Consider the following 72,089-nt stretch of genomic DNA (forward strand, 5'->3'; position numbering starts at 1 on the left):
ACTCAAAGTGTATAAAAATAGTAATATACTGATTTTTATCTCGGAAATCTTACGTGATACTATATCCCTAAGCGTAAAATTTCGTTCTATAACCAAAAATACCAAGAACTTAATATAAAATACACTAGGTACAAAATAGTTGTAGGTTAAGGCTACTAAAGAGATCTACACTTCTTTTATGAGTAAAATAAAATAATAATAAATTCGCAGCCACTTTGGTACAACATAAGATGAACATTTAAATATTACAAATATTGTTATACTGATGATGATTCAAATTAAATGCCATCCTTAATGCAGTTCGGAATGACGCAGCTGGAACGTATCTCGTATGTCGTGTAGATACATAGCACCCTTAAATGTATGTTACTAATTATTTTATAATCGTAATTGTGATGTATTCGAAATAAGTTTTAAAGTTCCTTGGCTCGAATAGTTTGCATTTTTTTAACCGGAGATCTATTCCTCAGTACTGTTTTGACCATAATTGCTCCGTCTAGCGCCTGGCATAATGAAATAAAAGTAAATCAATACTTGCATCTCAGTTTAGTTGGTCGTGCTGGTACAGACTTCTGTCTGAAGGCTAGACTGTTTGCACGCTGTGTGCCCATTGTCGCTTCAGGACAAGGACGATTTTCGGGTTGATTCGTCGTCTGCCGAATCCGTGCACACAGCAGAGACGTCATTTTCACATTCAACCACCAACCAGAGACAGAAAACACTGAATTGCTTGCTCTTAAGGGTGATTCTCGGTCAACAATGACAGCTGGTTTCCACTACGTAAAGTTATGGTTCGTAGGTAACTTGAGGGACATGAAACTGAGCTGCTTATTGATTTTTTTTTGAAATTGGGTTGCTATGCCGATACACACAGTACACGATCGTCTACCCACTGTCAGTTTCATCTCTAGGTCTCCAATGCTCACCGGAATACATATTTTCGGATGTGTGTTTCAAACCAAACCTATAATAAGAGTGGAATTAACACGGTACGTTTATTTTCAGCCAAGAGTGCAGAATTTGTATGAAGCCTTATGATTATCGAAGCTATGCGTCATGTGGCCAAGTAAAAATACAAGTCAAACTCGGCAAACCACTATATTCAAGATTAAAAAGTGGTTCACTCGCGTTGTATTCCGTTATGGAAGTGACCTAACCTGTTTAAGACGGCTTCGCTTCGGGATAGGTGAGACAAATGATGTGCTAGTAGGCTTATTTACGCCGTGCAGCTGATTGAAACAATGGTAGACTAAGCAAGCAATGCACAAAGAAACGGCAATCCTCGACTCCGTACAGCGCGCGTGCAAGCGCTGCAGACTGCGGGATGTGCTAATGCCCCCATTTGTATTCGTGACGTATGTTGCCCTCTGTCGTGGGTGGCCACCTTTGCCGCGTCGAGCGGCTCGCGACCGGGCGAAGGACTGGCCGGACCCGCTCAGAGCCTCCATACTTTGGCGTGCGTGGGTGCGGTAGTTGACATTAGATGCTCGATGCCGAGCAGAAGGGCCTTGATCTCTCACCAGCGGTCTACGAGATCAGTGGCCGAAGACGTCTAGGCGGCTAGCAGTCTGTGACTGAACTCCCCTTAAAGGGTGCTGGCTGGCCGCACAACAATCTCTTGCATCGATAGTCTCCGAAGTCCAGCAACAGCTATGTCACAGTTCTGGCCCACATCAGGCTGGAACACGACAAGTAAGTCATCAGGCAAGCAGCCAGCCAGCCGATCTTCATTACTCAAATGTTGGTCCTTCTGGGGGACAAGTGGATTTGTTCCACATGTCAGCTTCTGCTGGCTAGCTCCATTGCTCCGCACCGAGCACGAGCTTCTAGGCTCAGATGTATTGCTATGTGTGAGTTATCGGCAGCGCGCAGGTGTCCCGAATTACTAGATTAAAGATGGTTCCCTCACGTACCTTACGAATATCACACTGTAACGACAAATCCTATTCAGGTTGAGTATGCTTCAGGATGAGTGAGGGAAACGATGTGTGACAGGGCTGATATATACGAGGACGCACGGTGAAACAGTGGGGCATACGGATTTGGTCACAGTGTGTTGCGATGACAGCAGTTCTATCTTCAAAGCCTATGGCCGGTGTCGCCAATCCGTATAACCTGTGTTTGATATAGTGTTAGCGGCACTACCTAATGGCCTCCTTGATTAACACAACGACCGAGCTGGGCTCCGGGGTATGACGGCGGCTGGAATCGAACAGTAGACAAATTTTATAATACGCAGGCCTATCGTTTTCGACCCGCAGCAGTTTGTAGACTATGTTTTGAAGGGTATCTCTGTCATGCGGATGTCATATGAGGCGATGCTGCTGGTACTACAGGCAACGATTATGGTATTTTCAGCAGAGAATCAGTCCCAAGAAAATGGTTAGGAGACCGCAGGGACCTCTAATGACAACTAGTCATGTGAGTAACAGACCCATCACGAAAGTTCCAGCGCTACTCTTGCGTCTCATGTCGACTGTTGATGATGCGTTTGTGAAGTGCAACTTCCAAAGGTAAACGAAGACCAGACACACATTATGTACTGGCGAACGGGGAGCAATGAAAATTTTGGAAGCTGGTTGTGAAATTTGTAGTGAAATCATGGAAGGGTACCAATAGTGAGCTACAAAGTGCTACCAACAGTCCATTTACCACAAGCGCCATGCGTAGGGAGTTAAAAAAAATGAACAGATCCTCAAAAGCCATACACTTCTGTAGTCATTGACAAGCGACGCTTGAGTTAGTGTCAAGAACAAAGCCATTGAACAGTGTGTGGTTTGTAGTCCTCTACTCCCTGTGGAAATCAGATGGAAATGTTTCGATTTGGCGAATGCTTATAGAAGACTGTAGAACAGCGTCTTCCATCATGTGTACTGCGAACAGTGATGTACAGACGAAACAGTGTTACAGTGGTTTGGTGTTGTTCATGGTTTGGGTGGCGTAGAGTACTGTGTAAAGTAGAGGAACAGTTCAGAGACATTAACTGTATGCATTAGTTTCACAATTCACCATGGTATAATATATCAGTGGGGCACCTTTTGTGGACATTCACAAGATGAAGTGACATCCCGAGCCCCACCTGAACCCAATGGAATACCTTTGGGTTAACTTACAAGGTCGAAATAGCCTTAGACTCTGAGTCCAACATCAGTACCTTCTCTGGTTATGGGTTCTGAGGATGAATCTGCTACCATTCCTCCGCGAAATATTCGCTCTACTCTAATATGTAATTTTCTGGCAGAATGAAACTGTCTACCGAACCGAGATTCAAACTCGGGTTCCATCCCATATTATGTCCAATAACTGGTATCGAGAAATGTTATACCACCTAATTGTCCAGTCCCACTGTCATCATTTCGGATCAACAACGTCTCCAACACCTTTCGGACAGTGCGCAAGGGAGGATCCGATCATATTAAAACGCACAACCTTGGTTTGCTCTACCCACAATATTATCTATGTGATAGTTCCAATTTAGGTTATTTGTAATTGTAATCCCTAAGTATTTACTTGAATTTACAGTCTTCAGATTTGTATGAGTAATCTCGTAATCGAAATTTAGCCGATTTATTTTAGTACTCAGGTGTATAACTTCACACTTTTCCTTATTCAGGGTCATTTGCCACTTTTCACACCATACAGATATCTTCTCAAAATCATTTTACAAGTCGTTCTGATCATCTGATAACTTTACAAGACGGTAAATGACAGCATCATCTGCAAACAATCTAAGTCGGCTACTCAGATTGTCTCCTATGTCGATAATATAGATCAGGAACAATAGAGGGCCCATAACACTTCCTTGGAGAACGCCGGATTTTACTTCTGTTTTACTCTATGACTTTCCGTCTGTTACTACGAACTGTGACCTTCCTGACAGGAAATCACGAATCCAGTCTCACAACTGAGGCTATATTCCGTAGGCACGCAGTTTGGTTAGAAGACGGTTGTGTGGAACGGTATCTAAAGCCTTCTGGAAGTCTAAACATATGGAACCAATTTGGCACCCCCTGTCGATTGAACGTAATACTTTATGAGTATAAAGAGCTAGTTGTGTTTCACAAGAACGATACTTTCTGAAACCGTGCCGACTATATGTCAATAAACCATTTTCTGCGAGGTACTTCATAGTGTTCGAATACTGTATATGTTCCAAAACCCTACTGAAAATCGACGTTAGTGATATAGGCCTCTAATTCGACGGATTACTCCCACTTCCATTTTTGGGTATTGGTGTGACTTGAGCAATTTTCTAGTCTTTAGGTACGGATCTTTCTGTGAGCGAGTGGTTGTATATAATTGACAAATATGGAGGTATTTTCTCAGCATACTCTGAGGAGAGCGTGACTAGTATAAAAACTGGACCGGCAGCCTTGCCTTTATTAAGTGATTTAACCTGCTTCGTTACTCACTTCTATTGTTCACTCACTTCTATGGTTCTCATCTTGGCAATTGTTCTTGATAGGAATTCAGGAATATTTACTTCGTCTTCTTTGGTGAAGGGGTTTCGGAAAACCGTGTTTAATGACTCTGCGTTAGTGACACTGTCATCAATGTCTTTACCGTTGTTATCGCGCAGTGAAGGTATTGATTAGGTCTTGTCACTGGTGTGCTTTATGTATGACTAGAATCTCTTTGGGTTTTCTGCCAGATTTCGAGAAAGAATTTTGTTGTGGAAATTATTAAAAGCATCTCTCTCTGAAGTACGCGCCATATTGCGAACTTCTGTAAAACTTTGCCAAGCTTGCAGATTTTGGGTGCTCTTAAATTTGGCATGCTTTTTCCGTTGTTTCTGCAACAACAATCTGACCCGTTTTGTGTACCATGGGAGATCAGTACCATCAGTTATTAATTTATGTGGTATATATCTGTCAATGCTGTTGATACTATCTCTCTGGAAACATGCCAAAACTTTTCTGCACTTACATGATCAGATCGGAAGGAGTCAAGACTGTCTCTTAGAAAGAAGTTAAGAGCATTTTTATCAGCTTTTTTAAATAGATATACTATCCGTTTCTTTTTGATAGTAGTTGGTGTTGTGGTATTCAGCCTAGCAGCAACTATGTTTTGGTCACTAATCCCTGTATTTGTCACAATACTCACTATTTGCTCAGGATGATTTATTGCTAAAAGATCAAGTATGCTTTCGCAACCATTTACGCTTCGAGGGAGCTCATGAAATAATTGTTCAAAATAATTTTCTGAGAAAGCATTCACTACATTTTCGGGTGACGTTTTATGCCTGCCGCTGGCTTTAAACGTATATTATTCCAGCATATCGAGCGTAGATTAGAGTTACCAACGATTATGATTGTATGAGCGGGGTACTTATTTGAAATGAGACTCAAGTTTTCTTTCAACTGTTCAGCAACTATTTCTTCTGAGTCGGGGGTCGGTGAAACGATCCAATTAATAGTTTAGTCCGAGTGTCAGGCAAAACTTCTACCCATACTATTTCACACCAACTATCTACTTCAATTTCGCTACATGGCAAACTACCTCTGACAGCAATAAATAGACCACCGCCAACTGTATTTAATCTATCCTTTCCAAACAGATCGTTTGAAAAATTTTCATCTGAACTTATTACCTACAACTATTTCTAGTAGAGCTTGGAGCTCTGCATCTTTTTCAACAGAACTATTACAATTTACAAGTACAACACCAATAGTTTCTATGACTACCTTATTGTGTTTTACCTTCCCACTTTTAGATGACGCCTCTTCTGTGGTTCCCTGAGACCGTTCCACAGAGCCCCCGCTACCCGTGTAGCCGCCTCCTGTTTGTAGTGGACTCCTGACCTATTAAGCGGAACCCGGAAAGCCACCAGCCGATGGCGCAAGTCAAGGAATCTGCAGCCTGCACGGTTCCAGAACCGCCTGAGCGTCTGAGTCAGACCCTTCACTCGGCTCTGCATCAAAAGACAACAGCCGGTTCTATCGACTATGCTGCAGATGGTGAGCTCCGCCTTAATCTCGAGAGCAGGACTGGCAGTCTTTACCATTTCCGCGAGCCGCCCGAAACCAGACAGAATCTGTTCCGATCCAAAGCGACACACGCCATTGGTACCGACGTGAGCGACGACCTGCATTTGGCTGCACCCTGTACTCCTCATGACATCCGGAAGCACCCTTTCCAAATCCGGAATGACGCCCCTCGGAATGCACATGGAGTGCACACTGGCTTCTTTCCCTCCTTCGCAGCCATGTTCCTACGGGGCCCCACAACGTGCCTAACGTTGGAGCTCTCAACTACCTGCAAACCCAACCTCTGTGAATGCCCAGACCTTGCTGGCCGAGAAGCTTCCTCTGGAAGAGGGTGGATGACTGCATCCGGCTCAGAGACATCGTCAGCCACAGTTAACGCCCGAAACCTGTTCGTCAAACAAACCGAGGAGGCCCTACGATCCGCTCTCGGAAAGTTTTTCGATGCCTGTCAGACTTTAGAATGATCTCCCACTAGACCACAGGTGAGGGGTCAAACTCAGTGCAGGCAGTATCCGAGGCTGCCACAGCAGTGGACTGATCGGAAGACATGTGAGACGTGCTCGACGTCCCTCGCTTCCTTGCTTTGGATCCCCAACAGTGACGCCCCTTGGCAACAGCCTCAAGCTGTGTGTCGAAAGCCAAAGCAGCCTGGAGCTATGAGCGAGGGTTCGCCAACTCAGCTTGCAAATGTACACAACAATCACAGTTACTATCCATTACTGCAGTTGCTCCTGTTAGAAGCTCGTAAAAATACCTAACAAGCGAACGGTATACTCGCCTTGTTAGTAGCAGGAACTAGTGACGCTGCTCTCGCTGACGGTCTACCGGACACAGAGCTGGGTAGAGCAAACCAAAGACTGCGATTCATTGGCAGAACACTTAGAAGGTGCACCAGGTCTACTAAAGAGACTGCTTACACCACGCTTGTCCGCCCTAGACTGGAGTATTGCTGTGTGGTGTGGGATCCGCATCAGGAGGGACTGCCGGATGACATCGAAAATGTACAAAGAAGGGCAGCTCGTTTTGTACTATCGCTAAACAGGGGAGATAGTGTAACAGACATGATACTTCAATTGAAGTGGCAATCGTTAAAACAGAGGCGTTTTTCGTTGCGACGGGATCTTCTCATAGAATTTCAATCACCAGTTTTCTCCTCTGATTGCGAAACATTCTGTTGGCACCCACCTACAAAGGGAGAAATGATCATCATGTCAAAATAAGAGAAAGCAGAGCTCGCAAAGAAAAATTTAAGTGCTCGTTTTTCCTGCGTGCCGTTCGAGAGTGGAACGGTAGAGAGACAGCTTGAAGATGGTTCATTGAACCCTCAGCCAGGCACTTTATTGTGAATAGCTAATAAATACGTAGATGTAGAACTCGGTCTTCAGTGTTACTGTGTAGACGATTTTAATTTCACAGACGTACAGTAGGTTCGTCGGTGTGAGTTCTTATCTGCTCCTCCTACAGCTACTTCCGAACACAGTTCGGCCAAACAGTCCGTGTTTTAGTTTCGGTGCACAAAATTCTGTCCGTCTACTTCCATACTCCTGCTGGAATCCACCCCATTAACACAGAGAATAGGCATTGGTTCAGCCAAACAAACGCCTTATTATTACTTTTGAATACATCATGGGAGTAACGGTGGTCAATGTGTTACTAATTTTACTATCAAAAACAGTCTTGATCACAATTTATTTATGACGGTGACCGTTTTCGACCACTACTGTGGTCATCTTCAGACCAATGAGTAAGAACCTCCTTCAGCTGTAGAATCTCAGTAGTGATCTAAACCGGTCACCGTAATAAATAAATTGTGATCAAGACTGTTTTTGATAGTATAAACGCCTTGTAACTCAAGGTTGGAGACAGTATCTGTACATACGTAAGGAAATATAGTTCATCCGGAATTTACTGGCTTACAAGGCTTAAAGTTGACTGAATCTGATTTAGTCCCTCTGTAACCAATTTTAAAGGGCAATGTAGTTCACATTTATTGCCAAATAGATATTATAATGCAAACTTCAGAGTTACTCTATTTCACTACAACCCTGCACACATCGAGCAGCAGGAATTTACACTTCCGAAATTTATATGTCCAGCCAAAAAAATAATTCCACAACATAAACAATCACTGAGCCAGAGCTATTTGTGGGTTACCAAATCTGCTTGTTCACTTGTCTTCTTCAAAAGAAGTGCTCGCTATGATATTCCATGTGGTACAGACGCACGAGTTGCCGAGTTGTTAATCGACCAGGAATTTCACACGCAAAAAACTTCTGAACAACTTCACATAAAATCCTCGAAATTTCACTAAATTATTTATAACTATAGCATGGCAAAGGAACAGAAAGAAAGAATGATTTTTGCATCTTAGCCGAAATTTGTGTTGCACGCTCGGTCCCACGTGATTTGTTCACTAAAACGGCTACTGAGCGACTCTCTCGATACATCGAACTACAGCACAAAGTCCTACTCCAAGTGCAGGAAATGCTAAATTCGCATTGGCTAATAAGCTGATCAGCCATTCAGGAAAGCTTCTGTTCTGAAGTACCTGCAGTAATCCCTTAGACGTCCAGTAGCATTATAGAAAATAGAGATGGAAGAAATTGCAGATATATGAAACTAATTTTAAACAGATGCAAGAATTTAAAAATTAATTCAGGAAACTCCCAACTTTCAGTCTCACTGATTTTATACATATTCATACACAGTGGACATACACCACGTTATCACAATTGCACAAGACTTTCACAAGCACTCTTCTATATAGTTTTCAATTAAATGAAACATGCATCTCTGCCATGCACTCCTCACTTTTCCCAAAATATGTACTCAGCAGAACATAATTAAATAATGATTTTGAAATTAGTTCTTTTACAGCAGAAACTATTGTAGCCAATGCAAAGAAAACTCTAGATAATCAATTCCTAGTTGAGGTTCCAGAAGAGATTATAACTAAATATGTTACAATCTCCAAACCTGTTTCGTAGTACTAGAGAAGTTATTAACGTTTTCACATACATATCTCCAAAAGTATTGTACATGGTGATCTGAGAGCCTTACAATTTACTTGTAACACAGAAGTTATGTACACTGCTTACACAAGATAGGGAATAACGAGATAATAGCAAGAGTTCTGAGTGAAGAAGAAGTAGATTGACAATACAAAACGAGAGATGAAATACCATTGTCAATAATTCCGGTGCCAGATGCTTGTCAAATACATGATGTCGTGAAGAGAGGGAGCCATTTGCAGTGAGTAGATACCACTGTCCCCATATTCAATTATGTCTTCTTTTCTGTAGTATCATTCAGCCACATCACATTTTTCCTCTGACTCATTATATATTCATGAAATCGGAGAAGTAGTTATTAAATTCTAATTTAAGACAGTGGCAGCCTTATCAGATTCAGAATGCAACTTCTCTTTGTATTTTTTTCCATAAATCAGCTCCTATCTACATTTCCACACTCAAACTGGCAACTGGAAGAAAGCTTCTGATACAGTTGCATCTCATTAACTTTTATGGCTACATAGATTCGTGCCATAGTACATTTTCCTTTTTCCTGTGGCTGACTTAATGTTTATTCCAGAAACTCGCCTTTAAACCCCTCGTTCGCAACAGTGATAGCTGCCACAAATTTGTGTGGCAGTGCACATGGATCTGGCCCACTAAGGAGTAAACAAATAACCTTCAAGCCAAAAGCTTTAATCGGCCGTGGTGGCCAAGCGGTTCTAGGCACTTCAGTCCGGAACCGCGTGACTGCTACTGTCGCAGATTCGAATCCTGCCTTGGGCATGGATGTGTGTGATCTCCTTGGATTAGTTAGGTTTAAGTAGTTTTAAGTTCTAAGGGACTGATGCCTCAAATATTAAGTCCTATAGTGCTCAGAGCCATTTGACCCATTGTGAACCAAAAGCTGTAACAAAATTTACAGGTTTGTCTGCTGTTTTTTCTTTAGTTTCCGAATCAGGTTCATTTTGAAAATCTTGCACTACTTCACTTCTGTCGAAACCTATACCTTTCATGGAACACTGCACGTATTAATCGATCTTTTCTCTCTTTAATTATGGAAACATTAGTTATTCTCTCCATCATTGACAAGACTAAACATTTCTCCAAATAATCTCTCTCTCTAATCCTTTCAGATTCTGCAGATGTTTCTTCTATGTTGACAGAATTTTCCTAATAACACTCAACTTCTTCTACTTCTCTCACTACGTCGTCACTATCAAATAAAATCTCTTCCTTTCTACATAAACCCTCTTCTCTTTCTTTATATTCCTCTTCCACTAATGTTTTCCCCTTTACTGCGCTTTCCCCACGGTTTTCTGTAGGATCCTCATTAGCTCTTCAGTGTTCATTTATAGTGTAACGCTGCTCTAAAACTTCTATATCGTACTGTTGTTTCTCTTCGACTTGTCTCCTGTAGTTATTGTATTTACCTTTTCTGTCACAAAAATCTACCATGCTTACCTGAGAAATACATGTTCTTACTTCATCCCTCTCTTCTTTTATACCTGTTTTTACTATACCAGATACATGATGTAAGCGCGTTGTTAAGGTTTTGTTAGCGGATTTACCCTATGCTACTGCAACCTGCAAACGCTAGCACTCTTGTAGACTTCTATTAGTTTCATTCGGCTCTCGTCATAAACGTTAGTATTAACTTCTACTCACTGTGGTTCTACCCATTCAATTAATTGGAGACGTTGTTAATCGCCAGACTTTTCCCTGACATACCTAGTTCCAGTATACACCCCCTTGTCCTCTTTATCTTCCTCTACAATTGTGTGGTCTTGGAATTCGTGTTTAAATGTGCTTCAGTCCCGTTCTCATTTTGCCTAAAGGGAAGTCTATATACTCTACTTGCATTTTCCTCTTCCCTCATTAGATGCTCCAACTTTTCCAGACAAAAAATTAACTTATTGAAGTTATCCCAAGGTGCAGAAATTACTATGTTTCAACAGTGCAAAGGCAGTTTATTCTCAATTCCCGTAACATCCTCCTCAGTATCTAATTTAGTGCCCCAACAGGATAACGTTACTAGCCACTTTCGCACAAACGTGTTAAAAGAATCTTTTTTGAGATTGTATTTTTCACCTAACGAAAAGTTATTAACAGCTTCTGTGTGTTTCAGCTTGTCCCCAATGTTCCTCAGAGAAATTCTGTTTGATACTTCCCACGTTGCGGTATCTATGTACTGCTAAGTTTCTCATACGCGAGCTTCTCTCATAAATTTTGATCCAAAGAAGCCTCTTTTCTGTTTATTGTTCGTAATCTAGGCAATACATTCTGAAAATCCGGAACTCCTTAGGAAGCACACTTTTATAGCGTTGAAGCCTAACATTGTCTCTGTGCAACAAGCAGTTTCAGATGATTCCACAGCACCACACTATACCATATGACTATTACACTTAGTTACATTTTGCTCTTCTCTTTTTAGTGTACTATCATTCTCATATGGGTTATCTACCCTACAGCTTCACTCAGTTGTGTTAAGGCAGTTTCCAATTTCGAAAATCTGGCAGTCACTGTCATGTCAAACCGTTCACAACAATCTTTCTCGCCTTCAATTTTATTTTCCACACTACCTTACAACATTACTTACTTGTACCTAAACGTTATTGAAGACGGCATTTGACTGTATTTCAGGCTGTTTACCCACTTAACTAGCATGCTTTATATGATTTCTTAATTTAGTTTTCACTGTTACGGTAGTATTATGACATTTTGTTGTAGTCTATTAATTTGTTTCTTAGAGCTATCACTAAGTTATGTAATAGCATTTCTCAATGAATATCTTAAATTAGGAACTTGTTTTTTTCCATTTCCTCCTGAATTTCACCATGAAAACTGGTCAATATAACCTCGAATAATGTAATTGTTTAATAAATCCTTGGTTAATCCCATAAACCAACGCATTTATATCACAACACAATCCACTTATTTTACAACTAAGTACCTAAGTACTCTCCATTGTCACAGCATGTAAGTTTTATGTGACCCAAGTTTGGATGATACTTATCGAGGAGTTCAGCAGGAGCTTTTACTCGTAGGTTTGCCAAAGTGCCTACATGTCATGCACATTTCAAACACATTTAACATATTTCAAAGAACGTACATGTATTTCACCTGTGTCTGTAGCTAATTTCGCCCTGTAGTTTTGTTTTCAAGCAGCTCAGTCTTTATGAAGTCATATGTCCTTAACAATGAGCCGTACGATGATTTAACTTTGTTGGTATATTCAGTGTCATATTTGAATGTTGTACGCGAAATTTATTTCGATTTCGATAATCAGCGAAGAAGTAATGAATTTAAATGCCATGCCTTCATGCGACAGTTTTATTTCATGAAAACCGAAAATGTAGTAAACATAAACATTCCTCCTTTTATTAGTTATGTGTGTTGTGAGTGAGAAATGATTTGTAAAGTATATACATTATGTGTAATATTGGTCGCAAGTCTCTAAATGCTCTAATTTATAGAGGTAAGATTAAGAAAGTCTGGATACTCGCATCTCATGGTCTACATTTCATTCTGTCTTTGATGGGTAAGTGGTTGTCACCCCCACAGCGTTATTTACAGACAATAAGTGATGTGTATACGAAGTTTGATAGAAATCGATCCAGTATTTAGCAAGTGATGTGAAACATAAATACATACTTATGCACATACAGACATATATGTCCATTTATTTTTACAAGTGTGTGGATATCACAGATCACTCCATGTTATTGTTGTTGTTGTTGTTGTTGTTGTTGTTGTCTTCAGTCCTGAAACTCGTTTGATGCAGCTCTCCATGCTACTCTATCCTGTTTAAGCTTCTTCATCTCCCAGTACCTACTGCAACCTACATCCTTCTGAATCTGCTAAGTGTAGTCATCTCTTGGTCTCCCTCTATGATTTTTACCCTCCACGCTGCCCTCCAATACAAAATTGGTGATTCCTTGATGCCTTAGGACATGACCTACCAACTGATCCCTTCTTCTGGTCAAGTTGTGCCACAAACTCCTCTTCTCCCCAATCCTATTCAGTACTTCCTCATTAGTTATGTGATCTACCCATATAATCTTCAGCATTCTTCTGTAGCACCACATTTCGAAAGCTTCTATTCTCTTCTTGTCCAAACTACTTATCGTCCATGATTCACTTCCATACATGGCTACGCTCCATACAAATACTTTCAGAAATGACTTCCTGACACTTAAATCTATACTCAATGTTAACAAACTTCTCTTCTTCAGAAACGCTTTCCTCGCCATTGCCAGTCTACATTTTATATCCTCTGTACTTCGACCAACATCAGTTATTTTGCTCCCCAAATAGCAGAACTCGTTTACTATTTTAAGTGTCTGTTTCCTAATCTAATTCCCTCAGCATCATCCGACTTTATTTGACTACATTCCATTATCCTCGTCTTGCTTTTGTTGATGGTCATCTTATATCCTCCTTTCAAAACACTATCCATTCCGTTCAACTGCTCTTCCAAGTTCTTTGCTGTCTCTGACAGAATTACGATGTCATCGGCGAACCTCAAAGTTTTGATTTCTTCTCCATGGACTTTAATACCTACTCCGAATTTTTCTTTTGTTTCCTTCACTGCATGCTCAATATACAGATTGAATAACATCGGGGATAGACTACAGCAATGTCTCACTCCCTTCCCAAGCACTGCTTCCCTTTCATGTCCCTCGACTCTTATAACTGCCAGTTGGTTTCTGTCCAAATTGTAAATAGCCTTTCGTTCCCTGTATTTTACCCCTGCCACCATCAGAATTTGAAAGAGAGTATTCCAGTCAACATTGTCAACAGCTTTCTCTAAGTCTACAAATGCTAAAAACGTAGGTTTGCCCATCCTTAATCTAGCTTCTAAGATAAGTCGTAGGGTCAGTATTGCCTCACGTGTTCCGACATTTTTACGGAATCCAAACTGATCTTCCCCAAGGTCGGCTTCTACTAGTTTTTCCATTCGTCTGTAAAGAAATCGCGTTAGTATTTTGCAGCTGTGACTTATTAAACTGATAGCTCGGTAATTTTCACATCTGTTAACACCTACTTTCTTTGGGATTGGAATTATTATATTCTTCTTGAAGTCTGAGGGTATTTCGCCTGTCTCATACATCTTGCTCACCTGATGGTAGAGTTTTGTCAGGACTGGCTCCTCCAAGGCCGTCAGTAGTTCCAATGGAATGTTGTCTACTCCAGGGGCCTTGTTTCGACTCAGGTCTTTAAGTGCTCTGTCAAACTTTTCACGCAGTATCGTATCTCCCATTTTATCTTCATCTACATCCTCTTCCATTTCCATAATATTGTCCTCAAGTACATCGCCCTTGTATAGACCCTCTATATACTGCTTCCACCTTTCTGCTTTCCGTTCTTTGGTTAGAACAGGATTTCCATCTGAACTCTTAATATTCATACAAGTGGTCCTCTTTTCTCCTAAGGTCTCTTTAATTTTCCTGTAGGCAGTATCTATCTTACCCCTAGTGAGATAAGCCTCTACATCCTTACATTTGTCCTCTAGCCATCCCTGCTTAGCCATTTTGCACCTCCTGTCGATGTCATTTTTTAGACGTTTGTAATCTTTTTTGCCTGCTTCATTTACTGCATTTTTATATTTTCTCCTTTCATCAATTAAATTCAATATTTCTTCTGTTACCCAAGGATTTCTACTAGCCCACGTCTTTTTACCTACTTGATCCTCTTCTGCCTTCACTACTTCATGCCTCAAAGCTACCCATTCTTCTTCTATTGTATTTCTTTTCCCCATTCCTGTCAATTGCTCCCTTATGCTCTCCTTGAAACTCCATGCAACCTCTGATTCTTTTAGTTTATCCAGGTCCCATCTCCTTACATTCCCATCTTTTTGCAGTTTCTTCAGTTTTAATCTACAGGTCATAACCAACAGATTGTGGTCAGAGTCCACATCTGCCACTGGAAATGTCTTACAATTTAAAACCTGGTTCCTAAATCTCTGTCGTACCATTATATAATCTATGTGAAACCTGTCAGTATCTCCAGGCTTCTTCCATGTATACAGCCTTCTTTTATGATTCTTGAACCAAGTGTTACCTATGATTAAGTTGTGCTCTGTGCAAAATTCTACCAGGCGGCTTCCTCTTTCATTCCTTTGCCCCATTCCATATTCACCTACTACGTTTCCTTCCGTCCCTTTTCCTACTACCGAATTCCAGTCACCCATGACTATTAAATTGTCGTCACCCTTCACTATCTGAATAATTTATTTTATTTGATCATACATTTCTTCAATTCCTTCGTCATCTGCAGAGCTAGTTGGCATATAAACTTGTACTACTGTAGTAGGTGTGGGCTTCGTATCTATCTTGGCCACAATAATGCGTTCATTATGTTGTTTGTAGTAGCTTACCCGCATTCCTATTTTCCTATTCATTATTAATCCTTCTCCTCCATTACCCCTATTTGATTTTGTGTTTATAACCCTGTAGTCACCTGACCAGAAGTCTTGTTCCTCCTGCCACCGAACTTCACTAATTCCCACTATATCTAACTTTAACCTATCCATTTCCCTTTTTAAATTTTCTAACCTACCTGCCCGATTAAGGGATCTGACATTCCACGCTCCGATCCGTAGAACGCCAGTTTTCTTTCTCCTGATAACGACATCCTCCTGAGTAGTCCCCGCCCGGAGATCCGAATGGGGGACTATTTTACCTCCGGAATATTTTACCCAAGAGGATGCCATCATCATTTAATCATACAGTAAAGCTGCATGTCCTCGGGAAAAATTACGGCTGTAGTTTCCCCTTGCTTTCAGCCGTTCGCAGTACCAGCACAGCAAGGCTGTTTTGGTTATTGTTACAAGGCCAGATCAGTCCATCATCCAGACTGTTGCCCCTGCAACTACTGAAAAGGCTGCAGCCCCTCTTCACGAACCACACGTTTGTCTGGCCTCTCAACAGATACCCCTTCGTTGTGGTTGCACCTACGGTACGGCTATCTGAATCGTTGAGGCACGCAAGCCTCTCCACCAACGGCAAGATCCATGGTTCATGGGGGGGGGGGGGGGGGGGATCACTCCATTCACATTCGAAATCAATTCATTCATTTTTGTACTATATCCACCATTTGTTTCAGAATACTTTGAAACATTATTGCAATACTATTCACTTTGTATTCTGCTAACTGTAAGCGGTGTATACTTAGCGTCAGCCTCAAATATCGATTCCCTTTTCGTCTCTCGAATATGAAACAGTGGAAATTTAAGAGCATTTTAGAAATCTGTCTCTTTTTACCTCTGAAACTGGAAAGGGTGTACACTTAAATTGAACTTCGAAATCAACTGCTTCAAATGGCTCTGAGCTGTATGGGACCTAACATCTGAGGTCGTCAGTCCACTAGACTTAGAACTACTTAAACCTAACTAACCTAAAGATATCACACACATCCATGCCCAAGGCAGGATTCGTACCTGGGACCGTAGCGGCCGCGTAGTTTCGGACTGAAGCGCCTAGAACCGCTTGGCCACAGCACCCGGCACCCACTATTTCTTATGTGCCGCTACTACAGTACCATGCACAACGAATCTGCAGCGACTGAAGCCCTGCTTCTTTCTTTCAGGTTCTAAAGTCTCTCAACTAATGTGTGCGTCTTTCTATTTCGGCCTTGACGGCGCTGCTTCTAAGGTTCAAAGCAAATTGAATTTTTCTAATCCCGGCTGCAAGATGCGCCATGTTCGATGCGGAGGGGTTCTGATGTACCAGATGAACGAAAACTCTACCGACTAACTTTTAGAGGTTATAACATTACCGGCCCTTAAATTGTGATATGCCGATAATTTTGATCTTCTGTGAAGTGTTCCTAATGACAGGGAATCGGACCACAATCTCCTAAGTAAGTGTAAGAGTAATAAAGTCCAAGCAAACAGGTTTTGAACTAATGTTCTACCAATACGGAAGTAAAATTCAATTATTACATATGTGGTCGCCGGTCTAATTAAGCAAAGCGGAATGAAAGCGGAAGTAAACTTCACCTAAGAAAACTAACCTAACTTGACTCAATAACTAATCTCTAACACAGTTACTCTCGATATTAAACAGCAACTTGCCTTAGCGAACAGCACAACAGCTAACCATCATGCAGAACATAGAATTGCCAATAAACGCAACAATGCACACTGTCTCACAATAACACTTACTATTGGCCAAAGGTACAATGCAATATAATGAACAAATGCGGAAAGCCATGTGAACCTAGTAACAAAGTCTGAGTGGCAATAGCATAAATTTCTATTATTTAATCATCGCAAAAAGGATAATGATTGCAAATGGTGCCGAATGCTATCGGCTTTAGAAGTTTGCACATGAAGTTACTCTATACATGTGGGCAGAAAAGTTATTATTTGTAAGAAAAGTTTTGGTGTAGAATAAATGATTGCACTGCTAAGAAGGAGCCATTACTTTCATTTATCACACAAGTTAAGCAGCTTATGGGGTTCCCTACACTGATATGGTTTGAAGGACCAAAATCAATTGTAGATCGTAACACACAAAATTAAGATAATTGCAAATAATATAGTAACAACCTTAAGTGTGATGAATAATTCAAATTAAATTTAATCATTAACAAGGGGACGTCGCACTAGTTTCTCACTGGCCTCAGAGTCCAACTGGCTTTGTAAATGACTTCAGAACTTGAAAACTACCTTAAAACAACATATAAAAGGAAACAAACAATTAGCAGTTTACAAATGTATTGGAAGTGAAATAATATTTCTATCTTTTTATAACTACTACTTACAAGAGAACTATAAGCACTACATATTTTTTTCACTGCTCATTTTAATGGCAGCTTCTTGTTTAAAGAAAATCTTTCTTCATGGACACATTTTATGAAACTTTAAGTTGAAAAATTATGTGGAATAAATCATGTGCTACGGTACAGAAAACTAACCAAACTTCATACTCCATAGAGTTAATAAAAATAACTAAATGTTTTGCTGTCAAAATTTTCAGTTTAATAAAAGCAGGATACTCGGAATTAATGAATGTAGGAAGGACCTTGTATAGGAATGTGACTTGTGATAATGACGGACGTCCACATGTTAACTTAAAAGTTCCTCTAAAAGTTATTATTCTATAATACCTGGTCCATTGGATATAAATATTTAGATGACAGTTCTGCTGAAGATGGCGGCGATTGTGGCAAATTACAGTGCCTACAAAACTGGCGGTAAAGCAACCATGGTACTTCACGTTAGCCACGTCCTGATATAACTCTTTGTAGCGTCGTAAATTTAACCAGTAGGGCCAGTAATGACACCATCATCAATAGGCCACTTCATATACCATCCGACGCTAATTTACATGCTCGCAAGTTTTTCTTGACTCAATCTATACATCGAAATCAACCACAATAGCCACCCAAGGCTGCTGATGACCACACAGTAGCTCGTATCACAGCCTGAACTCTAATTTCACTCGCCACAAATGAATTAAACCCGTTGCGCACCGAGAGCTTCTTTTCCAGTGCCACTAAATTACTTCTGTAACGACGGGGCTTTACTACAGATTTTACATTTAACATCCCTACTTATTGACCACTCAAGTATAGAAAATTTTTACAAAGTATCACAGTCACATATTACTACATATGAAACCAGAGGTATAATGCAGTACAATTTCCTAAGACGCCAAAAGAATTAAAATAATTATTACATATTTACACAACCAAAGGTCTTGTCTCTACAGATACACAAGTTTACTATGTCAGCCAAGAACGTATTGGTGTTACATGGTGGTAGTATGGAGAAAAACAAGAAACAAATGAATAGTAAAAACGGGCTCTAAAGTGGATACCTTTAAGAATTAAAGGCACTTCGATACTGTGCTACCTCTCTTTTACTGCAAGCTCTCTGCTTTCAGTAACTTTGTGTGGCGGTACTATAGGCCATAGAAAGCAAAAATTTCTGATAAACATAGGCTCTGAAATCTGCACATAACACGTATGACCTATTGTTCAGTGAAGGGATATACATCGCAGTAGCGAAGAAGAACAATTGTTCAATAATTCTCAGGGTACGCCCTGTAGAGCTCATGTTTTCTTGATACTTTTTCTTGTTTATTCTATACCATCAAGGCTCAAAATGCGGAGAGTAAAGAGTAAAGAGCTTTGAGAAGAAGAGGTGAGTCTTACCTAGCGAAGGCAAATAAGTGCTCATACCGCTTAAAATACACGTTTTAGAGCCCACGTTTACTGGCTATTTCTTCTTGTTTGGATCTGTACCACCACCCATGAAAGTTTGTCAGTGATATTCTGGTTCACTCTGTATACATTCAAGAGCAACAGTACCTTTTTATAGAGTGGGGGAAAGGATGTAGAGGGAACAGAAGACAGGCTGCTGGTGGGTCACTTTATCGCCTTGTCATCAGAGATTTTACTAGAATGACAAGCGAGTACAATGTTGGAGTGGCATGGAGTATCACTGTATCTGACTGCAATAAGATCGTGACGGCCTATAAATAGGCCAACCCACTTTACGGAGTAATAGAGATAGACCTACTGCATGTGAAATTGTGAATATAATGTACCATGTGCACCCGTGTTTAAGACTAACCGCAGATGAAAACAGTGGGGAATAACGACTCGATGTCGATTGTCATGTTTGACTGCTGCTACAGCTAGGTCGAGCGCAGAAAATAAATCATTTAATGTGCAAGACCGTGCAGCAGTACAATCGTGAACCGATTATTCGTTATTCAGAGTATATCCATCGTCGCGCGTATCTCTTCTCACCGCATGTAAATAAACAGCACAGGAATTAACATCGACGGAGGAACATCACCACAAACGACTCGAAACCTGTTCTAGACACGCACGCACCTCGATGATAGAATATACGGCTACGTAGCAAACCTCGGGAATAGCGAAGCAAAGACAAATGGTGGAGGTTTTGTCGTGTATGGAATGTTTTAGCATCTTACGCTGATGAACTGGACAGACATTCAATATCCAAATACGTGTATTGATCTCTTCACTTACAGCATCGCGCTGGCTCGAAATTCTACAGCCAAATTGAGTGGAAATTCTTTGAGGAGCTTGTGTGTCACCATTCGTCACCACATATTCGTCTTCTTGAGCAAAGGTTCGATGCATTTTAATGAGATGTGTGTACCTGTAGCAGAGCTCCGAACAATTTGTAGACACTGATGGGGTAGGTGGAACGGATACCTCCCTGGCGCTTTCGGTGTCACGGCGGGGCGATAACAAGTGCGGTCTCCGCCTTGAGCAGGATAGAAGAGCACTGCTCGTTTCTAGGTATGAATGGGAGTCTTCTTATGAAAATCCATATTTAATTTATATGCAATGGTCGCTATATTAACGCGCTATTGACTTAGTGTATTAACACAACAATGTTGTCAAATAAATAAAACTTTTCCTTAGAAGATTACGGTAGAAAATCATAGATCGTGTCCTCCGGCCATCTCATGTAACAGCACTACCTAAATGTTTTTTATTTATTTTTTCCTAGCTATTTTTCACATTTTATCTGGCAATATAATACGTTGCTCTGGGATGTTTCAGCAGTTGAAGTATTTCTCACACGAAATACTTCCACAAAATCACCAACATTCTGCTGTTTCTGATGCAGTGCAAGAAAAGAAACTAAACGCTCTTCAGAAATTCTTCTTAGTAAGGTGAAGTAAAAGTTCGTCTGAAACGAATTTTCCCCAACAAACTGAAAATAGATTCTTGAGATCATGGATTTCGATTTCTTAACCAAAAAAAAGTCTCTTCAAAACAAAGTACTTTTTCAAAGGTCTGCCTAACGAGCATCACAACATGTCCAAGGAGCAGGACACCCAGGCTGGGAACACAGGTCGCGGGAGCGCAGCTGTCTGGCTAGCGAAGGCAACGTCTTATCTGAGGCGGTGACCAAACGGTGATGGTAGATCAGCCACAGGCTGACGAAGGCGGAACGGTGTCTAGCGGGCTTCGTGCGGCCGGCGGAAGGTTACAGTTTCTCTGACTGACTATCGAAGTTGGTGCGGTTGCAGGAAGGAAGCGGTTCATGTCTGGCAGCGATCCCCATTGCTATCTTCTGCGCTTTCTAGCTGATTACCGGGAGGCACAGTAGGAGGCTGAGCCAGATACCGCGAAAACCAGTGTGAACGTAAGAGTCGAGTAGACGATAAACCGCTAAGAACAGATGCATTGCACGTTAGCGGCGTCGAGGGCGAAGTCAAAAGAACGCCGGCAGTCACCATCGTATGGCTTTATCTTTGACTGGATGAGGATGGGTCTTGAGCTGGGAGTGGATAGCACAGTCGATTTCCCTCGGATGGCAAGATTTAGAATTGAGTTAAAGTGCAGCCTACACATTTAATGTGTCCGGAAATTTCAATACAGCGCACACCGCCGACTGAAAGACTGATCTTCGAAGCAATACCAGGGGCTGTGGCAGTTACTTGTCCACCAGAAGTGCTGGTCCAGTAAGGGATGCTGGAGAGCTTTTGTGACGTTTGGAAGGTTGGAGAGATATACTGATGGAAGTAAAACTGAAGGGGGTTTTCATGTAATGTGACTGAATACTTAAGTTGACAATAGCGTTATTCTAAAAAGACAAGATTGTAGGTTGGAGTCCTGATCCGCCACACATCTTCATACTCTCAGGAAGCTGAGAAGGAGCACATACTTCGTTCCTTGGATTCAGCTTAATGGTCTGACGTCGAAATTAAACTGAAATGTTTGCTTGAAAAGTTTCATTTTTGGGATATAACTCACTATCTTTGGATACGTTGGTGTAGAAACATACTGTAATTCAAGAATAATATTTCATATAATTTGAAGCAGACGTTCTCTAGCTGTGTAAGTCAATAAAGGTGGAACATTGGAAATTCTTAAAGTTCTGTGAAAACTGTGATTGTAAGTTAAATAAAACTGTTACTGAAAGCTATCCCCCTCCATCACTAGTAGTTTAATTATTTTGGTTATTTGTTCACTAGTTGCTATGGTATAGCAATTCGTTGATTAACTTGGTACAACGGAAGTTCTATCTTCTGTGAATAGCAGAGTATTGCGTCATGATTACAAGTAGTTGGGCGTCCGCAACTGTGTCATAGCGGTGCTGCATATGGAGAATGGAGGGTGAACGGGCTGTAAATTAGTGACACCTATGAAATGAAATTAGATAACCAAATAATTTGCTTAAAATAATAAATAAAAAACAAAAGCACCGTGGGTATGTGCGCTGTGGGCTTTCGCGCAGTACATCATCGCTTAAAGTAAAATGTCTCATATTTTCAAAAAAAATGCATAGTTTCTCTAAACTCAGAATAAAAGACAAAATTAAAATATTCCCTGACAGTAAAGGGGATAGCATAAAAACAACAAAATTTTGGTTTGTTTATGTGTGAACTGAAAGTACAAATAGGGTGAGAACTATTGCCCTTGCCGTTGAAGCGCATAGGATTTCTAGACATTGCATTGTTTGCGAATATATTGATCATAACTGAAGAACAGTTGCAAAACAGAACAAACTGTAAGTAATGCTACACACTCCTGTTTCTTCTTCTACCACGTCATCAGACAATTGCTACCCACAGAGGCCTTCATGTACTCTTCCCAGCCATCTCTTCTCTCCATTTAAGACTGGAATTTCTATGGTGCCCTTCATATTATCACACTTGCCTTTAACTTCACCGAAGTTGTTTACAATATTTTAAGTAATATGTCACTTCTCCTGGCAAATATTTCTTTTTTATTTCGTCGCACTTCCACGCAACCAGTTGGGTTTAGTTGCCCTGCACTTCACATTTACAGACATCACATCGTTTTGCATCACCTCGATTCTGAGAGTTCCGCAACCTGTACAGAAAATTGCAATAGAGATCAACGTAAACATCGTTTCCGTCTTTTCATTTGTCATGAAAACCACACATTACATGTTGTAGCACCATACAGCGAAACCTTCAGAGGTGGGGATCCTGACTGCTGTACACACCGCGACCTCTAATACCCAGTAGCACGTCCTCTTGCATTGATGCATGCCTGCATTCGTCGTGGCATACTATCCACAAGTTCTTCATGGCACTGTTGATGCAGATTGTCCCACTCCTCAACGGCGATGTGCACGATGGGGGCGCGAATTGTCGTCCATGAAGACGAATGTCTCACCGTATGCTGCCGATGTGGTTGCACTATCGGTCCGAGAATGGCATTCACGTATCGTACAGCCGTTACGAAGCTTTCCATGACCACCAGCGGCGTACTTCGGCCCCACATAATGCCACCCCAAAACACCAGGGAACCTCCACCTTGCTGCACTCGCTGGACAGTGTGTCGAAGGCGTTCATCCTGACCGCGTAGCCTCCAAACACAAGTCTTAAAATTGTCTGGTTGAAGGCACATGTGACACTCATCGGTGAAGAGAAATTGATGCAAATCCTAAACGGTCCATTCGGCTTGTTATTGGGTCAATCTGTACCGTGCTGCAAGGTGTCCTGGTTCCAAAGGTGGACTTCGCCATGGACGTCGGGTGTGAAGCTGCGCATCATACAGCCTATTGCGCACAGTTTTAGACGTAATACGACGACCTGTAGCTGCACAAAAAGCATTATTCAACATGGTGGAATTGCTGCCAAGGCTCCTCAGAGAGGTCGTCCACTGCAGTATTAGCCCTTGGGCGGTCTGAGCGAGGCATGTCATCGACAGTTCCTGTCTCTCTGTATCTCTTCCATGTCCGAACAACATAGCTTTGGTTCACTCCGAGACGCCTGGACCCTTCCCTTGCTGAGAGCCCTTCCTGGCACAAAGCAAGAATGCGTACGCGATGTAACCGCGGTACTGACCGTCTAGGCGTGGTGAATTACAGACAGCATGAGCCGTCTACCTCCTTCCTGGTGGAATGACTGGAACTGATCGGCTGTCGGACTCCCTCCGTGTAATACACGCTGGTCAAGCATGTTTGTTTACATCTTTGGCCGGGCATAGTAACATCTCTGGACAGTCTAAGGGACTGTGTCAGCGATACAATATCTACAGTCAAAGTGTGTCTCCAGGAGTTCTGGAAAGGGGTAGATAGAAAACTTTTTTTTTAAAGTGTGTATTTGATTCCAAAGTGACTCATATTTTTGTATTGCTGAACTTCCACGAACTATTTTTTTTCTATTTGCTTCTTTCGTCGATTAACTGAATTATTTCTTCTGTTATCCACGGTATCTTCCCATTTCCCTTACTTGAACTTACATTCTTCTTTCCAACTAGTGCAATTGCCCTTTTTGGAGATGTCCATTTCCATTCTACTGAACTGCCTACGGAGCTGTCCATTACCGGTGTATCTATAGCCTCAGATAACTTCAAGTGTGAGTCACTGTTCCTTAGTACTTCTGTATCCCACTTCCTTGCGCTTTCGGCTTAGTCACTTAAACTGTAGCCAACTCATCATCGTACTCGTTATCTGTGTCTAGACCTATTCCCGGGAACGACTAACAGTCCAATATCCGACTTCGGAATCTCTGCCTGACTCTGATGTAGTCAAATAGGAATCTTCCGGATCTCCCAGCCTTTTCGAAGTATAGCTTCTCCTCTTTGATTTTTCAGTACAATATTCGCTACTACCAATTGTAATTTTATTGAAGATCGCAATTAATCTGTCTCGTCTCTCATTCCTACTACCAAGCTCACATTCTGCTATAAACATTTATTTACTCCTTCTCCTACAAGGACATTCTAGTCTTCCACGACTTTTATAGTTTCATCTTCCTTTACGTTTTAATTATTCCGTTCGCCACCCTCATATACTTTTTCTGTTTTTTTTTTTCGTTTTCTGCTTCTGACGTCTGTTGGTTTGCTATGGATTCTGATGACAACAACTCTCTTATTGAACTGTTAACAGTCAATCACTCACTGTCACTCCAGTTATACCGTTTTGTTGATAATACCCTGTACTCGTCTGTCAAGAAATCCATATTTTTTTCCCGTTTCATTTCACTGACTTCTACTAGATCTAAATTAGGCCTTAGTATATCCGTTTTCAGATTCTCTAGCTTGTCTACTACAGTCAAATTTCTGAAATTCCTCGCCCCAACAAGTACAACGTTATGATGTCATTGGTTATACATTCTTTTTCTCATGGTCAGCTCCTCTTTGGCAGTCCACTACCGGAGGTCCTAGTTCAAAAATGGTTCAAATGGCTCTGAGCACTATGGGACTTAACTTCTAAGGTCATCAGTCCACTAGATCTTAGAACTACTTAAACCTAACTTACATACGAACGTCACACACATCCATGCCCGAGGCAGGAATCGAACCTGCGACCGTAGCGCTCGCGCTGTTACAGACTGTAGCGCCTAGAACCACTCCGCCACCCAGGCCGTCTGAGGTCCTAGTGGAGCACTAGTCCGGAATCTTTGGCAATGGAGAGATCATGAATTTTGTCAATTGCAGGCCACAGATCCTGTGCATGCACGCTATGCGTCTTCACTTGAGTGGTGTCCACTGCCTTCAGCATTCTCATATCGTTGATCATTGCTTATTACACAACCTTTTAGAGGTAGTTTCCAACCCCAAAGCAAGGTAGTGCCTTGTCCTTTGGCAGAATGAGAGTGACTTCTTCTGCAGGATGTTTCTGCCGCTATTGCTGGTGCCTTTTATTCAAATTTTACGAAGTGACGAAGTTGAAGCTCAGGATGCAAGACGTTCTGATTAGCGCTCGGAGAGATTTGCATGGATTACTATCCATGCAATAATATGTACACTCGACCAGCGAACCCGGAAATACTTCGTGATTCCTAAATACGTAAATTTGAAAATTTGTGGTATGTTCTATGGGACCAAACTGCTGAGGTCATCGGTCCCTAGGCTTACACACTACTTAATCTAACTTAAATTTACGATAAGGAGAACACACGCACCCATGCCCGAGTGAGGAACGTCCGACGGTGGGAGTCGCGCGAACCGTGAAAAGGAACCCCTAGACCACGCGGCGAACCCACGTGGCTGCTAAATATGTACGGGAATCTTATACAGGTTGAACTACTTAAGACGTGGACCGCAAATATTGCGAAACTGAAAAGTGCTATTAAGATGCTCTTTTCACAGAATGGATCTGTAGTCAGGGGATCGTATTGTTAACCAATAAACAGATTGTAACCATATACACGAAGTACTTTTTTTACGTAAGCGTTTGTTTTTCTAAATGGTTCAATACGTTCAAACGTGGGTGAAATCTTATGGTACTAAAATACTAAGGTCATCACTCCCTAAGCTTATACACTACTTAACCTAAATTATCCTAAGGATAACCATACACAACTATACCCGAGGGAGGACTCGAACCTCCGCTGGGATTCTAAATGGTACAATGAGTACTGACACTAACAAAACAGACATAGGATAAATTAGAATGTCGTGGTGTTTGTTTCAGGACTGTTGTGCGAGTCATTTACGACATATCGTATTTTCAAGTTTCCACACCGACGCTTGCTCGAGCCATTCAAACTGCGTAGTTACTAAGTTCGATGTTATGTTTACTTGCATGTTCCTCAGCTGCATTGTGAGTTGCCAGTCAGTTAGTGTGTGACAGTCCAAGTAGTAGCTCCTGATGGACGATGTGATTTACCAGCGCAGAAAAGCCGACGACATGCTAGTGGCGTATAGAGGGTATAGGGAAAATGCTAAGCGTTCTTGTGCATTGTATACGCAAGATATCCTAATTGACTTCAATCATCTCCGCAAATATTTATCAACTTCTTCCACCAGTTACGGGTGGTGGTAGTGTAACACCTACACGAAGTAACAGAAGGAAACAAGTGGTGACGGAAGAGGGTGAAATTAATCTTGCAGTTGATCCGCAACTCAGCTCCCTCACGAGGAAGTGGCAGGAATCAGCCATGTATCCTACGCTTCCTCGGTTCAACTGTGTGTGAAATTTTGTGGGACTTAACTGCAAAGGTCATCTGTCCCTACGTTTACACACTACGTAACCCAAATTATCCTAAGGACAAACACACACACACACCCATGCCCGAGGTAGGATTCGAACCTCCGCCGGGACCAGCCGTACAGTCTATGACTGCAGCGCATCAGACCGCTCGGCTAATCCGGCGCGCTTTCTCCGTTGACATACGTTCCATCCCTGTCACTTCCTTCTCCATCAATGTTTGCATGGAAACGATTATGAGAATCATGTTAACTTCGCACGTGTGCATTAAGACAGGATGGTTCTGATGTGGCGTTACCAACATTCTTTCAAATGAGTGTAGCACGGAAGGGATGCGTTTCCAGACGTGGGCTCCAGTTCAAAATATTATCAGCTCAATCCCCTCCACTATTCCAAGAAGTTAGTAACGGGAACTTTTGAACACACTATATATGGAGTAGCATTGCTAGTCTTTACGTTTATTAGACTATCGTAAAAAAAATTCCAAGTAATTTTGTAAAGAACTTTTCGTGATTTTTGTTGAAAACCTTTCCCACTTTCATAGCGTTATTGTACTTATACACCACTCATGCTTAAAAAATGTGTACCCTATATCCGCCAGAAGGTTTATTAGAGTATCGTGTAAAAATATTAACTAGTAGGTCAAGAACTTTCTAAAATTTTGGTTACAACGATAAACTAGACGTTTTCTTTATACAGTAGTGTACGTATAGTAATCCGCAGATCGTGGTCTTGCGTAGAGCTCTTGCTTCCCTTGGACGGGGTCCCGCGTTCGACTCTCGGTGGAGTTAGGGATGAGTGGGTGTGGTTGTGTCGTCTTCACCATCATCATTCATCCCCATTACTGTCGGAGGGAGGAAATGCCAAACAACCTCCGCTAGGACATTGCTTAGTAAAGCGGTCCGGATCTCCCGCGTCGTCCCCTACGCTCCTCAGAGTATGGGACATCGTCGTCACACGTACAGTAGATACACAAACATTGCAAAACAACTTTTATCGAAGCAGAAATTGAAACAGCAAAGCCAAAGTTTAAAAAATATTAATTGAGCATTTGCTTACTAAACACAGTAGCCGGTATTTAGAGAACACAGTTTGGGACGTTGGAATCTGCTATTACGCCACACATTATTAAGATAGATAATTACACTCGTTAACAACTTATTACAAAAATAATAGGAGCTTCAAGATCAAATATTGAAGTAAGGAGTGTCTACCAGTCGTTTACGAAAGTGTTAATATGTTGTGTACGTAGCACCAGAAAATATAGTTGGACTGGAAGAGGAATGTCCATGTAGTTCAATGCTTGAAGAACAGAATATTATAACTAAGCCACAAGTTAAAAACCTTGAACATTTATGATAGCTTTTGTAGAGCATTTACTTAGATTACCGGTTTTGACAAACTGTGCCGCCATCTTTGGGTCTTACGCACTACACATCAAAAAATTTCGCTCAACATCTGCCGAAGCCGGTAATCTAAATGAATGCTCCACAAAAGCGATCGTGGCCGTTTGAAGATTTTTACTCCTGTTTTCGTATTAATCTAGATCGCCCCCTAATTGGAACAATGTTAAGTATGTAGAATATTACAGAGTCGAGATAGTTTGTTTGGTGGTTAACAGTTACAAATGGAGGGAAAAATAAAAATATCATACGGAACCGTGGCGCTGGTTCGTTATCAACGCGCCCCCACGACTGAAACAAGTAATGGACTTTCAGGCCGACATTAATCGATTCTCTGTAACAGGCTGAGAGATTCATCAGCGTTATTTCAATAAACAAAGTTTCGAACACCATTCGCTTCATGGCACCTGATGTTATCGCATTAGGTAATCCCGCATAAAAGCACCTCTGCACAGAATGAATAAATGCTATTGCTGCCATTGTACCACCTGATCCTATTTACTTTCACCGCAAGCCAATACAGTCGTTCTCATTCAGGCAGTCATTGAATTTCATTCATTAGGCGAATAAAGGTGAGATCTTTATCTACGTTAAATATTTAGTGACCCATTAAATGAGAATTAACTATCACGAAGAATTTAGCTTTGTTCAGTCTGATTATGCCACTTGCAAAAATGACGTCTTTACTGGTGCAGTAGATGAATTATTTTTATTATTGACAGAATCTCAGTAAGCAACAGTGGAATAACAAACGTAAATTTTCAACAGCACTGACAACTTTCACGCGTTCTTACCAATAAGAAAACGAGGTAAGGGATACAACTGATCTGTAAATAAGCAGTCGTAAAAATAGGCGCATATATCAAGTATTGAACTTCAAAAGAATGAAACAGCAACCACAAATAACATAAGAGAAAACAAAGATCCTGGTGGACAATACGTATCACCTTAGTAACCGATGAAATACCAAGTATAGTTTTCAAAATAAAAGTAACTATAATGCTGCGTTCTTCGTTTCCGTAATGAAAGAATTACTTGAAGCATATTTTGATTAATAAAACGAAGTCAGACGGGAAAAAACAGTTTGAATCGCTCACGTCAAAGATAAGTATTTACTTCACAACTACGAATGCACCCAAAAAGAATAAGATAGTAACCAGTTTCAAATGCAAAGGAAACAATGCGACTGAAAGACTAAAAATTTCTTCTTAAGTCAATAATTTTCAGTAACCTGATTCCATTTTATATCACTCTCAGTATCGTTAACCAGAATCATTCACTTTTAACAACTGCTCGCTCTGTCTACGTTAGATATCGTCTTGTTTCCTAAGCGGGTGTGTAGTCTAAATGGATGCGTGATGACTGCTTGCCAGGAGATGGCCTGCGAATTGTGCTGTGGACCGAAATAATTAAACCTACTTCTTCAGTATAGCACTAGTAGCTGTTCCACCGACAATATGTCAGAATTATGTAATACTGTATTTCATACTTTTCATATAAAATCATTGTAAATAATAACTATATATATTTCATCTTAAACTACTTACGTTATGATGCTGATCAATTATGTACTTCAGCTTCACTGCCCTATATTGAGTGCCGAGATTGTTTAACGTTGATAATTGTATTACGATACAGATCCATGTAACTAAATTGACTTGCAGTATGATTTAGAAACCTATTCTATGTTTAAACATTACGAATTACAACGAATAAAGTGATTTTTTGGCAAATAACCAACAAGGATTAAAAATAGCATTCTTCTGAAACCCAATTAGCTTCTTACACTCACGAATTAATGCGTACCATCAACAGGAAATGTCAAATTGATTCCATATTCCTAGGTTTCCAGAAGTATTTTGACATCGTTCCACAGAAGCAATTTCTAAACAAATTGTGTACCTTTGGAGTTCGGTTTCAGATGAACGACGTGATTCCTGATTTCTTGTCAAAAAGGTCACAGTTCGTAGCAACTGACGGATATTCATCAAAACGAATGTAATAAAAAGTGTTCCCCAGGAAAGTGTTACAGGCCCCCTGTTGTCGCTGATCTACATAAATGATTTGGGAGAGCTGCCTTCAGATTTTTTGCATTGATGCTGTCATTTACAGTCTTTAAAAACCATCACATGATCTAAGTCGGCTGATAAACAATTCAACCAAGGTATTTGAATAGCAAGGGAAATGACTGAATAATGAAAACTGTAAAGTCATCTTGAGACTACCAAAAGAAATTCGCTAAATTTCAGGTATACGATAAATCGCTGGAATCTAAAGGTTGTGAACTCACTACTTAAGGATTACATTTATGAAAAACAAAGTGGAACGATCGCATATTGTTTTGGAGAATAGGAACCAAAGACTGATTTACTGGTAAAACACTTAAAACAGGCACCAAGTTTACTAAAGAGGCAACCTACACCTCGCTTGCCCACCATCTCCTAATGTACTGCTGCGTTGTTGCGTTCCACATCACATGGGATTGACGGAGGACATCGAAAAAGTTCAGAAAAGGCTAGCTCGTTTGGTATTATCGTGAAATAGGGGAGAGAGTGTCATGGGAATGATACGCCAATTTGGGCGTCAGTCATTGAAACAATGGCTTTTTTCGTTGCGACACTATTTTCTCATTAAATTTCAATCACCAACTTTCTCTTGCAATTGTATTTTGTTTTCCCACAGGGAGGAATGAGCAGCATAATAAAGTAAGAGAAATAGAAGCTCACACGGAAAGAATTAAGTGTTCATTCGTCCAGCGCGCTGTTTGAGTGTGGAACGGTAGGGTAATAGCTTGAAGGTGGTTCGATGAACTTAATTGTGAATAGCAGAGTAATAATGTAGATACAGCTGTTTTAGGCATTCTCAGATTGACTTTGCAGTTAGCCCTAAGCTTGTTGAAAAAGTTTTTGCATTTTAGTTTTTTCTGTTTTTGTAACAGATGTAATGATGGAAGCAAATCTCTAAAATCCAATTAGCGTATGGTAACGTTCGAGCCTACACCCTACCTAACTCCGTAAGAGACGGCTCTGCGTCCTCAAAGTGTGTCACTAACGAATATAGCTCGACCAAAGCAGCAGAAATACAAGAGGCAGCTCCACTCACCTCATACGGCTGTAGCTGCGGCCGCACCATCGTACAGCCGACCGCATCGCGCAGGCGCTGCGTCAACTTGGCAACACTCACACTTACTTCCGCGCCCCGGATCGCCTACGCTCAACGAAGCTCGTCCTTACGTAGATCTACAATGCCGGATACCTCCCTTATTGACATACTGTAAAACAAAACAGTAATAAAGTCAGTAAGCCCAAAATAAGCAATGAAGTGAAACCTGAAACCTTAACTACGCCTCCGAAAGCAAAAGGAGTTTATTGATAATGAATGCTCCTCTCACCATACAACAAGTACCCTCTGCTAACACAATATTGTAGCAAGGACAGGGTTCCAGTGGGTGTGGTGGTGATACGTTGAGAGGAGCATACATGCTCGTACAATTTTCATTTTCTTTCTTTTGACAACCTTGCCTTCTAGGAAATCGTAAGACACAGAATACGCTACAACTAACATCAAATTTGAAGTAGTTGCAATAATTTAAAAATAAGAAACAAATCACATAATATCAGTGAACATACAGGGTTGCAATTAAATATCAGTCACTTGCTTTCATTCTTAGAAACAGGCACTAAAATTTAGCTACATTGGGCATCACGTGCAGAAATATTACAACAAATGTCAGAGACACACTTCAACTACTGTACCATACTACGTGGTATCCAACAGCTTTCCTTAGAAAATTTTCAACCAATATTGACAAATCAATTTCACACCTTTTTCTGAAGTCTGTTACAAATGGCTACCACCGCAAAGAATAAAAATAAATAAAAAATGGTTATTACAAATACAGACCTACCACTTCCAACTTACAGCTCTCGCATGGTTACCAAAACTATTAGAAATATGGTTACAAATGCCAAGAAGACAATAGTGATATGACCCGAATTTCATTCGTCGTCATTGTAGCGATCTGAAGCAATGTTTATTATTACACCATAACCGCTAATGGTCGAACAAGAAACGCATCAAATAAATCCTAACAACCCTCGCTAGGAGCACGCAAAATCACAATTTCCTTGATCAGAACTCTCCACGGTGGAATTATACAATAGTAGTAACCCACGTTAATGTTTATAACTTGACCCAGCCATCAAGAACACGAAGACATGTACAAGTATAACTTCTTATGTACTATACGCCAAGGGATAAACAACTATAAGTCAGTAACTGATATATGAACAGACCTGATAGCTCTATAATTTAACTACTACACTAGAAAGCCCAACTACAATAAAGGCCTAACCAGATAATTTCCGTTCTGGGCAATACTTCGGCACATCTGACAAGTATCTTAAAGGATTAACTTTTATTTTCAGGCTAATGAAAGGTTCCTTTTTCCTTGTATGTGGAAACAGGGATACCGTGCAACACCAGCAGCAAAAAAGTTCTACAAGCTTACAAACTTTAACTACCGTAACAGACAAGTCCATCAAGACACACCGAAATCAGGAAACCCTCAGCGTCTAGAACAAAATGTTTAGACATAGAAATTAAGTACCCACATCAGAATGCTTACAAAGACACACTATTTCATTCCAAACGAGTAGAACACTATCTGCTTCTAATGATACTTTCCACTCCAACTACCTCCAACGTCATTCTGCCCTAATTATTGTACCTGCTATTTGCCGTCACTTGTCCACAACCTGGACCGCCACAGCCAGTGTTTGCACACATCCTCAGCAGGACATTCTCACTTCACAGCAGAGTGCTGGGATCGTCTATTCCTTCCTGGACGACGATCGGAATTCCATCAGCCAAACGGCCTCGCGTCATCCACCACTGCGCCCACTTTCGCCCTGGCGTACAACCGCTGCCCTCTAGCAGCACACACTTCTCAGCCGCCTGCCACGGCGGGAAGTTCTGACACCGGCGCTCGGTTTGACGCCGTAACGTCGCAGACACATACAAATCAAAAGCAAAGCAGAAACTGTCATGATCTCTAAATAGAAAGTCGTATGTCCTTAAGTTCTTTCTGAATGGAAGAGAAAGGCCTGGTTGCACTATTACACCCAGCTGATGTGATAAACTGTAAAAATAACTCTAAGCATATGCTGGGAATATTTATTCCAAATCTTGTTGAAAGTGACATTCAAGAAAAGAAATTTCCTGCCTTTCCTTGTAGCTAACGAATTATCTTTCCTTGGTTGAAGGAAAACAATTTCTCCGCGACAACAGACACGTACACCCAAGAACAAAACCTAAGTCTGTGCTCACCTTCAACAAGATTTTAAGAGAAATGGCTTCTTCTGATACACGATTACTTCCGTAAGTCTGCGACGGACATCCTATAGAGCTGATTTGGCACACAACTAAACTAAATATACAAGCAATAAATTTCGAAGTCTTTTGTCGAAGACATTGTAATGATTGACGTGAAGCTACAGGTAATGAATAACTGTAGAGAGCTGCGGAAAGCTTCTACGCACACTGAAAATACTAAAAATTACCATTAGTGTGAGTGTACTACAACGGAGCGGATTCTAGTGCAAATTTAGAAGTCTGCAGTCGTTGTAGATTGAGTGAAGTATTTTTGATATCTTGGTGCTCTTTGAGAGCAGTAATTTGAGAATGACGTAAAAGACGTTCACCTTGAAAGTAATTACGATAAAAGTGACCATAGTACTAACATTGTCACATTCAGTTAATCAGACAAAGTGTAAGTAGGCTGTTCAGGTTTTCTTATTGGTAACGCCATGTAGCTCTCTGTATGAAAATCACTGTCTGTGCTGTGGGCAGTCTATGGCTAATCTGCATTGTTGTCTTTAGTGTACTATTTTCTGCTTGAGCTTTGCCATGTTTAGGTATAAGTTATTGCATTTGCTGCTGATGTTTGCCATGCATAATGCTACTGAATGTCACTTTGTACTACTCTGTTAAGCCAGTTTTACTAGTGATTTATTTTTCTTGTTGCTGTACATTGGCTCATATTAGTTGCTATGTTGCATTTTCTCTGCTAATTTATACTGCTGCTTGCTTTGCCAATTTGGATTTTTTGTGATTCCTGTTTGTGTTAATTGTTTTGTGCTGCTGCATTGCCTCGTCCCTTGGTTTAGCATCTGAGCTCAGTAGATTTACGTTAGCTTAAGATGGGGTAGGCTATATGTGAGAACGAGTTGAGATGAATTGGAAGAAATGCATTGAGAAACTATAAGAAATGGTTTGGCCAAAAAAAGAATTTTGAAAGAGGATGTGAACAGAATACAGATATCATGCTTGGATAGGATTCTTTGGTGGAAACAAATGTTGAAATAAGGGGAAAGACCTACAGAACGAAGTTTTGGTTGGACTGCAGTACCAAATGTCACACTGAAAACGAACCCTGTCTTTCCTTTTGTAATATTCCGCTATGTGTTTATGTACCCTTGTGTATTTGTCTTTTTCCTTTCTTTAAATGTTTAGCTAATAAGATTTATGTTGTAGAATTTTTCAAATACTAAGTTATTTTCTTTGTAAAGATGTTAGACATGATTTATTCTGTTCTGTTTCAATGCTCATGTGTGAAATTAATGTTTCGAAAACAATTCTCATTATTTTATATATTTACTTATTTCATAATTCCTGTAACACTGATGTATATGTGTATTTCTATTCTTTTGTAAAGTCTGTGTTATTACAAATGTTATCTGTACTGTTATGTTCTTTAATGATGTATTTTGTACCTTTGTTATTGTATTCTTATGTTATAAAATTGTAATTGACACCAGTTCATCAAATTAAGTAATTTGTAAGCACTCATTTCACTGCATATATTTCTGTTGGTCATAGTATATGAACAAGATGTGGAAAAAAGAGGACTGTTAGTGTTTGGACGTGTGTTAATAATTCAGTAAGGGACTGATTAACAGCATTGCTGGTTCTAAGGACATTTAAAAAAAAAAAATTTGTGAGTGCACAAGTGGTGGTTCATGGACTTGCTATATTGTCGGCAAGGCTCTTCGATGGTGATTGTGCACCTGCATAGTCGCAACAGATGGCTGCTAGCTGTCTCTACAAGATCTGCAGAGGGTCTACACCTCTGGTGGCCCACCAATACCATAATCTCTACCAGGACTACAGTGGGTCTGCTCTGTGATGACCTACTTACCAATATTCTTCAAAACTTCGACTGACTCTGCTGTGGGTTTGCCCTGTTGTGGCCTATTACCTGTCTGCATGTCAAGAGTCAGCACTGTCTTTCTGTTGGAAGGACAACACTACTTCAAGACTGCATGGAAATCCACTACTTCCGTGAGCATTTTCTTTCACTGCTCAGACATTGAGAAAAACAGTGTTATTTTACTGTGATGAACGATCAGGACTGTCTTTATGGACTATGAGAAAATTTTAGCTTTGAACAACATTGTATCAATAAGTGTGTGCATTTGATTTCTCTGTTATTGTAATTGTGAAAAATTTTTAACAAATATGTTTTGGCCAATGCCCAAAACAATTTGTAAAATTATTTGTGGGGAACATGTGGGCAATGTAAGTAGGCTGTTTAGGTTTTCATATTGGTAACGCCAAGTAGCGCTCTGTATGAAAATCACTGGCTGTGCTTTGTGCAGTCTGTGTCTAGTTTGCATTGTTGTCTGCCATTATAGTGTTGGGCAGTTGGCTGTTAACAGCGTGTAGCGTTGCGCAGTTGGTACTGAGCCGCCAGCAGTGGTGGATATGGGAAGTGAGATGGCGGAGTTTTGGACAGATACAGTAAATTTCTAAGACTGGATGCCATGAACTGATATATATATATATATATATATATATATATATATATATATATATATATATATATAACTTTTGATGACTGTTATGGTAAATACATTGCTTGTTGTCTATTAAAATCTTTCATTTGCTAACTATGCCTATCAGTAATTAGTGCCTTCCGTAGTTTAAATCTTCTATTTAGCTGGCAGTAGTGGCGCTCGCTCTATTGCAATAGGAATTTTGGTGAGGTAAGTGATTTGTAAGACGTATAGGTTAATGTTAGTCAGGGCTATTCTTTTGTAGGGATTTTTGAAAGGCAGATTGCTTTGCGCTAAAAATATTGTGTGTCAGTTTAAGCCCAGTCCAGTATAATTTTTCTAAGGGGATGTTTCAAAACCTGTACAGATACGTCAGTGGAGTGTACCAATGCAACTGATTATATCGTAGTTTAAAGGCTTTAACCTTTATTACAGAATTTACGTATGTTCATAGTATTCAGCAATAACACTGACTGGTAAGTAATATGTTTAGTTTTGCGACTTGCAGCCTTATGATGTGTACGGTTTCTGTGTCAGAAATTCGAGGGTCACCCCAAAAGAAATGCACACTATTTTTGTAAAAATACAGTTTTCATTCTGCATCTGTGAAAGTTTTACAGTGTGTAGATACATCCTTCCAGCTTGTTTTCAAATTTAGTTCAACCTGTTCCCATGAGTGGCGCCGTCACAGCATGTCTTCAAGATGGCTGCTACACTTTAATTTCGTCAGAAGCAACGTGCTGTCAGAGAATTCCTGTGCTGTGAAAACGGGACAGAGGGAAACATCCACAAGAGGTGGAAAAAGGTGTATGGAGATGCTGCTGTCGATCGCAGTTCAGTTAGTCGGTGGGCAAGCAAGTTACTTGATGAAAGTGGGAACGGAAATATTGAGGATTGTCCTCACAGCGGCAGGTCACGTACTGCACACACTCCAAACAATGAGCAGCGAGTTAACGAGTTAGTGACTGCTCACAGATGCATCATAGTGAACGAGTTGTCACGCTACGTTAGGATAGGGGAAGGAAGTGTTTGCAGAATACTGAAAGTGTTGGCGTTAAAAAAAAAGTATGTGCCAGGTGGGTTCCCAGGAAGTTGATAGTAGTTCACAAAGATACAAGAAAAACGGTTTGCAGAGAACTTTTGGAACAGTACGAGACTGGTGGAAATGAATTCCATGGAAGAATTGTGACAGGTGATGAAACATGGCTCCATCATTGTTCACCACAGACGAAGAGGCAATGAATGGAGTGGCATCATGCTAATTCACGTAAGGAAAAAAATGCAAAACCACGCCTTCTGCTGGAAAAGCTATGGCTACAGTGTTTTTCGATTCCGAAGGACTCTTGCTTGTGGACATCATGCTAAGTGGAACCACCATAAATGATGATGCATATTTGACGACGCTGGGTCGTCTTCGTCCACATCGGCTAAAGCAAGATGTTTTGCTGTTTCACGACAATGCACGGCCACATGGCAGTCAAAAAACCATGGAAGCGATCACAAAACTCGGATGGACAACACTGAAAAACCCGCTTTATAGTCCTGATCTGGCTTCATGTGACTATCCTCTCTTTGGAAAAGTGAAAGTTTCTCTTCGTCGAACAAGGTTTGAAGATGATGAGTCCCTTGTTCACGCTGCCAGGCAGTGGCTCCTACAAGTTGGTCCAGAATTTTACCGTGTGAGTGTACAGGCACTGGTTCCAAGATGGCATAAAGCAGTTGAGCGGGATGGAAATTCTGTGGAGAAATGAAAATATTGTTCCTAAAGGATGTATCTACACATTGTAAAACTTTCAGACATGTAGAAAGAAAGATCGATTTAAAAAAATTTAATAGTGTGAATTTCTTTTGGAGTTACCCTCGTAGTTATCTTGTTTCTGAGATATTTAAGGCAATTAATACTTGATCTGGGAAACAAATTTCACAATTCTCACGGTGAGCTACAGCTCTGACTAGTACCGTCTTTGGAAGTTACAAGATGCGCAATAATTATTCGCCACACTGTCTCCGTTCTATTGAGATAGCAGACGTACGAAATACTAAATGTTCTCAAGAATCTTTATCAACTTGAAAGTTTAGTGGACTTCTGTGCTCATGTTAGGGTACATCCGAGAAGCCACAGAAAATAAAGGGTGAACCAGAACTACCGAGATAGTTTCAGAGGCGGTACTAAGAACCAAAGCAAGGAACAAATGTTTAATAAACATAGTCTCTAAAATAATACCTTAACACTTATGAGCAACTTTTTCAGGAGACCAGATGTGTTTCACAGTAGCGAAGATGAACAGTTGCTCATATCTCTTAAGGAATGCATTTTAGAACCCTTTTTTAGCCAACATTTGCTTTTTATTTTGGTCGAAACTACTACCACTCAAAATTCGGAAAGCAAAGAGCATGCAGCAGAAGAGATTAGTGTCACAATAGCGAAGATGTGTTTCTGCTCATAGCTCTTAAGATATGCCTTTCAGAGCCCATGTTTATTTAACATGTCTTTCTTGATTTGGTTCATACAGCTAATAACGAATTTTTGACGGTGGAGTTCTAGTTTGCCAAGTATATCTACATCTACAATCTTCATGTTCGTTCACACTCCTCAAACCAATATGCGGCGCATGGCGAAGTAGATTCTGCACTTCCATATCCTAACAGTTGTCTCATCTCTTCCACTGGCAAATTGATGAGTCCCTTGTTCACGCTGCCAGGCAGTGGCTCCTACAAGTTGGTCCAGAATTTTACCGTGTGAGTGTACAGGCACTGGTTCCAAGATGGCATAAAGCAGTTGAGCGGGATGGAAATTCTGTGGAGAAATGAAAATATTGTTCCTAAAGGATGTATCTACACATTGTAAAACTTTCAGACATGTAGAAAGAAAGATCGATTTAAAAAAATTTAATAGTGTGAATTTCTTTTGGAGTTACCCTCGTAGTTATCTTGTTTCTGAGATATTTAAGGCAATTAATACTTGATCTGGGAAACAAATTTCACAATTCTCACGGTGAGCTACAGCTCTGACTAGTACCGTCTTTGGAAGTTACAAGATGCGCAATAATTATTCGCCACACTGTCTCCGTTCTATTGAGATAGCAGACGTACGAAATACTAAATGTTCTCAAGAATCTTTATCAACTTGAAAGTTTAGTGGACTTCTGTGCTCATGTTAGGGTACATCCGAGAAGCCACAGAAAATAAAGGGTGAACCAGAACTACCGAGATAGTTTCAGAGGCGGTACTAAGAACCAAAGCAAGGAACAAATGTTTAATAAACATAGTCTCTAAAATAATACCTTAACACTTATGAGCAACTTTTTCAGGAGACCAGATGTGTTTCACAGTAGCGAAGATGAACAGTTGCTCATATCTCTTAAGGAATGCATTTTAGAACCCTTTTTTAGCCAACATTTGCTTTTTATTTTGGTCGAAACTACTACCACTCAAAATTCGGAAAGCAAAGAGCATGCAGCAGAAGAGATTAGTGTCACAATAGCGAAGATGTGTTTCTGCTCATAGCTCTTAAGATATGCCTTTCAGAGCCCATGTTTATTTAACATGTCTTTCTTGATTTGGTTCATACAGCTAATAACGAATTTTTGACGGTGGAGTTCTAGTTTGCCAAGTATATCTACATCTACAATCTTCATGTTCGTTCACACTCCTCAAACCAATATGCGGCGCATGGCGAAGTAGATTCTGCACTTCCATATCCTAACAGTTGTCTCATCTCTTCCACTGGCAAATTGATTGAAGAATAAACCTTAGTTCTTTCGTATAAGCATAAATCTAACTTATTTCCTCCTTACTGTCCTTAACTGAGATAACCGCTGAAGACACAAGTAACATTTCCCCGTTCGTAAACCAGGATCAGGAAATATATTTAAAATAAATGGGACCAAACGGCGGAGATCATCGGTCCCTAAGCTTACGCGCTATGAACCTAACTTAGACTATCTTACTCTAAACACAACACACATACCCATATCCAAGGGAGGACTCGAACCTCCAACGGGTGGACAGCGCGAACTGTGACTACACGTCTTAGAGCGCGCTGGTACCGAACGTGGCCGGGGATTATCGTGCAATACGTAACGAATTCTGAGGAAAATAGGGTAAGCTATAGGGAAAGATGGGTAGTATACAATATTTTGCAGTGCACACATAGTGCGTAATGAGGGGAGCACTGTGTTGTAGAAATAATTCAAAAGCCAAGACCACTTAAATACTGTTTACTGGCTAACCGGTTTCAACACACTAAAGTTGCCATCATCGGGTCTGAATGTTAATCTGCATTCAGATCCGATGATGTGTTGAAACCGGTTATCCAGTAAACAGTATTTAAGCGATCTTGGCTCTTGAATTATTTCTAGTATACAATACGTACAAGAACTAAGAGGAAACAATGAGAGTGGAAGGCCAAGAACATAGTGCACGGATTAAGAAGGGTGTAACAGAGGGGGTGCACTGTCTCGCCCCTGCTATTCAGTCTCTACGTCGAAGAAGCAGTGACGGAAATAAAGAAAAGTTCAAGAGTGGGATTAAAATTCAGTGTGATAGGGTATCAGTGATAATGAGATTGCTATTCTGAGTGAAGGTGGAGAAGAATTACAGAACCCGTTAATTGGAATGAAAATCAAATGAGTTCAGAATGAACATTGGGAGTAAATCGAAGAAAGACGAAATGACTGAGAAGTAGCAGAAATAAGAAGAGTGAGAGACCTGACAGCAGATCACGAAGTAAGAGTAGCTAAGGAATTTACTACATTAGCAGCGAAATAACCAATGGCGAACCACGCGAGGAGGACTTAAAAAGGAGATTAGTACTGGCAAAAAGGACGTTTTTGGCCGAGAGGAAACTACTAGTATCAAATATAGATCTCACTCTGACGAAGAAATTTTCGGAGGCTGTAAGTTTGAAGCACAGCATTGTACGGCTGTGGACATAGACTCTGGGAAAACCGAAACAGAAGAGAGTTGAAGTAACGGAGATGTACTGCTACAGAGAAGAAAATTAGATGGTCTCGTAAGCTAAGATACAAGACGGTTCTCCGCATGGTCGGCGAGGAAAACACTCACAAAACAAAGGGACAAGATGTCTATTAACACATCAGAGAATAATGTACTTGGTACTAGAAGGAGCTGTAAAGGGCCAAAACTCTAGATGAAAATAGAGACTGGAGTACATCCACAGATATTCATTGAAGACGTATGTTGCAAATGCTATTCTTAGATGGAGAAGTCACCACAGGATACCAATGACTTAAAAAGAAGGTAGCTTTTTTAAATCTCCTCAATAACGTCTCAGAAAAGAAAGTAGGGTTTCAAATTTCCTCAATAGCGTCTCACGAAAAGATCGTCTTCTTCCCTCCAATGATTCCTACCTATGCTGATGGAACGTTTCCATGAGAATGTCCTGCTGATCTAACCGACTAGAAAGTAATCTCCCGTTATGCTCTTATGCCTCTGAATTGCTTCGACGCCATCCTTCAGTGCTCCCTGCTGGGGGGTCCCAAGAATCGGACGGTGCTCAAGAGGTTGGCTCGCACATGAGTTTACTTATGCTGTGTGCTCTACACTCGCGCAGAACTCTCCCAGTAAACCGTAGTCAGTCCTAACGTAGAGGCGTAGCAGCCGAGCGTCTTACGATTAACGACGCAAGCACGTTAACAAGCACCGTAATGCCAGCCACGAACTTCCACTGCAAGCTCGCTCGTGGTAGCCAGGTGGTGCCTCTCTCGCTGGCGGCTGCAGTGTTCGGTAGACAATACGGAACTCGGGGCTGGCTTTGTCTAGCGGCGCCGTTACAGCTGCTTTGTTGGGGCCTGGACTGGAATGGGCTGGCGCGGTGTCTGTTTATTCCTTCCGTTCGTTACTGGCGCCGTCTGCACGCACTGCTCCGGACACAGCCCGCCGCTTCCGCTGTCTTGCTGCGAATTCATGCGGCCAACTTCCTGCGGAGGTGTGGCCACGCCGGGGAACACGGCAGACTTCAGCCGCCGCAGCACGCCGACCTGTTTACTGGCGCACTGCTCTCGTCTTCTTCCTGCAGCTCTTCAGTTGGCTGCATTGGCTACTGGAGCACAAAAAAGGCCAATGCGCTACTATTCATTAAAAGACTGACTGAAAGCGGGGTATCGCATTCTAATTTTCTGAGCATCTTTAAAATATTCCCCCAAAATTTTGGCTTACTGATATATTCGCTCACACCTCACGCCCACAAGATCCCCAAATGTAAATCACGCACACCCACTAGTCCTTCGTTGCAATTATCTCTCACCCATCCTCTTCTACCTGGTCATTGTCACTCGTTGAGTCCAGCTCATTGACATTATATCTTTGTGTTTTTCTACAAGTCACTGTCCAGTGTTTCACAGCCAGTCACCATTGCTTTGTTCTGCTAACACCGTTACGGTACAGAAAATGACACAGATATCACCCGTGTCTGTGTGTGTGTGTGTGTGTGTGTGTGTGTGTGTGTGTGTGTGTAGTGAGTGAAGTGCTATGAAACAATGTGTGTGTGGTGTTTGTAGTGACTCATAGTGAGATATGGGTGAACGGTGTGGCATTACATTATTTTAATAAGTTATTTGTAATAAAAATATTGTATACCAGGAGTAAATCTAATGATTATGTCTAACTAGAAGTCTGTAAATATATGCATGTATACGAATTAGCTTATTTTAAATGGATTGTAAATAATTTGACATGTGCTAGATCCTTGTAGAAAACGATCTATGGATGAATAAAGCTACTACTACTACTCTCACTGTTACTCTCCAATTTGGTTTCTCTTACTGCTGCTATCTCATTCATTCCTTCCCACCGCTGCTGTCTCATTTCACTGTCATTATCATTTCTTGCTCGTTTCGTTGTTACAGACTGTCTCTCATTATCATTGGTTCTTATCCATGTCGACTTTCACTTTTTCTTCATTCCTATCCCACTGGCACTGGCCCTTTCATTCTCGCACATTGTAATGGTCACAATTTCTCTTTTTATACCACAACCACTATATTCTAGTGTTTATCACCTTTACATTTTCCCCCCTGACAATGTCTCCTGTTACAGCACAAAAAAGTGCGAGTAAGCTCGCATTCGAAATTTCTTATGAGAACTATAAGAGTTCCTGAGGAAAGTAGAGTGAGGCAGCTGGTACCCACTATTCAATCGGAGTCGCGATTTTTCTGCTCCAACAGGAGTCTCTTTCCGCTGGCTCCTATATTACCACTGTTACAGTAGGGTATGCCATTCATATGAAGAGAAGTTAGAGGAGACTAAAATTTTTATACTTTACTAGCGTCAGATTGAAATAACGCGAAACGAGGAGACCAGACTATACAAGAACAAAAAAAATTCTTGTGCTGCCTTGCTACAACATGGAGTTCCCAGAAGCCTTAATGATGACGAAGACCCTTTGCAGCATATTTCTCCGTACTAAGTCACTTAACAAACTATGTTTTCGCCTCACACCGTATGTTTCGAGGGTATTTTACGTGTACAACTATTGTAAATTTGAATTTCCGTATATCGAAAATGGATGGAGACAGCAAGAAAACTTTGAAGTCTGTTCGAGATTGATATCTTAGGCAATATTGTAAAAATTTCGGCCATTTGCTTTTGATACCCAAAAACCATGAATTTCGGTTTTTCTCAGGAACCGCCCATGAACTAAATGGATCCTCAAGAAGTCGCTTAAGGAGCTCCATAGGCACATCTAGCGCAAGAAGAACCAACCGCTTTACTCCTTCTGCTTTAGCTAGAGGAAGTATGTAATATTATAACTTTGACACTATACTACAGCATAGAGTAAGGCGAACCGCCGTTGGGTATACGAATGGTCCCTAGCCCAAGGGGCCATTCACATTACTTGTTCTTACTTTCCTAACACTAGCAGAACCCGAGGGATGAGCCCAGCAAAAATTCGTTATTGTCCACGACGTTTTGTAACATATTAGATGCACATACTGTCCCATACGTATCTATAAAATATTCACACCCTGGTTCTCTTTCATCCGAGAATGCAAGGGGTGTCGATATGGTTCTATGCTTTACTAAAGCAGCCGTGAGGCACCACTCAGATGAATGGATGTCAAGGTCTCTTCTTCTTTTTTATCGTCGCCTTGCCCCACGTCACGTAGAGTCGGCGTTGCTCTTCTGGATCCTTCTCTTCCATTGTTCTCTGTCCTCTGCCTCTTCCTTCTTCCATCCTTTCTCCCTTAGGTCCTTCTTCACACCGTGGAATATGATGTTTGGGGATGATGTGGTTCTTTGTGAGCAGAGCATCGACAGACTTTAGGAAAAGCTGTAGCAAGGCACTAGAAGAAAGACGGATGAAAATTAGCAGGACAAAGTAAGAATATTTAGCACTGAAAGATGTGCTGATGAGGCCTTGCAAGATCCAGGATGATGAGCTGAAATTGGTCTGCAAATCTAAGTACCTGGTGTCGTACATACAGAGGGATGGAGGACTCGAAAGCGAGATACAACAACGAATAAATTGCAGTTGGAACAACTGGAGGAAAATGAGTGGAGTGTTGTGTGACAGAAGGTGACCATTGGGTTGAAAGGGAAAGTGTACAAGTCAGTGGTAAGGCCTGCTATGTTACACGGGGCATAAACATGGCCCATCACAGTAGCCCAGAAAAGGAAGAGGGAAGTGGCGGAAATTTGGATGCTGAGGTGGATGTGTGGGGTAACAAGGAAGGAAAGAATTAGGAGTGAATTTGTTAGAGGAGCCAAATTTTATCGTAGGCGCAGCAGTGATACTCGGTTTCTTTCCTTCGTAAAAGTCATGCCTTTTTTCTGCTGTGTATATGTGGAAAATAGCAGCCTAAACGCGCTACTTGAAAAAGGTTGAATATCTACAGGACTGAACTGAAATGATGTTAAAGTCTCTGATGGGTATAATTCTTTCGTGCTCACCGAAGGTGCGTGGGTGGCACCGAGGGTGTTGACGAACTATGAGACCTTATAAGGACTCTTTGCCGCTTTCAAAAAAATGGTTCAAATGGCTCTGAGCATTATGGGATTTAACTGCTGTGGTCATCAGTCCCCTAGAACTTAGAACTTCTTAAACCTAACTAACCTAAGGAAATCACACACATCCATGCCCGAGGCAGGATTCGAAACTGCGACCCTAGCAGTCGCGCGATTCCGGACTGCACGCCTAGAACCACTAGACCACCGCGGTCGGCTTCGCCGCTTTATTCAGGCACATGCCAACGTTGCAGATTTTGTCGACTGATCTGGAAATGACCCTAGTGCTTCCACTAAGTACAACAGACCTAAAATCGCGGTGGTACTACACTGCAAAGTTGTCAGATCTCGTTCATTGTGATTGGAAGCCACACGATGTCATTGCAGCAGGGTGCAATTGCCGTGAGGGGAGGGGATGGGAGGGGTGTCGGCAGTGTGAAACGTCGTCACGAACATCGTCCTGTTCCTCATCGCACTGCGAACTGTCAATTTCGATCTTGAAATTTGTTAGAATCAACACCCCAAGGAATAGGCTCTTTTCATTGACGCTCTTCAGGCCACCTCCTCAAGGATTTTCGTGTCTATTTAAAGCAGCGGTGTGACTGAAATGTTTTCCTCTGCCACCCATTACAAAACCAGATGATTTCAATACTGGGTGTCGCGGTTCTGACCTCCATCGCAGGGGCGTCAATAGAAGAAGTGAATTGTGGGGAAGAGTGGGTGTGACGACGTTCCCGCCGTATGACGCGTCCACAGAATCTGGGCTAACGTGAGGTGAAATTTGGTTCCAGTGTGACATCATTAACGCAGTCTATAACTCAAATGAGTTTCTGAGCTGTGGGCTTTCTTTCCCAAGTGTTGACACCTTGCTGTCTGAAGCTTCGCCCAGGACGAGGGCGGTACTGCAGAGAGCCACGCTTTTGCGCCGTAACAGAGGAAAGTTGTATACACATTGAGCCAAATTGTATCGTACGCGTCGCAGTGATACACAATTACGATGCTTCGTAAAAGTCATGCCCTTTTTCTGCAATGTATAAGTGGAAAACAGCAGCCTAAACGCGCTACTTGAAATAGGCTGAACATCTACAGGAGTAACCTGAAACTAAACTGTTGGTAGAAAAGATTCAGCAGCAACAATTGACACCCTGTTGTGTCTAAAATTCATTCATTCCCAATTAAAGCAGATAAGTGCTTTACCTGATCATGTTCAATACTGATTAAATTGTCGTTTGAATTATTTAGAAAAAAAGTGAACGTTATCGTTCTTTCACTACCTCTAAACATCGGTTACACCTCACTACTTGTAACATGTCTTCTTCCTCACGTCCACAGCGGCAGAACCCGGAAAAACTACAATGCGCAACCCTTCCCCAGTAATAACTACTAACTTCTCCACCTAAGTTCTTACTTTACCTGCTTGTGTGTCAGGATGCAACTGCATCCTGAACGACTCTGACAACAGACACGAGCAAGGTATGGATACGACCACGTTGGGACATGGTTGTTACCAGAAGCATTACACATTTCACACATACTTTCCATAATTACATCTTGGACATATCAGGAAAGAAGAGTCGGCTGGTCTGGAAGAAGATGGGATTGGGAAAAGGAGGACAGTTTCGGCTGAGTGCTCATCCATATGAGTGAGTGCGTGATTTTCTTTGCCGCGTGAAGCCGGCACGAAACGGGACGTAAAAACATCGGTGGAACACGACATTTGCGACGTCATAACGTGGAGTTTCGTTGGAATATTTCATAAAGAACATTTCGATGTCGTGACGTCACAAACACGCTCCACGTACCGTGTGCGGACAGCTTTACCTACTGAAGTAAATCGGTCACTCACACACAGTGGTTTCCCCTCCCTATGCAACATTTCCCTTATTCATCTTCTTTTCTTTGTCGTGTAGTGCTACAGGCAGAACTGAAATACGCGCTATGCAATAACTACTGTTTCGTTATTAACCGTGAACTAAACTGAGTACAACTTTCAACGACGACTGCCCACACAACTTAACTAAAACTTAAATATCGATCATTGTTGATGCCTAAGACGAAGTCAATGAGCATCAGTGTGTCGATGAGCAGGGAGGTGCCGTGGAAGAGCACCGACACTGTTCAATCAGGCTGTGAGCTCGCGAGTAGTTAACTGATGATCATGTAGGTGGCATCGCGACACGGTCCCACAAGACGGTGGTTGGTGGGCAGTCCAGATGTAGGTCCAGCGAACAGGCACCCTCAGGATTAGCTCACGGCGAGGGCATAACGGCCCTATATGACGGGCAGCAGCTAAGGCAGTCATTGGGTTTGTAATGGAGACTCGAGGGCCGCTGATAGTCACTCGCGAGACTGGAGCGGAACTGCTCTGCTGGTCGCGGTGGTCTCGCGTTTCTAGGCGCGCAGTCCGGAACCGCGCAACTACTACGGTCGCAGGTTCGAATCCTGCCTCGGGCATGGATGTGTGTGAAGTCCTTAGGTTAGTTAGGTTTAAGTAGTTCTAAGTTCTAGGGGACTAATGACCACAGCAGTTCAGTCCAATAGTGCTCAGAGCCATTTGAACCATTTGAAATGCTCTCCAAGGGCTGAGAGGCGGCCCAAATAACCATCCAGGGAAGAATACAGGCGCGTTGCCACATGGACAGGCGACAGCGCGGTAATCAATAGGTGCTATAGACGGCAACGCTGCTTACCGCGAACTGTACGCCAATTATCAACGAAACTTGCATCCCCGGCCTCTGTGGCGACACTCTTTTTGACAAACAATCCTGATGTGAGGCAGCGGCTGTACTAGAACAACGAAGCATATCTGTTAATGTGGTGGCCGAATATTCAGCGGCACAACCCTAGATACACTATGGCATGGACCGCTTTCTTTTTATGTCACAGAAGCGTTTATGGGAAGCACATGCGGAATGTCTAACGAACTTTTTACTGCTCCTCCTGCAGCGTGATCGATTCACTACATTGCCTGCAACTGGCCCGTGAGACGTTCAAGTTGCGCCTGATCTTGGCGTGCAAATGGGAAGTGTGGATTTTTGTGGAGTAAGTATCAGCCATTATTGCAAAAGGTTTACGTGTAAATAGTTTTAGTGAAGAGTCTGAGTCCGAGGAGGTGAGAGATGAGACATGTTGCGGTTATCGGCAACTGTGAGTCAGTATGTTGATCACGATTACCTGTCTCTGGAATTTAGTTTAATCGAGAATTGTGTTACAGCCTGATACAAGTATCCCAATGGCTACAGAAATGTCAAGGCAGCTATCTGTTAAAATATAAAATCTTATATCAACAGCTGACCATCAAAAAAAGCACTTTTGCGTCGAGACTGTCTATTTTTAAATAACACCTTCGGATGTGTATATTTCCAATATTCCTATGTTAACGCTTCGAGTTCCGGCGCAACACTACACAATTTTCAGGCACCTATGAAAAGACCTGTATGGGTCTTGAAGATGGCGTAACGTAAACCCAAAAATTGGTAACAAAATAAAATAAAATAGGAAATAGACAGACGGCTGATGATTTTGATTTGACATTTTAGAGTGAACAGCGGAAGTTTCGCAACCATCCTGTATAAAGAGAGTCTTAAAGAGATTTGTTAAAATAAGTCGATAAAGAAATTAGCTTCAACAATCAAGGAGTAGGAAAGTCTCCAACGCTAAATGAGACCTGAATCGACTGGTAATGTGCTATGACTAGGAATGGGTGACATTTAGGCTGGTTAGGGTGTGGTTATTGCTGTTGACTCCCTTCTACGAAATGATTTATTTCAGCACACTTACACACGTTGTACTTCGTATGTGTTTCTGGTGTCGCAGAGTTATCTCGGTGGTACTGAAAATAAATTGTACGTGACATGCAGAAATTAGCACACACAAACAGGATTATGTGTAATCCCACATGGTGCAGTCATGGAATCATGCCTATGAACACCCAGCTGGAGAGCTTCACAGTGATAAGTGTAGTAATTGGTAGCTGTCTCATAATTCAGAAATGAAAGAGGCAGTGTCTTTCATTACTAACCACAACGTCTTCGATCATGGTTTCGAAACCCGCCACCGCTTAAATTTTGGTTAATAATTAGCATTGCCGGCAGAGCGCTTACGGCATAAATCACCCTCATTCTGCCAATGGCCTTGTCAAAGAGAGCGGAGGAGCGGACAGAGGTTCAAGGCAATCTCTTGTCTTGGGGTGGGAAACGTCCCTTAAATGTGGAAGAATCAGCAATGATCAAAGGTATGAGGATACAGGAGGAAGTGGAAAGTACTGCACTACGAATCATATAACGTGCATCTACAGGACGTGTGACCTGTAATTGAAAAAGTGTCATGATGATGTCTCCGTTGGCCAAAGATTCCGGAATAGTCCACCACTTGGATCTCCTGGAGGGGACTGCCAAGAGGAAGGTGACCATGAGAAAAAGATTCAATAACCAACGAAAGGATAATGTTCTGAGTCTGTTAGATACAGTAGGGCTCAGTGAACTGAAATGGAAAGAGGGCAACGATTTCTAGTCAGATGAGTATAGGGTAATACCAACAGCAGCAAAAAATAGTATAACATGAATAGGATTTGTTATGGATAGGAAGGTGGAGCAGAGTGTGTGTTCTTGTGAACAGTTCAGTGATAGGGTGGTTTTTATCAGTATCGACAGCAAACCAACACCGACAACCACAAAAATGGTTCAAATAGCTCTGAGCTCTATGGGACCTAATATCTGAGGTCGTCAGTCCCCTAGAACTTAGAACTACATAAACCTAACTAACCTAAGGACATCACACACATCCATGCCCGAAGCAGGATTCGAACCTGCGACCGTGGCTGTCGCGCGGTTCCAGACTGAAGCGCCCACAACCGCTTGGCCACTCAACCATAGTTGAGGTATACATGCCGACGTCGCAAGCCGAACATGGAGACAAAGGATATGAGAATATTGAAAGGATAATACAGTACATAAAGAGAGATTATACAGTAGTCTAATAGACATGGGGGACTAGAATAAAGTAGCAGAGGAAGAAGTAGAAAAATGGTTACAGGAGAATATGGGTTTGGGACAAGGAATGACAGCGGAGAACGACTAATTTAGTACAGTAATAAATTTCAGCTTGTAAGACCGCGACTGCCACATTAGAGAACCACAAGGGAAGGAAGTATAGTTGGAAAAGGCTGTGTGTACGGGAAGATTTCAGTTAGATCATGGTCAGACAGAGATTCCGAAATCAGATACTGGATTGTAAAACATACGCAGGAGCAGATATAGACTCAGCTTACAAATTAGTAGTGATGAAGAGCAGGCTGCAATTTAAGAGATTAGTCAGGAAGAATCTACTCGCAAATAAGTGGGACACGGAATTACTAAGGAATAATGAGACACACTGGAATTTTTATAAGGCTATAGATACAGCAATAAGGAAGAGCTAATTAGGCAGTACAGTTCAAGAGGACGGACATACCTAAAAAGGGCAGTCACTGAAGTTGGAAAAGAAAATATTGATACAAGGAAGGTAACGGCGAAAAAACGATGGGTAACAGAAGAAATACTCCACCTGATCAATGAAAGAAGGAAGTACAGAAATGTTCAGAGAAATTCAGGAATACTGAAGTACAAGTCGATGAGAAATTTGCTATATAGGAAGCGCCGGGAAACTAAGACGAAATGGCAGCATGAAAAATGTGAAGAAACTGAAAAAGAAATGATTGTCAGGAGGACAGAATCAGAATATAGGAAAGTCAAAACAATATTCAGTGAAATTAAAAGCAAGGGTGGGAACATTAAATGCAGAGGAGAGAGCGTACATGTGGAAAGAGTACACGGAAGGCCTCTACGAGGTTTAAGATTTGCTGATGTGATAGTAAAAGAAACAGGAATAGATTAAAAAAGATGGGGGGTCAAGTGTCAGAATCAATGTAGGAGAGGATTGAAAGATCTAAGATCGAATAAGGCAGAAGGGATAGATAGAATTCCGACAGATTTTCTAAAATCATTTGGCAAATGGCATCTCGTTTGGTGTGTAGAGTGTATGAGTACGGCAGCATACCATTTGACTTTCGGAAAAATGTCATCCACAAAATTCCGAAGACTGCAAGAGTTGGGAAGTGAGAGAATTATCACTCACTCAGCTTAACAGCTCATGCATCTAAGTTGTTGCCAAGGATAATAGACAGAAGAGTGGAAAAGAAAACTGTGGATGTGTGAGGTGACAATCAGTTGGCTTTAGGAAAGGTAGAGCCACGACAAAGACAATTCGGATGTTGCGGTTGCTAACGGAAGCAAGACTAATGAAAAATCAATACACGTTCAGACGATTTGTTGAGTTGGAAAAAGCTTTCGACAATGTAAAATAGCAGAAGACGTTGGAAATTCTGAGAAAAATATTAGTAACCTGTAGGGAGAGACGAGTAATACACAATATGTACGAGAGCCAATACGAAATAATAAGAGTGGACGACGAAGAGTGGAGTGCTCGGATTAAAAAGGATGTAAGACAGGGACGCAGTGTTTTCCGCCTACTGTACTGTTAGTACATCGAAGAACCAATGATAGAAATACAAGAGAAGTTGAGGAATGTAATTAAATTTCAAGGGAAAAGAATACCAATGGCATGAGTGAAAGTGAAGAAGAATTACATGAGCTGCAGAATGGAATGTGTAATCTAATGTGTTTAGGGTAAATTGAAAAAAGGCCAAAGTAATGAGACGTAGCAGAAATGAGAACAACGATAAACTTAAGATAAGGATTAGTGGTCACGAAGTAGATGAAGTTAAGGAATTCTGATACCAAGGCAGCCGAATATCCAGTGACGAAGTGAGCCAGGAGGACATCAAAAGCAGACAACCACCGGCAAAAAAATTCTTGTCTAAGAGAAGTCAACTAGTATCAATCATAGGCTATAATTTGAGGAATAAGTTTCTCAGAAAGTTCGATCGGAACACAGAATTGTATAGTAGTGAAACATTGACTGCGAGAAAACCGGAACAGAAGAGAATAGATACATTTGAGATAAGGTCTTACGGACGAATGTTGAAAATTAGGCGGACTGAAAAGGTAAGTAGCGAGGAGGTACTGCGGAAGGAAAATAATATGTGGAAATAGTGACAAGGAGAAGCTACAGGATGATAGAACATCTATTAACACATCAGGGAATGACTTCCACGCGACTAGAGGGAGCTGTAGAGTGCAAAAATTGTAGAGGAAGCCAGAGACTGGAATACATCCAACAAGTAATTGAGGTCGTAGGAGGCAACGGCTACTCTGAGATGGAAAGGTTGGCACAGGAGAGGAATTCGTGGCAGGCAGCATCAAACCACTCGGAAGACTGATGACTCAACAAAAAGTTCAAAGAAATGCAGGTGCAGACATTGATAATTTCGAAGAAGCTGCTTACCGGTGGTTATAACGTACAGTTTCTGTGATATTTGGTTATTTTGTTACCCTCTTATTTTCAGTGCCGACTGGACTGCAATATTATTGTGTTAATTTTTGCAACAGTGTAAGTGTTATCATCTGAGTACAATTATTTTTGGATGTGAAAATGTAAGGGACAGTCAGATATAAAAAATACAGATGGAAAAAGTACTTAAACTCTTGATTTCAAAAGTAATCTCCGTAACTATTAATACATTTATCCTACGGTGCGACACGTCTGTGCAGTAATGGGAAAATGGATGCGGCTGCCTAATCTGACCGTCCCACTACTCTTGCTGCCCAAAGTCGATTTATTAATGCTTGGAGTAAGTTAGTAAGCTGGGCGGCCGAACACGTTTTCACACCATTTGTAAACGCTGTGACGCGGGGTGACTCAATGCAGCGAGTGACAGGGACAGCCCAATTTAAATACCTAGTTCTGTTAATAATACAAGTGCTCATCTTTCTTGTTGCTCTTCTTTGCTGTGTATTAATGGCACTTTGTGAATTTTCGTTCTGTGGTATATCTTCGTATAATCGTCTAGAGGATGATCGGGTTGATGTTTCAATTATAATATTAATTATGGTGAACCTTCTGCAGAATTACATGTATGTTTTCAGTCATTCCACTTCTCAATATATATCAATAAATCACGCCTAACTCCTTCTCCATCGTCGCACCTCAAACTCGTACAACCAACTACCCAAAGGAACAAAGATTTAAGTCTAACAAAATGTTGCAAAGAAATTACTATCATATATCGACCTATTCATGCAAAACAGCCTCTGTAACATACATTTCACAAATGAAATTCAATTAATTTTCTATCTTTTGGTAGACGTCCATAAACATCGTTGTAATTGCATTGGCTATTTATAAACTTTGACACTTAAACATTTTCGCATAGCTATGTAGTAGTGGATTTTTGGTTTTTCTATCTTTGGTGCATGATCGGTTAGCACATTTATCTCAACATAATCAGTTTCATTACACTACTGTTCCATGAGTGCACTTCTTCTTCTTAGCCAAATCGACGATCACAAATTTCTGCAGAAATCGCATGGGGGAGAGACCGATACGGTATGGAGGATGTATAAGTGTTTCCTAGCGAAACTTCGGTTGTATGCTCGAAAAAAACTTGGTAGCATGTGACCCACTCACATATTGCCAAAGTTGTTTCGACTAGTCTGTTGACGTTCTGCTGGGAAATCCTTACACATCCTCCTTACAGTCCCGATCTGCCGAACCGATCTCCATACTTTTCGAGCTCAGAGTGACATTCGTCGTCGTAGATTATACAAAGAGAGGTACATGAAGAGGTGCACGCTTGAGTGCCATCATGGTTCTGCAGGCAACCAGATACACTTTTCTATGAAGGCTTTGACCATCTTGTCCCAATGTGGGATAGATGTACCAGTGTCGTTGAATAAGTTAAGAAACAGGTTTTTTTTTTCTGAAGGCCGGTTGGTTTTATTCAAGATTGCAATAAATTTTATCTCCGTTCAATGTGATGAACTTACGCCACCTTAGAAGGAGGCCTGTGTGCTCGCATGATACCACTCTACTGGCAACGTCGCAGCCATCGTCTTGCTGCATCATTAACCTAGTCATACGTGTACTGCTTCCAGCGCAGAGTTTCCTTCATTGGGCCTAACAGAGAGGAGACGGAAGGTAGGAGATCCGAGCTATAGTGTGAATGAGGAAGAAGAATCTAACGATTGTTGTGTGCGACGAACACGCTGAAGTCGTTCCAACACTGTTCCAAAGCTGCAGGAGTCAAAGCTTCGTACGGGCAGGAAGCCGGAGAAGTTTGCGCGACCTTGTTGCGATTATGAGATACACCACGCCTGACTTCTCACCGTGCTTTTGTTCACTGGCAGGTCTACGTAGACATTCTGTGAGCACCTATGAATATCAGCGATGCTCTGATTTTCCACAGTAAGAAACTCAATGACAGCTGTCTGCTCGGAACGCACTTCCATCACAGGCGCCGTTTGCAAGGCCGTGTATAGAGCCGACATCTAAGGGAAGTTCATGAAACTATAGGGGCTGAGGCGGGAATATTCCACGATGTCCAACACTTTTTCAACCGAAATTGGCCGAGAAAAAAATGTATTGTATTACTTATTGAACAACCTCCGTATTAACAGTTCCGTCGACTAATTTTGAGATACCAAACGGTTTAATTACTTTCATTCCATACGTCTCTTTTTCAATTGATTGCCCGTTATAATAAAAATGATGTTTACTTACACAAGCGTTATGTGACTGTACAACACAGTAGTTTTTAGACATATTTTAAGCACATAATTTCTAATTAAATATGAACTGAAGAGAAATTAAAGTAAGACTGCTTGTAGCTTGCTTCTAAGTCAACATTGGGGCATCAAATGAAACGGTTAAGTCGCGAAGTAGTGCGCCCACTTGTTGATGTAGACTTTCGAAAAATGATTGTAGCTGCAGCTCATAGTGAAATGTTCCGTGATTTACCTGCATAGCATTCAACAAGTAGTTAGGAGCGTTTCATATTTATCAGCGTGAACCGTGAACGTCTGTGGCCTAAACATGTGTGTCATGTCTTTCAAATGAAATTATAGCAACAGAAGTAAATTGGAATCTGTTGCGATATCAGCCTGAAGCACGTTACATTGAGGTTTTCTGCTACCGAATTTAAAATTTAAGAAGAGCTGCCGACCGACTGGAGAGGCATTTATGTATGGGACGCCACGGATTAATTTTCAGGGCTCCACGCTCCCCGGATATTACGCCGCTGGATTTCCATTTATGGATTTCGTGAAGGAGCGCATGCATGCGACTAATACGAATGCCATTCCTTCCTTAAGAGTACTCATTCATAGTGTGGCTGCTCACGAACTTCTGATATATTAGTCACTTTGTGAATGAACATACAATATTCTGAAAATTACATGTGTTACTAACTATTGTCAGTTGCACTTCTAGTAAAAGTTAAACACCAATTTTTGAACGTCAGTTGCCAAATTTGTAATTTAATTTTAATATTCTTTTGTTTCCTGTTGTATCCCCTTGACTTGTGGTAGTTGGCAATGCACTTTGTTTAATTTCCATGTTAGCATGTTCCACAGAACAAAATTTACTTTTTTAATAAGAAGAGGAGCAAGCTGCTTTTCGGAATAACGGATGTGATAGCAAACAAAAGCGTCATCAAAATTCCAACATTAAATTTTGTGTGCCCCAGATTCACATTATGATTCTATGGAACTAGTCTTATCAGAGATGTATGCTGAGAATAACAAGTTTGTAGAATGCCATCCTAGTTGTTACGAGATTACGCACTTTTGTGTGTGAAGTGTTGCTGCAGAAAGATAGCTTTAAATCCTTCAGTAAAGCAGCCATAAAATCTTTATATAACTCCATTATCCCACGATTTCCTGTATTCAAAGACAAAAGTACCTGCTGAATTCACGTTTTACTCAGCAACGGAATAGATGGTCACCGAAGCGCAGCCCTCTGGTTTATTTTCTATGCTCCTAGGAGACAATTTTATGGCAGCATTGATTCAGGATATATGGTTGCCTCTCTGCATGCAGTAATGACACATAAATAATCATTGTAATTAGCTAGAATACCGGTTCCTGTCTGTAGTGGAATGTTGACAGAAGTAGCAGAGACTTGCCGTTTTCGTACGTTGCAGTATATATTTCATATCTTTTGTCTTCCCCTCAATCATGACTTCATCTCAAACCACTTATAAGTATGTCCCTACAAACATTCATGAAAAGAAGTGTTCCATACCTGGTTCCTGAAGATAGACGCTGACTGCGGATACTGCATCACAGACGTAGTCCCTTAGAGTGTTCAGACATGTCACTAAACCCGCCCAGAGATGTAAACAACCATGCATGAGCAGCGCCTATTAGACGGAGGGGATCCGACACCCGATCAGTTCCACTCATTCCACAAAGAAGAAAGTACGTGGCTCGTGTTGTCTGTAGTTTAGCCTCCCTAGGCGGTCAATATCGCGTTTCGATTGCGTCCGCCATGTTACTTTGTGCCAGGAAGGGCTCTCAACAAGGGAAGTGTCCAAGCGTCTCGGAGTTAACCAAAGCGTAGTTGTTCGGACATGGAGGAGATAGAGACCTCGCTCAAGCCGCCCTAGGGCTGCTACTGCAGTGGATGACCGATACGTATAGATTTTGGCTCGGAGGAACCCTGACTGCATCGCCACCATGTTGAATAATGCTTTTCATGAAGCCACAGGACGTCGTGTTTGCGATTGAAACTGTGCGCAATAGCCTGCATGATGCGCAAGTTCAACCCCAACGTCCATGGCGACGTCCATCTTCGCAACCACGAATCCATGCAGCACGGTACAGATGGGCCCAACAACATGCCGAATTTATCGCTCAGTATTGGCATCACGTTCTCTTCACCTATGAGCATCGCATATGCCCCAAGAAGTGTTTGGAGGCAACCCTATCACGCTGAACACCTTAGACACACTGTCCAGCGAGTGAAGAAAGGTGGAGGTTCCCTGCTGTTTTGGCGTGGCATTATGTGGGGCCGACGTACGCCACTGGTAATCACGGTAGGCGCCATAACGGTGTATGATAAGTGAATGCAATCGAGAGACCGGTAGTGCAGCCATATTGGTACAATATTGGCGAGGCATTCGTCTTCATGGACGACAATTCGTACCCCAATCGTGCACATCTTGTGAATTTCTTCCTTCAGTATAACGACATCGCTCGACTAGAGTGGCTAGCATGTTCTCCAGACATGGATCCTATCGAACATGCCTCTGATGGATAGAAAAGTGCTGTTTATGGACGACATGACCCACCAACGGCCGAAACGCCGTTGAGGAGTGGGGCAATCTGGACCAACAGTGCCTTGAGGAAGTTGTGGATAGTATGGCACGACGAATACAGACACGCATCAATGCTAAAGGACGTGCTACTGGGTATTAGAGGCATCGGGTGTGAACAGCAGTCTGGACCAACACCTCTGAACGTCTCGTTGTATGGTGGTACTACATGCAATGTGTGCTTTTCATTAGCAATAGAAAGGGCGGAAATGACGTTAATGTTTACCGTTACTCCAAGTTTCTGTACAGTCTCCGGAACTCTCGGAACCGAGGTGATAAAAAACTTTTTTTGATGTGTGTATATTAGCCATCATTCGCTACATTGACTTAAGTAGAAACCGACTCTAGTAGACTGCACTAAACCATAATCGGTTCTTATACTTAAATCTGACTAATGCAATTGTTGTTATGATGGAATAACATTAGAGCATTTCGTGAGTTACGGAGCAGCGGAAAATGTTATGGTTATTGCACCGAACTTAAGAAGAAAAGTACATTTTATGTTACTCTGTAGTATGAAAACATTTTAATTCGATGTAAGATGTAGAGAAATGATAGGTGTTCTACAGTTTTTCTATCAGACATGATAAAGTACATGGGACCATTGGTCTCCGCAGCCGACATCAGTATTCATTAAAAAAAAATCCACTATGTGGCAGCGTTACCAGGTTGTAAAAGTGATCAGCATTTCGACCACTGCTCCTTCATGAAGTTCTAACAAAATATCCATATAATTTCTACCGAAAGTAATATAGTACCAACATGCTGTTGGATAGACCACAACAAACGTGTAGTGTTTCAGTTTTTAAAAAACACTACGACAATGTAAATCCGTTTTTCTGATCTACTTCAGCACAGCGAGCAGGTAAATGCATATTGTCTTCTCATGTGCAGGACGAGAGTACACTGCGCTGCCTTTTCCCATACACGTTTGTGGAGTGAATTGCGGGACATGGACAGTAATGCCTGAGTGTTCCCTCTATTGCTAGCTATAGGCTGTTTCTTGAACGCTACTCGACCTTGGGTCAGCGCACGCCCTCTTGTAAGTAAGCCAAATATCACTCGGAGACGAACACTCTCATTTTAGAACATCTTGAACCCACAGCATTCAGAGTTTTAAATATCTTCGCTTTTGCGAATTTAATAAGCTGCAATGTAAAATTCTCCTTATTTTGGCATCTAATTTCTATTGGACCTGATCACCAACATCACTATAAGAAGATCACTTCAGAATTTCATTACAAGGGTAAATCCGCTGCTTACATCTTGTAATCACTAAATGCCTTAAAAATATGGAATAAATATCGTCTGTCAACATATTTTTAACCAATATTACCAAAAATTAAATGTCCGTATTACATTTTTAGTGATGATGACGAGGCTACCGTCGTAATGAAAGGCTATTATAGTGTTTCGTTGATCTGGTAATGTTAAGCAAAGATCGAAACTACTTGTCGCAATAAAGAGCTTTTGGATTACAGCTTTTGCTGTTCTCTAAATAATATGTTCTAATCATTTTATATTATATGCAACTGATATAGCTTTAGGTTTAAGTTATAGGAGCATGAAGACTACAGCTCGTGTTCATGTCACTTATTGTTTGTCATCTTCTTTTACTGTACTGCCACCAAGTTTTCGTATTCCATCTACTGGCGTCACTTACTTCTCCCTTACTTGCCCGCGAGTGGCAGCGGCAGCGCTTATCTATATATGCACTGTCGTATCATCTCTTGAGCGACCGATGGTATTTACGGGTCGTCGTGTGTCTGGAAGTGAGTTAGAGACAGATCAGGAGTGTAGTCGGGACGCAGCACCAGTGTAGTCGGGGACGGAGCGTTGGTGAGTCGCGGACAGCCAGTACTTGACGCCCGGTGGCTACATACATGTACTGTTCGACTGAAGAAGACTGGAAAGGGAACGACGGTTGGTTGGTTGTTCGGTCGGTCATCTCGTCAACCGACGTGTATTTGACCTTTTGACCCTTTCCGGGTGTTGGGCAGTCGGATGGTAGGCGCAGACCAGCGAGGAGGTCTTCGTCGTGCAGAGTCGGGCCGGAGCCATACACCATTATTATGGAACATCACCCACCACACTACATGGTATGAAACACCGTCTGTCATGGAACATCAGTATGTAGTACCCTCTGCGGTACGCCATTGTTATGAAACATCCGCCGCCTCGAAACATCGTTACGAAGTACCCTATGCCACTCAATATTAGCTGGAGTGACGCTCTGCCACACAGTATTGCTATTAACCAACCTCTCAAATCGGTATGAAGCGCCTTGCGTCACTCAACATTTATTCGAAGCACAACAAAAATATGTATAGATGATTCTATCTGGCAATCTCCGCTTGATGGCAACGGAATCGGATTCACAGTGAAAGGGGATTTCAGTTCGTCACAGTTCGGTTAGTGTGCTGTAACCATATATAAATTTCATTTGAGATGACAAAATTCATGGAAGCTCGAACTGGCTTGAACTCAACAAGTCGTTGAAAGCCCCCTGCAGGAACACAGAGCCAAGTAACCTCTATTGCCCCCCATAACTGTGAAATTGTTGCTAGTACAGGGTGTTGTGTACGAGGTGAACTCGCAGTTATGTCCCTAAAATGTTGGATGCAATTCATCTCCGGCGATCTGGGTGACCAAATTATTTGCCCAAATTGTTCGGAGTGTTCTTTAACCAGTCGCGAACAGTCGTGTCTCGTTGACAAGATCTCGTTGTTTGGGAACAGGAAGTCCATGAATAGCGACAAACCGACTCCAAGTTGCCTAAAGTAACCATTTCCAGTCAATGATCGGTTCACTTTTGCCAGAGGACCAAGTCTACCGTATTTCTGTTAAATATAGCCAACAACATTATGGAGTTAGCATCAGTTGGCACAATGCCTTGTTGACAACTTGCGTCCATGGCTTCGTCGGGTCTGCGCCGCCCTCGAACCCTACTGTCAGCTATTACCAACAAAAATCGGAACTCATCTGAGCAGGTCACGGTTTTCCAGTCACCTAGGATCCAACCGATATAGTCATGCGGCCAGGAGAAGCTCGACAGGCGATGTCGTGCCGTTAGCAAAGGCACTCGCGTCGGTCGTTTGCTGCAAATTTCGCAGCACTGTCCTAAAGGATACGTTTGTCGTACGGCCCAAAACACACTGGTGTCCAAAACTAAGGCAACCAAATGAAACTTTGCAAGGTTGAGTTGATTTTTGCCACAAAACAGTGAAAACTGTTGATAGTAAAGTAGAAAAAATGTGAAGATTGCAGAACGCAGTCAACTGCATCATGCATAACGATAAACAAAACTGTTCTTCGTTTTTATTCCACCTTGCGGGTTTGCACATCACATATTCTGACTACTGGTTAATGTGCTCAGCGTGGGGTGTGACCATCTCTGACACCAATATAGGCCTCACAACTAGAGGACATGCTGTGAATGATATCATCACGCTCATGCTGAGACAATAACCTCCACTCTTGCTACAGAGCAGCTCAGCAGCCTTGGAGAGTGGTTGGTGGTACTGATGTGATGCGGACTGCTTCCCTAGTGCCTCCCAGACTTACTCTACGGGATTCAAATCGGGAGAGCCAGCAGGTCACGCCATGAATGCACATCTTCTATTAAAAAAAAAAATAAAATAAAAAAACCATCAACCACTAGTGCCCCATGACATCGAGCATTATCATCCATCAGCACGAAGTCTCGGCCCACAGCACTTCCCAACAACAGTGCATCAAATCTTAATGTCTACTCACGGTAAACGACAGCAGTAACATCTTCTTGATTCACCCATGCAATTTCATGAAGAGGTGTTCCAGTGGTCAACATAATCCGTGCCCATGCCATTAGGGATCTTCTTCGATATCGGACTCTTTCCAAAATATGTGGGTCCCGAAAGAATGTTTCACGTGCCCTCCAGATGCGAATCCGCACTGAATCACTCTTCAGACCAAATCGGGACTCACCTGAGAAAAAAAAAAAAAAAATGTCCCACCACTCGACTGTCCCTCTGAATGCTGATGACTTCACTCTAGATGTTCCCTTCTGTGAAGACACGCAAGAGGTAAACAGACAGCCGCTATACAACACGTCCTGCGAGGTCAGATACCACTTGCAGTGCTGCGCTAAGGCGGTAACGTCGAGCCATTACGGCCGAATAACGGGCCACTCTTTCCCCCGGGTACACTTTCGGTCTCTGTAAACTGTCGCCTCATCCGAGAAACAACAGAATGATTCGCATTAAGCCATCGGGCCACATCAGTTTGCGACCCTCCTGCTTCCAATATTCCTATAGCCCTGCATTGCAGAGACTCTGAAGGCGTTTTCTCTGTGCCATACTGCATCGTCTTTGACTGTGCACACAGCGATTGTGGATGTGGAACTACCCTGAAAACAATATCCCGTTTGATATTGCTCCCATTGTTTTCCTTTGATCGTAATGCCATCTTCCGCGCCAAACACGATCGTAATGACATCTGGTTGACAGTTTTTATGATTACATCGTGAATTAGACACAGGACAGGAAAATAGCAGTTTGTTGCTTTACTTTTGGACATCAATGTATATCTGTGGTTATTCCACTTCTTGTTGCTTGTCTGTTAACAATGACAAACTTGGCAGAAAATCCTAAGAAAATTTGGTCTTATGTCAAAGCGGTAGGTGGATCAAAACAAAATGTCCAGACACTCTGTGACCAAAATGGTGCTGAAACAGAGGATGACAGTCTAAAGGCCGAAATACTAAATGTCTTCTTCCAGAGCTGTTTCACAGAGGAAGACTGCACTGTAGTTCCTTCTCTAGATTGTCGCACAGATGACAAAATGGTAGATATCGAAATAGACGACAGAGGGATAGAGAAACAATTAAAATTGCTCAAAAGAGGAAAGGCCGGTGGACCTGATGGGATACCAGTTCGATTTTACACAGAGTACGCGAAGGAACTTGCCCCCCTTCTTGCAGCGGTGTACCGTAGGTCTCTAGAAGAGCGAAGCGTTCCAAAGGATGGGAAAAGGGCACATATTATCCCCGTTTTCAAGAAGGGACGTCGAACAGACGTGCAGAACTATACACCTATATCTCTAACGTCGATCAGTTGTAGAATTTTGGAACAAATATTATGTTCGAGTATAATGACTTTTCTGGAGACTAGAAATCTACTCTGTAGGAATCAGCATGGGTTTCGAAAAAGACGGTCGTGTGAAACCCAACTCGCGCTATTTGTCAACGAGACTCAGAGGCCCATAGACACGGGTTCACTGGTAGATGCCGTGTTTCTTGACTTACGCAAGGCGTTTGACACAGTTCCGCACAGTCGTTTAATGAACAAAGTAAGAGCATACGGACTATCAGAACAATTGTGTGATTGGATTGAGGAGTTCCTAGATAACAGAACGCAGCATGTCATTCTCAATGGAGAGAAGTCTTCCGAAATGAGAGTGATTTCAGGTGTGCCGCAGGGGAGTGTCATAGGACCGCTGCTATTCACAATATACATAAATGACCTGCTGGATGACATCGGAAGTTCACTGGGGCTTTTTGCAGATGATGCTGTGGTGTATCGAGAGGTTGCAACAATGAAAAATTGTACTGAAATGCAGGAGGATCTGCAGCGAATTGACGCATGGTGCAGGGAATAGTAATTGAATCTCAATATAGACAAGTGTAATGTGCTGCGAATACACAGAAAGATAGATGCAAGACTGAGATTCATTGGAATAATCCTAAGGAAATGCAATCCGAAAACAAATGAAGTAGGTTACAGTACGCTTGTTCCCCCACTGCTTGAATACTGCTCAACAGTGTGGGATCCGTACCAGATAGGGTTGATGGAAGAGATAGAGAAGATCCAACGGAGAGCAACGCGCTTCGTTACAGGGTCATTTAGTAATCGCGAAAGCGTTACGGAGATGATAGTTAAACTCCAGTGGAAGACTCTGCAGGAGAGACGCTCAGTAGCTTGGTACGGGCTTTTGTTAAAGTTTCGAGGACATACCTTCACCGAAGAGTCAAGCAGTATATTGCTCCCTCCTACGTATATCTCGCGAAGAGACCATGAGGATAAAATTAGAGAGATTAGAGCCTACACAGAAGCATACCGACAATCCTTCTTTCCACGAACAATACGAGACTGGAATAGAAGGGAGAACCGATAGAGGTACTCAGGGTACCCTCCGCCACACACCGTCAGGTGGCATGCGGAGTATGGATGTAGATGTAGATATAGACAACTCTAAGCAAGCACCGTTGCTATCGGTAGTTAAGTGAACGTCGTCGGCCACTTCGTTGTCCATGGTGAGAGGTAATGCCTGAAATTTAGTGTTCTTGGCACAATTCTGACGGTGTGGACCTAGGAATATTGATTCCCTAGCGATATCCGAAATGGAATGTCACAATAATCTAGCTGCAACTACCATTCCGCATTCAAAGTTGAAACGTCCCCTTATACAAATGTATACTAGACTGTGCTTAAACTGACACACAATAATTTTTGGCGCAACGCAATCTGACTATCAAAAATCCCTACAAAAGAATGGCCCTGACTAACATTAACCTATACCTTTCACAAATCACTTACCTCACAAAAATCTTCGTTACTCGAGCTACTGCAATACAGTGAGCGCCACTACTGCCAGCTAAATAAAATATTCAAACTACTGAAGGCACTAACTACTGACAGGCATAGTTAGCAAATGAAAGATTTTAATACAGAACAGACAATGTATTTACCTTAATAGTCATAATATATAAATCAGTTTGTGACACCAATTCTTACAAATTTTAAAACTCCGCCATCTCTCTCCCCACGTCCACCACTGCTGGCGGCTCATCTCCAACTGCGCAACGCTACGCGCTGTTAGCATCCAGCTGCCGCTGCCCAACACTACAATGGCAGACAACAATGCAAACTAAACACAGACTGCGCACAGCACAGCCAGTGATTTTTCATACCGAGCGCTAAGCGGCGTTACCAATAAGAAAACCTAAACAGCCTACTTACATAGCCTCCATGCTCCCCACAAAAAAATTTACAAATTGTTTTGGGCAGTGGCCAATACAGATTTGAAAAATTTTTTCATAATTACAATAACAAAGATATCAAATGCACAACTTATTGATACAATGTTGGTCAAAAGCTAAAATTTTCTCACAGTCCATAAAGACAGTCCTGATCGTTCATCACAGTAAAATTGCAGTGTTTTTCTCAGAGTCTGAGCAATAAAAGAAATTGCACTTGGAAGTAGTGGATTTCTAAGCAGTCTTGAAGAAGTAGTGTCGTCCTTCCAACGGAAAGACTGTGCTGACTCTTGACATGCAGGCAGGTAATGGGCCACAGCAGAGTCAGTCGACGTTGAAGACTATCGGTAGGTAGGTCATCACAGAGCAGACCCACTGTAGTCCTCGTAGAGATTACGGTACTGATGGGCCACCAGAGGTGCAGACCCATTGCAGTCCTTGTAGAAATAATGGTATTGGTGGGTCATCAAAGGTGTAGACCCACTGTAGTCCTTGTAGAGATGGCCAGCAGCCATCTGTTTGACTGTGCAGGCGCACAATCACCACTGAAGAGTCTTGCGGATAATATAACAAGTCCATAACCACCACTTGTGCACTCAGAAAAATTGTTTTTGAAATGTCCTTAGAACCAGCAATGCTGTTATCCAGTCCCTTACTGAGTTATTAACACATGTGCAAACGCTATCAGTCCCTACTTCTCACATATTGTCCATATACTATGACCAACAGAAACATGTGCAGTGAAATGTAATTTACAAGTTACTTAATTTGATGAACTGGTGTCAATTACAATTTTATAACATGAGAATACAATAACAAAGGTAAAAAATACATCATTAAAGAACATAACAACACCGATAACATTTGCAGTAATACAGGCTTTACATAAGAATCGTAATAACAAATACATCAGTGTTACAAAAATTATGACATAAGTACATACGAAAAAGATAAAAATAACTTTTGAAACATCAGCTTCACACATGAGCATTAAAACAAAACAGAATAAATAATGTTTAAACATCTTTACGAAGTAAATAGCATGTTATTAATGCAAATTATATTTGAGGATAACAATATTTCTAATCATAGTGAATGTAGCTTAGTATTAGAAGAGAAAAAATTCTATGAAACAGTACACAGAGACACGAAGAAAACAAATACACAAGGGTACACAAACAAATAGTGGGATAACACAAGGAAAGGACAGGGTTTGTTTTACTGCAGTATTTTGCAAACAAAACTTTCTTTACTTTTCGGAGATCTCCCTTCGTTCTTCATTATTTCCAAAAAGTCATATCTATACCTGCTTTCTGTACTTTTCTCATATAACCTCTCAGTGCATTTCTTCAAATCCATCGCAACTCATTCTCTTACATAGGCTACCCCCTCTTAAGCTAACTTAAATCTACTGAGATCAGATGCTTAACTAAGGGACGAGGCAATGCAGCAGCACAAAACAATTAACACAAACAGAAATGATAAAAAAACGGAAATTGGCAAAAAAAAGGCAGCAATATTACAACTAATATAAGGCAATGCGCAGCAAACAAGAAAAAATAAATCCGTAGTAAAACTGGCTTAACAGAGTAATACAAAATCAAATTCAGTAACATTGTGCCTGGTAAACAGCAGCAGCAAATGCAACAGCTTATAACTAAACATGACAAAGCTCAAGCAGAAAAAATGTTACACTAAAGACAACAATGCAGATAAGGACAATGTCTATTCACATCTTAATATCTATGCAATTAAGGTGGTGCACCACAAAAATTAATGCTACAACAAATTACCAAGTACTTGAAAAGAAAATTATATATACAGTTACTGTTATTAGTCGCTTCTTATTGCTCTTTCCATTCCAAGAGCTCCTTTTTCGCAGAATGTGGATCATAAAATAATTATTTAATAGATCTGTCGACAGAAAGTGTTCACATTAGCAAATGCATTTAATTTTATAAAACCAATGCTGTAACACAGCTGGAAAACAGATATCAAATAAAATAAGCAACTATGGACAAAGCATAAAAATAAATTCAATAGTCATGTGACATTTCATAAGTTAGTAGAATTCTCTCAACTCTAGTAGAAAGACGTTTGTTATAATCAGGTGTCAGATGTAAGTATCTTTCTCAATAATGAGCATGTCGTATTTGCGGTGCTTTCTACAAAGGAATGTCAATAGAGAGGATAATGGCCCTTTTTTTTTCACCTGTGCCTCTGAAAGGCACACACTAATGGCTCTCTTTTGTCAGGTGCTTATCGCGCAGCTGGGTGCCCACGACGCATTACGTGCAGGTGGTCACTTAATTGGCTTACCGAAATATTTACGACACCAGTTTCCGCTACAGTGGCAGTCTCATATAAAAAATTTCACAGGTCAAGAATTTGCGTTACAAATCTGTAAAAATATAATCGTTTAAAATTAATAGTGTTCAAAAATTTTCGTCGGCATTGTAATACATTCACGCATGTACATACATTTCATAACTCTTAAAGTACGATTCTTGGTTTCCAACCACCTTTTTCACAAACCAGAGTCCCTAACCACCACTCATTATTCCTTACCTTATGACACATATGTATATTCGTCGACACTTCTTCAATATGTCATCATAACAGATACGTAACATAACCAAATAACTCATATAGCATAAGCTTAAGCATACTTCAGCAGCATAATTCACATCGTCGTCGTAATAATAACATCATAACACCACAGTCAAATTCTCAAAATCTCCGTAGCTTCCTCCAATAATTTAAAAACCTAAAAAAAATTCTCTGGTCATGTCAAAAGTGTCATCTACCTCAAACGTACTTTAAAAATCATGATCCCATACCAAATATGTCATTCAAAGCTCCTATAGTATCACAATGGTTCTGAAAAAATATGAACAGTTCACAAAGTACAGACAAAATACAATTTCGTAAGTGTGAAGTTATCCAACTGTGTAATTACGTAAACAATGTGTCACTGATGTAGAAAAAAAATTCTTTCTTAGTTAAATAATCAGATAGCTGTGTAATTCTGTGTTAGAGAAATATGGTACCGATGTGTAAAGTTGTATAAGCAAATACCATATTAGCTAGGGCTCCTTGTGCTTGCCAAACACATGGTACACAAAGTAGGCGTGTACCCCCCTGAGGATTAATGTAATTATATCCTCAGGTGTTGCAGATTACAGCAATTGAATGAAATGTATCATGGAAAACCTTTGTATCATTCTATTTTAAATATCTTTAAAAATAAATATTTTAAGTACAAAATTAGTCACTCAAATACGCGTACTGTAGCGCTAAACTGTGCGTCGTGTTGTAAGATAATCTCTGTGGAAGTGTCGTAGTTATCGTCCTCCGAAAGTTAAGTTCTGCAGAAGTCAATGTACTTACCTCATGATAAACGAAATTGAAATGCTTTGCGTATAGATATCGTAGTTACTACTCTTATTGCCGTGATGAAGTAAGTACTGTACTGTAACGTATTGTTGTGCTACAGAAAAGGCTGTCTCATTGTAGCTATACCACAAAGTTACCACTAAAACATGTTTTACTTTCCAGAATAATACAGAAAAACTGTGCAGATATAAAACAGATACACCGCAAAAGCAACAATGTAAATCGTGTCACATATTAGTAGCGTCGTGATATAATCGTGTAGCTATTATAGAAACCAAATGCTAAGTCATCTTTAATGTCACCGAATGAACTTCAAATAAAGAATGTGTTTTCAAGTAAACCAAAATGTTGCATTAAAATCTCATTAGCAGTAGTGGTAAATGTTCTAAGTATGTGAGCCTTATAGTCGTTACGTAATCGTGCAACTAACAAGCAAGAATGTACACACGCAATAACACAGTGATGTCTGTTCACTATAACAATGCACTCGTAAGTACTGTCTAAATAAGTTCTCTAAGTTCTAGACTGGATAGTTAACTTCAAAACATTGTTGCATGTTAACAGTTTCTCAGTGTGACAAAGCATACTAGTAATGTAAAGTGAAAAGTTATATGGCAAAGACAAAGCTAAAAAGCAGATTATCTTTCAATAAACGGTTTTACATGTGAAATGCGGTGCAATCATTTACCCTTTCTAGTGCGCAGAGTTTCAGCTTCCAAGTAATTATCATGTTGTATACGTAGGCACGAAATGCTAAAATTTTTTCTGAAGGTTAGCGTCTACGTTATTTTTCTCTGAGTCAGCCGGCGCACGCGGCTGCCTGCGGTGTAAGTCATTGTCTGTCTCTTTGTTGGCGCGCGCCGTTAATGGGATTAGGGGACCTAACTTCTAAAAATTCACCTTGCCGAGAGGGCCCCACCCTGTTTGAAGCTCGCCAGTTCTGATGGGTTTCCGGTCTGTCATTATGATTATATCGTCTGTCGTCATGTCGGTAGTTCCTGTAATTTCTTGTTTGTCGGTCATGTGGTGGAGAATTTCTCCCTGAATTATCACTGCGTGGTGGACCCTTGCGTCTGAAGTTATTCTGTCTCCCATGATAATAATAGTTCTGGTTGCCATATTGTCTGTTTCTATGATTGTCTCTGTCATATTCATTACTACGGAAATGCGATTTTTCTCTGTAATTATTACTGTGCCAGTGGTTGTCATACGGGTGGTGTCTGTTTTGGTCACGATTTACGTTGTACGAATAGCCTTGTCGTGTATTATTTCTGTCATCGTGGAATTGTGACAGGTGTGACCTGTAATTGTTGTGTTCCTGTTTTCGCGTTCCGCGATTGTCAGTGTCAATTTCCAGTTCTTGTAACAGTCCCTGAAAAGCTTCAATGTCGTCTTTGCATCGTCCTGCTAAAATAATCTGTCGTAAATGTTCAGGTAATTTGATTAAGCAAATGCGGATAAGTTCTGAGGGGCTGTATGGGTTTGAAAGATACTGATTCTTATGTAACATGTCTTCAAAATATTTGACAAGACTGGAAAATTCAGATTGTTCGAAATGTTTCATCATTATGATGCTATGTTTTACTCGGTCTTGTGTGGCTTGGGACCAACATGCTGAGAGGAAGGCATGGTAAAATTCTCCTTCACTGTGGCAATCGTGAATGACCGATCGCATTCTTACAGCTGGTTCATTCTCTAAATAGCCACACATAAATGCTAATCTGTGCTCTAGTGACCAGTTGGGAGGAAAACAATGAGAGAATTGATGGAGCCACGCTTGTGGATGAAGGTCGTTGCCAGAATTCTTAAATGTTTTGAATTTACGTGTAGTAATGAACAGCTTATAGTCAAAATCATCGTGTCGGCGGGTCGCATATCGGTCATTGTTACGTCGTTTCGGCGGTTCCATCTCAAAATTCGGTGTATTTTGCCAATTACTTTCATGATTTCCGAAATGCCCTGTGTTATTATTTTGTGGTTGTTCTGTATTGCTATTTCCCTCTTCCCATACTGGGGCGCGAGTGTCCTCTGAAATATGTAATTCTTGTATTACTTGAGCCAACTGATCTTGTACTTCCCGCATTTCTCTTTTGTACTGTGTGTTGATTTGATTTTGATTCTGTTTGAATTTCCTAATTTGTTCATACTCTTCAGTGTCAGTGAAGGCTAAAGGTTTTGTGTCATTCAGATCATCATCTACCTTCGTAGATAAGTTAGTGATCTGAAAGTTCGGCTACTTTCTCCGATAGTGAACACATTTCCTCAGTGTGTTTTTCTGAACCAAGTTTCAGAGTGTCCATTTGTGTTGAAATCAAATCTACTGTGACCTTTAAGTTTTCCTGAGTTCTTGCAGCGGTTCTAGGCGCGCAGTCCGGAACCGTGCGACTACTACGGTCGCAGGTTCGAATCCTGCCTCGGGCATGGATGTGGGTGATGTCCTTAGGTTAGTTAGGTTTAAGTAGTTCTAAGTTCTAGGGGACTAATGACCACAGCAGTTGAGTCCCATAGTGCTCAGAGCCATTTGAACCATTTTGAGTTCTTGCAAGTTGCGTAACCGAATCGGTGGATGCAACTGAGTCAATTTTAGCTTGCAAGGTCTCATGATTTTCATGAAGAATTGTTTGCAGTTCTTTTATGGCTGCTTCGTGATTCTGTAATGCATTTTCATGCCGCGAAAAAATAGGTTGGAAATGCTCACAAATTTGTGTTTTTACGTCATTACAGACTTTTTGACATTTCGATTCGATTTTATGTAATTCAGTAGTTAAATCTTCACGTGTTTGTTCAAGCATATGTTCCACTGTGTCTTAACTTTTGAAGCTTTTGCTGTGTTTGTCTCTGATTTTGTTCCACTGTGTCTAACTGTTGCTGTGTTTGTCTCTGGTTTTGTTTCATTTGTTGCATTAATTGCAATAATAATGTATTAGTGTCTGGAATCTGATCATCTATGCTTTTCGGCAGTGCATTTGCACCGGCAACATTCACAGTTTGACAAGCAGAAAATGTGTCTCGGCTTATTTGAGAAAACGGTGAGGACGCAAAACCTGAATGTACAGTATTTGCAAGATTGTGTCCTGTCATATCGGATTCCTGACGCGAGCTGTTGCCGATCAATCGATCGATAATGCTTCCCTGTTCACTAATTGTTTCACTGCCTACACCATTATTTGCAACCCGCTCCATTTCCCTATGCACAATTACCAAATTACTACTTTGAACATTAGTTAATTCATTACATGGTGGCGCTAACACACTGCTTTCGTCTTCACTGTCATTTCTCAGTTTACTTTGGAGCCTAGTATTACGTTTTTCACACGCCATTATTGTCACAATATTTCACACGACAACACAAAAAAGCACAATTTGAAGAGCAAAAATAAGAGAACACATTAACATAGCACTGAAAATAATATCTAGTTAATTGCAAGCGCAGCTGCGAAATACTTGGTGCAACTCTACATGCATGCCACAACTGTTTTACTGTACAACAATGAAAGACTACAACTACAAAGGAAATTCCCTCTATGATAACGCGCTAGCAATAAACAAAAGCTACACTAATTATACAAACTACAAGGAAAAAAATCAGAGGATTCCAGTGAGGTATCCTTGGCTAAGGGTCGACATATGAAACGTCCCCTTATAAAAATGTATACTAGACTGTGCTTAAACTGACACACAATAATTTTTGGCGCAACGCAATCTGACTATCAAAAATCCCTACAAAAGAATGGCCCTGACTAACATTAACCTATACCTTTCACAAATCACTTACCTCACAAAAATCTTCGTTACTCGAGCTACTGCAATACAGTGAGCGCCACTACTGCCAGCTAAATAAAATATTCAAACTACTGAAGGCACTAACTACTGACAGGCATAGTTAGCATATGAAAGATTTTAATACAGAACAGACAATGTATTTACCTTAATAGTCATAATATATAAATCAGTTTGTGACACCAATTCTTACAAATTTTAAAACTCCGCCATCTCTCTCCCCACGTCCACCACTGCTGGCGGCTCACCTCCAACTGCGCAACGCTACGCGCTGTTAGCATCCAGCTGCCGCTGCCCAACACTACAATGGCAGACAACAATGCAAACTAAACACAGACTGCACACAGCACAGCCAGTGATTTTTCATACCGAGCGCTAAGCGGCGTTACCAATAAGAAAACCTAAACAGCCTACTTACAAAGTCTATTAATTCCGCCACAATCACGTCGGAAACCTTTTCACATCAATCACCTGAATACAAATGACAGCTCTGCCAACACACTGTCCTTTTATAGATTGTGTTGGCAATACTAC

Source organism: Schistocerca gregaria, chromosome 7, assembly GCF_023897955.1.
Source record: "Schistocerca gregaria isolate iqSchGreg1 chromosome 7, iqSchGreg1.2, whole genome shotgun sequence".
Classification (NCBI taxonomy): Eukaryota; Metazoa; Arthropoda; class Insecta; order Orthoptera; family Acrididae; genus Schistocerca; species Schistocerca gregaria.